Source organism: Phyllostomus discolor, chromosome 5 (genome assembly GCF_004126475.2).
Source record: "Phyllostomus discolor isolate MPI-MPIP mPhyDis1 chromosome 5, mPhyDis1.pri.v3, whole genome shotgun sequence".
NCBI classification, from domain to species: Eukaryota; Metazoa; Chordata; class Mammalia; order Chiroptera; family Phyllostomidae; genus Phyllostomus; species Phyllostomus discolor.
This window is the reverse complement of record NC_040907.2, coordinates 41,735,776-41,807,864: the sequence shown is the minus strand read 5'-3', so window position 1 is coordinate 41,807,864 and position 72,089 is coordinate 41,735,776.

Below are 72,089 nucleotides of genomic sequence, written 5' to 3'. Positions count from 1 at the left end.
AATAACTGCAGCCTCAGAGGAGACTGGGGATGGAGTTGGCAGCAAGTCTACATGTTCATCTAGTCCAGCATTTCTCAAAGGACCTTTTGCAAAGCACAAGTCCCTCAAATGCTCTTTACTAAAAGGATTCATGGTTAAACTGTTTGGAAAACACTGTATGTACTTCACTCAGTAAATAAAGAAGCCTGGTTGACTTTGTTTAACCCAGAATTCTGGTGTTTTATTTCACCAAGGAAATCCTTATTTTTGTAACTAATATTAACATCTGGAAGGAAAACATTTTAGGAAATGCCCATCTGAGCAAGGGTGGTTACGAGGTATTCCTACATAATGAACATTCTCTGGGCAATTCATTCTTTCATTCCATGTAATCATTCATTTAGGTGAGAAAGTTCTATTGAGGGACAACTCTGAATAATGTCATGGGCTAGGAGCGAGGCATGCAGATTTGATCAATGCCTGCCTAAAGCCACAATCTAACAAACAGGACAAAATTAAATAAATTTCCCAATTGATTGCTTAATTACATTGTGATGAGAGCTACAGAAGAGAAGCATAGGATGCGTATACATTTAAGTAGCAGGATAAGAGAGGTAGTTTGAGGTGAGGGGAATGAAGGAAACTATGGATCAACTATCTTGGTTTGCCCAGAACTTTGGGTGTCCTGTGATGGACGATTTTAATTGATAAGATTGGAACAGTCTTGGGAAAATCAGTATGCTAGTTCACCTAGCTGAATGTGACCTCTGAGGCACCATCTGAAGATCTTACAATGGCAGAGAGAACTATGGCTGGCTGGAGACCTGGTTCCCGGAGTTGTTCTACCCTCTGGGCCTAACTTTCTATCCAAGGGATGAAGAGGGTGATGGCTCTTCTGACTTTTTGCAGGTTGTTGGGAATAGCAGGAAGGCCTTGGCCAGGTATAACAGGTTTCCTAAGTGCCAGAGGTACTGTTCCTTCAAGGGACTTATAATTTTTCATTCTCTGAAGGATAGTCCCATTCCTCCAGGAGAGGTTTTTCTGAGGGCATCACCAGCCACATATTCAGGTTTCTAAATCCAATACCAAGAGACATTTTCCTACAGATGCAAGAACAGGAGCTCATACACAGTCTCACCATGGGAGGTGTAGATTGGATGGAGGGGAAACCATCATGTTGCTGCAGGGAAACACTTGCCCCAGGCCTGAGACAGGCCTGAGCCTAACAGCATCTTTCTGCTGTCAGGCCTCTGGGCAGGGCGGAGCCCACGCAAGTGCAGTGACTGCTCTCTGTGCCCCAAAGAACAGGCTTGCACTTGGGTGTGTGCACCTTGGGTGGCTCTCACTACCTGCTGAGGTTTCAGCATCTTCATCTGTAAAGCCAGAATATAATATTTAATTCAAACAGTTTTTGGAAGTCTAAGAATAATGATATTGCCAGAATGTAATGAATTTACCATGCACAAAGAATTGGGCTATATGTTTACATGTCCATTTGATCTCTACAAGAAAGTAGATTGGAATATTATTTAAGAGACTTGTTAAAGGTAGGGTGACCAACTGTCCTGGTTTGCCTGGGACTGTTCCCATTTTAGCACTGAGTCCCAGGTCTTCAGAAATTCTCAGTCTGGGGCAACCAGAGATGGCTGGCCATGCTATTGTAGAAGATCACAATATTAGGAAGGTTTGGAGCTTGTATATATTTGAGGAAGAGGATATTTCTTTAAGTTGTTAATAAAAATTATAACAATTACTGCTATAATAATTACATTTCATTATATAATAATATAGTATTATATCCTCATTATATCAGCTGCCATTTCAATATAAACCAAATGCATCTAGTCTTTAAAAAAAACCCCTTTACATTAATAATGCTCATCAGACAGCTGTGCTGCTCACCAGTATTTGTAGTTTTCTTTCTGTGGGCCCCAAACCTTTCATGGTAGGCCTGAACAAATGACTTGTTTTGACCAGTGAAATATGAGTGGAAGTGATGTGCATTCCTTTAGGACAGAGACATGTAAAACCAGTATGTGATTCTCCATCTTCCTTGCAGTGGATGCTGGTGGTACCTTTCTGAGCTCCCCTTTGCGAACTGGTACATTTGCTCCAGCTGCTGTGAGAGTTGGGGTTCTTACAGCTCACACCTGCCCCTGCTTAGCAGATCAAACAGCACAAAATCTGAGGGCAGATCACCTGGTCCAACCCATGAATGGCTGTGTGACCCTGGGTGAGTTACTTCACTTCTCTGAGCCTTAGTTTCTTTATCTGTAAAAGGGAGAACCCCTACCTCATAGTCTTGATATATTAAATGAGTAATGCATGTAAAGCTCTTATAATACTTTGGCACATAGTAAGCAGTGTGTTTGGCTATTTTAATTTCTCCTGCTTTGCTCTGCCTTTATTGTTGTATGACAACATATACCAATGATCTAAAGCTGCCACAAGAGATCATTTTGAGTAACGGATGAGGAACCAAAGTCCAGCAATACTTAACAGTTTTTTCAGTGTCACATGGGGCTTTACTGCTTGAGGTAGAAAAAGAATCAGTACCGGGGAATGATAAAAACTCTAAGCACTTATTACTTGTCAGGAACTGTATTATATTATTTAGTCATTGCAGTAGTATCTGGAAATTGTCGTAATTCCAATTTTATAGATGTGTAAATAGAGGCCAGGGAGGTAAAATATAGTTCACAACCAGTAAGCAGTAGAATAATTAGAAGAAAATAAAAATATGATAGTTTAGGCTGAAATGTTATTTAGCAACAAAATGATAACTGAGTGTTGCCTATTTTTTCTAAGAGCATATATGGTTTTTTTTATACAACTGTTACATACAGTATATATTATTCTGTACCTTGCCTTTAAAAAATAAACTTTTTATTTTAGAATAACTTGATTTATAGAAAGTTCACAAAGATAGTAGGAAAGTTTCCATATACCTTATCTGGCTTCCCTTAATGTTAACATCTTACATTACTATTACCTAAACTTGAGACTTTTTTCCAGATTTTTCCAGTTTTTCCACTAATGTCCTTTGTCTAATCCAGGATCCAATTTAGGATCTTAAATTTTAAGTGAAGAAAAGCCTTGGAAATGATGGAAAAGCTTGCTTGTGAATGGGATAAGGATTTGACATTAGGATAGTAGAATTATAGGTGATTATTTTCTCTGTTCAAAACTTTAACAGTTGTTACATTAATATTGGGAACATGTTATTACAGAAAGGCTCCTGTACTGTGGGCATTTGGCATTGTCCAAATCAAACCAGGTTGTGGATTGGAAAAGTCATCCAATTATCTGTTGACCCCATGGAGAAAGGGAGAAGAATGTGTGTACTTGGGGGAGGAAGGTGATAGGGAACAGAGCTACCACCACCACTGCCATGAGGAAGGGACAGAAAGAGAGGGGCAAGATGCATTTAAATTCTGCCTGGGACTTCAGGTCAAGATTATGGTGTAGGTAAACATGGCTTACCTCCTTGCACAACCACATCAAAATTACAACAAAAATATAGAACAACCATCACTTAGAACCATCAGAAATTGAGTTGAATGGAAGTCTGACAACTATGGAATTAAAGAAACCACCTGCATCCAGATTGGTAGGAGAGGCAGAGACATGGAACAGGCTGGTTCCACATCCATGTGTGGTGGATAAAAAATCAAGAGAGGTATTCAGGAGTGAGGAGTCCCAGCCCCACACCAGGGCCTCCCAGCCCAGGGTTCCACTGTAAGTAAAGTAAGTCCCCATAACTTATGGCTACAAGAACCAGCAAGGATTGAGTCAGTGGAAGAAACTTCTGTAGTTTCCAGCAGTTCCCTTTAAAGAACCCACACACAGACTTACTCAGACTCACTTCCTCTGAGCTCCACCACTGGAGTAGCAGCTTGAAAGGCACCAGTGGCATACAGGGAGGAACTGAACTGTCTGGCATCAAGGAGGGAACTGGGAGACAACTTTCTCCTAGACAGAAAGGCAGGCAAAGGCCATTGTCCCTTTCTCCACCCAGAGCCACAGAGCCAGCAGTCAGGTGGGCATCATATCTGAGACTCCATCAACCTGGCTAACACTGTTTGCCCCACCCTGAAGATCCCCTGAGACTCCATCCCAACCAATTTACAGGCCCACCCAAACTGTTAACTGTGACTTTTCTATGTGAATGGCTGGTCTTGGCTCATGCTTCACAAATCCTATCAAACAAGTAACAGCTGGCCTCAGTAAGCCCTCAGTGCCCATTATTCTTGTTATATGGCCCAGGCCTGGTACCAGCAGCAGCCAGCTGCTAAATTCATAGCTTCTCTTCTCCTGGGATCTCCAAGCTGAGCACAAGTAGCAGCCATCATAGATTGCTTTGTTGCTAAAGCAGAGTGGCCACAGGCAGAACACAGGTGGGGGCTGACTTTGGCCTGCACCACCTGGAAAGCCCCAGAGCCCATGCACCCAGTGGATAACTACAGATTGTGTCAGAGCATCACTACCCAACCCTGCACAGATGATCCTCTGCACAGGGTAGAGGTTGCTGGTCAGTGGTCGCAGCCAGTCCTTGAAGCTGACTGGCCTGGGTAAATTCCTCCTGTTGACTTGCTGACAGCAATCAGGGCTCAACTACAAGAGGAGGGTGTACTTAGCCCAAACAGAGGTGCACCTCTAGTACTCAACTTGGGTGAAAGGAAAGGTTGTGCCACCGAACCCTACAGGACACCTACTACATTAGGCCACACTACCAAGATAGAGAGTCAGAGAAGTTCTACCTAATACATAGAAACAAACATAGGGAGGCTGCCAAAATAAGCAGATAAAGCAACATGGCTCAAATGAAAGAACAGATCAAAACTTAAGAAAAAGAGCTAAATGAAATGGAGATAAGCAATCCACCAGATGCAGAGTTCAAAACACTGGTTATAAGGATGCTTAATGAACTTAGTGAGGACCTCAAGAGCATAAAAAGATCCAGTCAGAAATGAAGGATACAGTAATTGAAATAAAGAACAGTTTATAGGGAAATGAGAGTAGAGCAGATGAAGCCAAGAATCAAATTAATGATTTGGAATATAAGGAAGCAAAAACAACCAATCAGAGCAAGAAGAAAAAAGAATCCAATAGAACAAGGACAGTGTAAGCAGCCTGTGGGACAACTTCAAGAGGTCCAAGATTTACAGAAGGGAAAGAGAAAGAGCAAGATATTGGAAACCTATTTAAAAAAATAATGAAAGAAAAGTTCCCTCATTTGGTGAAGGAAATAGACATACAAGTCCAGGAAGCACAGAGTCCAAACAGGATGCACACAAAGAGGATCACAACACATCATAATTAAAATGCCAAAGTTTAAAGATAAAGAGAGAATCTTAAAAGCAGCAAGAGAAAAGCAGTGTTACCTATAGGGGAGTTCCCATAAGACTGTCAGCTGATTTCTCAAAGGAAACTTTGCAGGTTAGAAGGGATTGGCAAGAAATAATCGAAGTCATGAAAAGCAGGGACTTATAGCTAAGATTGTTCTACCCAGCAAAGTTATCTTTAGAATCATAGGGAAGATAAAGAGCTTCCCAGACAAGAAAAGCCTAAAGAAGTTCATCATCACCAAACCATTATTATATGAAATGTTAAAGGGACTTGTAGAAAAATAAGATCAAAGCAATAAAATGAAACAATAAAATGGCAATAAATACATATCTATCAACAACTGAATCTGAAAAATAAACCAAGCAAACAAGAAGAACAGAGACAGAATCATGGATATGGAGAGTGTTTTGATGATTGCAAGATGGGACGGAGTGTGGGGGAATGGGTGAAGAGGTGAGGGGATTAAGAAGTACAAATAGGTAGCTACACAATAGCCAAGGGGCTGTAAAGTACAGTATAGGAAATGGAGTAGCCAAAAAATGTATATGCATGACCCATGGACATGGACAGTGGTGTGGGAATGTCTGAAGGAGTGGAGGTTGCTGGGTGGAGGGGGGCAAAGGGGGAAAAATGGGACCACTCTAATAGAATAATCAATAAAATATATTTAAAAGTATAAATAAACTCTGGCTGTAGGTTCATAATCCAGTGTCTGGTAAGTCTAGGAGAGTGATTTCAAAGGTGTTTTTTTTTTTTGTTTTTATTTTTAATTTTAGCTTCTATTATTTAGAACAAAGATTTATTAAGTATCTGTAGTGTCAGGCATTCTTTTAGCCACTTTACCTATGCTGTGTCCTGTGTCCTGTTAAATAAGATGTTCTCATTTCCATTTTAAAGATCAAAAGAGTAAGATCAGAGGGGCTTAGTGACTTGCTCAAGGACACAGAGCTTTTCAGTGACAGAATAAGAATTAGAAGCCAGGTCTAGGTGGCACTGTTGTTCTTTTATGCCTCAAATCATACTCCTTTAATATTCCCTTGAAAAAAACCTTCTTTGGAGTTTCATGTCAAAGGAGACCCCTTATAAATTGTGGAGCACTTTACTGAGGGGCCAGAAGGGGACACCCAGGAAAGGGAGATGGAAACTCCAGGAGGTAGAGTGGAGTTTGTGTGACATGTTTGTGAGTGGGGTTGCTGGGTGTAAACCATTGCCCAAAGTAGACATTTTAACATACCCTTCCTCTCTACCTCAATTGAACAATAATATGGAATCTTATATTAATTTTTAGTTAAAATTAGCATTTTGGAGATTTTGCATGGGGTTGGGGGCATCACTTGCATGAATGAGCAGAGTCTGGTTAGCTTCCAGATCCTTTCCAGGGTTCTCTTGGGACTGACCAATTTGAGTTTCCTGGGCTAAATGCTTGGGAAACCTCTAACTTTGCTTTGAGGGCATACGCACACATACACAATAAATTAAGTAGAATAAAAAAAGCTGGGGGCACCCCAGCGTGTCCTATTTACAAACTGCTTTAGTTCCTTCTGGGTTGTATTTGATTTTCTCCTTCACTGAGAAATGGAGAAGCATCAGAATGACTTATGTGCCAGAGAGAGGACTCCCAACCATCCTTCAGCCTCCCTCACCCTTTGGTCTTTTCCTGTGACAGGGTGCCCTCAATTACTCTCTCTGGGGGGTCCCAGTCAGAAGAAGATGTAGGCAACCATCTGTTACTGACTCTAGTGAGCAATTTAATTTTCTCTTGTTCCCAATGAGGAGGAGATCGTAAATACATGAATTACCGTCCTGGTTAATCAGGAGCTTGCTGTCTGAAGGGGTGGAGATGGTCAAGCCAGACACTCACTGACACAGGCTTACCAGGAGGGCACCCTGCACTTTGTTGGAAAACTAAATGAGAGAAGTGAAGAATGTCAGACAGGGAAACTTTCTTGTAGATCATCCAATTTGATAAATGACAAAATCAGGGCCAGAGAGGGGAAACAGTTTGTGTAGCTGGGCTGGGCAGAGTTGGAATTTGAACTAAGGAGCCCCAATTCCTAAACTCAATCTTTCCAACCTAGCATAAGGTAAATGGAATGGGTTGACTACCTGCCTTGGGATTTAATAGAAGTGGGACCAAAGAACAATAATCATGATGACAGTGACAACCAACACCATACCTATACTTATATGACCAGAATATAGAGGAGAAAGCTTAGCGTGGAATTAATAGAATTGGCTCTGGAGCCAGGCTGCCTGGGTTCAAATTCCAGTTCCTTCATGTAGTACACAGGTGGCAAACACAAGGCCCATGGACTGAATCCAGTCCTCCACCTTGTTTTGTCTGGCCTGGCACCTTGTTTCTACCCGGCAGCAGCGCCGAGCTTTCGCTTAACTGTTAAGGAGTAGTTACATTTATATAGTCCTAAAATTACATTCGGCCCTTTAAAGGCAACCATGAGGCTGATGTGGCCCCCCATGAAAATGAGTTTGACACTGCTGGTCATATGCCATAGTAGTTCCTTGACCCTGGGTAAGTTTCTGAACCTCTGAGACCTGTAGCAGATAATGACCATTTATGGGTGCCCATTCCCTCAGGTCCCCTTATGATTTCTACCCATTCCAGCTCAACTTTCCATGGCCAGCACCTGCATCTCTGGTGGAGGGCATTCTTAGGCCTCCAGAACCCACTTAGTTCATGTGTATTGCAGGTCCAATTTCCTGGGGGCAGCCTGTGACCAATGACTGACAGATGTGGGGTAAAAATGCTGCAGCCTCCTTGCCTCTTGGCCTGAATAATTCCCAAACATGTGTTTGCACCATTTTCCAGAGTTTCCTGTAGGATTAAGCACTACTTACCCACCATAGTGATCTGGCTTAATACTACATACGTCACTGGCTGCTTTCCTTTTCCCTGCTGTTGCCCACGTTCTTTGCATCTCTCTATTAACTACTTGCATTTGAATCCTTGCTTCAGGATCTGCCTCTGGTTTGTTAATCCAAATGGTGTTAATGATAGTTTCTATATCAGAGAGTTGTACTCAAGATTTTTTTTGGTTAAATGAACTAAAAATGCAAAGAACAGTGCCTGGCTCAGTGAGAATTCAGCAAATATTAGCCATGTGACTGATAAATAGTTATCTTATTATTTCATTAATGCCATGCTGTACACATGATTACTCCCATTACACAAATAAGATACTCCAAGTTCAGAGAGGTTAGATAATTTTCCCAAAGGTATGCAGTTTAATAAGGAATATGTCAAGATAAAAACACAAGTCTTTGAAGTTCCCCCCATTTTTGCCTCTGCCAGGAGGTTTTCCTGGATACTCCCAATCTGGGTCAAGACCAAGGGCCCTGACTATTTCTACTTCTGTCATCACAGCACTTGCCCCAGTGTTTGAAAATGCTTCCAGGCATCAAGCTCCTTAATGCCCAGGACCTTCCGTTAGGCATGATTGTAAACTAAGCATCTCACCTGGTGCCCTGCACGTAGCAGGCTTCTTTATAGTGGGTGCTGAATAAATAAGCACAGAAACAGAAGCTGCAAGCAAGGTGGGGTGGCTGGGCCCAGAATAACCACAGGGCATAAGTCTGTCTATGCCTCTCACAGTCTACAGATCCCAACTGGAAGCTTCTTGGAAGCCTTCCCAGGAGGCTTCCTCTCCACCCATTCCTGCTGCAGAGAGGATTGCAGATGCGGTTGACAGGCCTCTTGGGGGTTCTGAAATTTCATCAAAGTGCCTAGGCCTCCCTAAAATCTTGTCAGGAAGACAAGAATCTCACTTGTTACCACAGAGAGATAAATGAGACTCTAATCCTAGTAATTGTTCCTTTGTGAGGTCCTGCAGGAGCAACAGAAACTTTCAGGCAGGAGATGGGAAGTTGATCAGCATGATTGGAGATATCCACTGTGGAAGGAGGAGGCCAAAACAAGGCTAGAAATACAGGGGTCTTACAATGACAGTGATAAATAATCACACTTCTTTTGAGTGTGCTATATTTTGGTCTCAACACATTAAGAATCAAGGTTCTGGGGTCATTATTATTAGAATTTGAATCCTGTTCTGTCACTTACTTGCTTACAATCTTGGGAGAATTATTTAGTTTCTCTGTGCCTCAGTTGTCTTATTTGTAAAAAGGGGGTAACACATACCTTCCTCCCAGAACTGTCATAAATACAATAGCATATGGAGAACTTGGGACAGTAGCCTACCACATAGCAAGCAAGTAGACAATTGCCAGTTGTTACTAGGTATTGACTAAAACTTTAAAGAATAAAATGTAGACAATTTTTGCTTTTAAGAAGCTCAGAATCTAAGGTTGACATCACTAATTTTTTTGGATTACTTGCCCCACCTGTAATAAAATGTTTGAGCAGGTTCCCCCAATAAATGTTCATTTGTTCAAGGGAGCTGAATGATAAATGTAGTGAGAAGACGTTGGAGGAATGCAGAGAAGCAACATGTAGTCCAGCCCTGGGTGGGGTTGGTGACTGGAGGAGGTCAAGGAAGGTTTTGTAGAGGAGGCAATACTTGAAGTAAGTCTCGTTTGACATATCAGCATTATCTGAGTAGAGAAGGTGAGAGAGGGCTTTCCAGGCAGAAGGAACACCCTGGGCCAACACCAACAAATGGGCTATGAAAGGGCTGTTTGAGAAATGTTGGAAAGTTTGGTTCTGTGGCACTGAGTGGGTGAGTGAGGAAGGCTTGCTCTGCTACCTAAAGACCCTCAGAGGTATCACATTGCTCTTGATCCTGTACAGAACCCATTAAAGTCCCATGCACTGGTCCCTACCCCTGTCTTAATCCCATCTCCTGCTACCTTCCCTTACCTCATTCTGCTTTACCCAGACTTGCTGGTTTAGTAGGGTTCTCCCCAAGCAGAAGCTGAACCAAAAATTCAGACTCAGATGGTTTCTTCTCTAAGTGTTCCCAGGAAGGACCTGTAAGGAAGTGGGAGAAGCAGGGTAGCAAAAGGAAGGAGCTAGGTAAGAGTGTGACTTCAGGTGCTGTTCCAGACTGTTCCAGATCCCACAGGAAGCTCCGGAGTGCATTATGTATCAGAGTTGGTCCAGCTTTCATTCTTCCATACCAGTCAGTTATTGGCACTGGGCACCTGGAGAGGACTCCCAGGCATTGCTGGCTCTCCATATGGGTGAGGTATCTCCAATCTCTCAATGCTATGGGTATAAGGTAAGCTACTGGCAGCCAATCATACAGAAACAGAAGGAATGCCAGCGCATGGGGGCAAAGGTGGGGAACCAAAGGTGTCCATCACGCTGGCCTTCATTTGGTATCCTGAATGCTCCCAGTTTTCTCCTTCCCACCCAAGGTCCTTCACGTCTGCTGCTCCACTGTCCAGAACACTGCCTCCCCTGTTTTGTCCGGCTAACTCCTCTCATCCTTTAGTCCACAGCTAAATGCCATTCCTCTGCAAAGCAGTGTGACCCTCCTGGCTGGGGAAGTTCCACCAACTGTTTGTTCTCAATACAACCTGTGTTTTCCTTCCTTGATAACAAATTGTGATTAATTACGCATGTAATTAATCCCTGTGTGTTAGGCAGAACCTTGTCATTTGCAAATGATGGAAAATCACATCAAACTAACTGAAGCAAAAAAAAAAAAAAGGTGGGCAGGGCGGGGGATGGCTTCTGCAGCTGGAAGGGGTGTGGAGTGTGACTCAAGGATGGAAAGACAAACTGGTAGCATCTGCCAGGGCCTCAGAGCTTGAGCCTAAAACCTCCACACAGCCAGGCTCTTCTCCCTCCTCATTTCTAAACTCTGCTGTTTCTGCTTGGCGTCCACTGCTTGTGTGGAGGGAATATGGCAACTGAAGTCTCCAGGTTCACATCCTCATAACTAATTAGAAAAAACACTAATCGACCCGCTTGAGTCACATGCCCTCTGCTAGACCATCACCACAGAGGACACATAGATGGACTACTGTGATTGGCCAGACCTTGGCCATCCAGTTGAGTAGAAAGCAAGGCATTGCCACTGATAGGTTAGGTTCCCTCAGAGCCACATTACTGGAAGGGGTGGTGCTACTCCTCAAAGTGTGGATGAGGGCTGGGGTATGTAATTTCTAACTTGTTTTATGGTATATCTCCCACAAATATTTACAGATACTACCTACCACATGTCAGCCATTGTCGTCAGTAATAAAGGATACAGAAGTAAAGAAATATATTAGTCCCTGCTTACACTAGAGTTTCTGATGCAGTGGAGAAGCCAGAAAATAAGCATTTTAATAACCATAATTGTGCCAGGTAGTGAACTGTGTTCTGGAGAAAAAGAGCAGGGTAAGGAAGACAGAACATGCTGAGAGATACTAATTCTACAGGGAGGTCAGAGACAGTGACTTGGAAAATAGTGCTGGCAGGTGTGAGATGGTGACAAACCTACTCCTTTCTGGGTGTTGTGAACTGAATCTTCATGCCAGGCCTGCTCGCTGGCCTTTCTTCCTTCCCTCCCTCCCTTCTTTCCTTCCTTCCTTCTTCCCTCCCTCCCTTCCTTCCTTCCTTCCTTCCTTCCTTTTGTCTTTCCTCTCTCCCTTCCTTTCTGCCGTTCTTCCCAGTTTTTATTTAATAATATGTGTTCTTTAGGCTATGTATCAGAAGGCCCAGGGGGGCAGGGTATCCTTTAAAAATGAAGGTTCCCAGGTCTCTCCCAAGACCCACAGATTTGGAATCTCTGAGGTGAGGCCTAAGACTGCATCTTTAACAAGCTTTCCAGGTGATTCTTATCACATTCAAGTTTGAAAACTGCTTTGTGAGGCAATATAGATAAGAAAGGCTTTGAACAGGGGAAAGAGTTGATCTCATTTGTGTTTTAGAAAGATAGCTCTGTAGGCTACACCGGGGTTGGGTGGAAGACCTAGAGACTGGGTGGCTGTGGGTGTCTCAGCAGCAGAAAGGGAACATGTAGCTGGGGGTGGTGGAACAGAAGAGAAAATTCAGGTGGTGGATCAGTAGAAATTGGTGCCTAGCAGGGTACGAGGGTGAAGGAGAGGGAGCTGTTCAGAGTCTCTCTGCACTCTAACTTGGGGGCTGGGGTAGTGGGGCCATTCACCCAGGAACAGTGAACTGTGGGCATCACCAACATTGCATTTCTGTCTTTAAATCCTCTATAGCCAAGGGGTGATTTTAGAGTCATATATTACAATGGTGTCATTTGATTATTCAGCAGATGAATAAAAAGTCCTTAATTGTTTATTTTCCTCCTCCTCTTCCTAGTACTTCTGTCTTGAATTTCTGGACCTTTAATAAAAGGGGTTGATATTAACTGCTTGTCTTTCTAAATTCTGTTTCTGGTATGGTTCATGTACCAAGGGGAAACCATTAAGAAGGAGCCAGCATCTTTTTTGTAACATGAGAGTGAAAGACGGTGAATGATATCAAAGAATTAAGAGACTTGATGGATTAAGAATACATTGGCCAGAACTTTTGGTTGTTCCACTGGGAATCCTGGGTGAAGTTGGCAGCTCTGTTGTGAGGGATGATTCTCATTCCATCACATCTGTACAGAATCCTATGTGATAAAGGATAATATTTGCTTATCTCCCTTCACTTCCTCAGCCCCAACTCCAGTGATGATAGGTGTGGGGATTACATGAGATAATGCAAGTAAATTCCTTGGCAGTATAATATATGCATTTTTTTTTTTTCAGTTAAAGAGACCTGGCAGTTATTACTAGCTTCACTTTTTATGCTCAGAGGAGTGAAGTGACTTGCCTGAGATCACACAGCCAAAATGAATATTTGGCTTCAAATCTTGGCCAGATAGACTCTAAAGTTTGTGTGTTTTTAACTGTTGGGCAGATGAGGGGTGAGTAGGGTGTCAAGACTTCAGTTAAACAGGCTGGGGTTGGGGATGACTCCTCTTCCAGGGAGGAAGACCATACTAGTTTGAGAAGCTGAGGCAGCAGTCTGACCCTCTTTCTCGTGGAGGCCCTGCCCAGGCCACAGAATGCAGGTGCTGTGCTTGTCAGGGACCAAATCTAAATTCCCACTGATATTTGTTCAATAGCTCAGACATGCTAAGGTGAGCTGTCCTATAAATTATGGAACAGATTAACTGAGTTAGTCCTGAGGCATAAATAACAAAGACTCTCCACCCAGTGACAGGACACACAGGCATGGTGGCAGAAAAGGAGACCATCTTCCTCTTTCAGGACAAGGTGAACAGGGAGGAAAGTAGAGGATAAGGGGAGGTAGGAAGGAATTCCACACAGGAGGGATGACAGAGTGGAGGAAAATAAGCCCTTGGGAACGACCTCATCCATTCTTACGGCTTTGTCAAGGCAGAAGGTTGGTTCACTGTTAGACACAGTAACTTGAGGTGTCTGTGGGGCATGGAGTGGAGGTGTCCAGAGAGCAGCTGAGCACACAGGTTACTATGGGAAAAAGCTATAGCTACAGTATTTAATAACATATAAGATCAGTGGCTGCTAAAACCATGGGTAAAACCAGGTCAGAGATATCATGTAGAATGAAAAAAATAAGAAAAAATTGGTGAGGATAGAATATCAGAATTTAGCGCATAAGGAAAGGATGATCTGGTCACAGAGACTGAGATAGAAAGCAGAGATCAGTGAGGACTGGGGACCTGGAGGAGGAGGATGCAGTCATTACCAGATGCAGGGAAAGAAAACAGGGAGAAAGCAGAGAAAACAGTCCTCACTGCTCTCTCCTTCTGCCCACCAATCTCCTATTGGATGAGCCCAATCTGAAACCAGACAGGAAGGGGATACAGTGCACAAGGTCACATTCTCAAAGATATGAGAATTCCTATATTCTGAGAATGAGAGTTTTAGGAAGGTAGGAATGCTCATGAAACAGTGTCAAATGATACTGAGGATCCTTCACTGGAAGTTTTTGATGACTTTGGAGCAAGGAGTTTCAGTGGTATGGTTGGAGCCAAAGCTAGATTGCTGGGAGGAGAGAAAGCAGAGACTGTGAAATTAGATTATTTTAAGAGGTTTGATCAAGAAGGGAGTGAGGGCATGCAGAGAATATATTTTGTTTAATTTTCCAAGTGTGTCTAATTTCTTTTGGTGTCAGAACCACCTCCCAATGTTAGCGTGTCCTGGCTAGATTTTGGTTCATTTCTCCACCTACGCTCATTACATTGGTGATTCACCTGTTCTTACGACATTTAATGCATCGATATGGGGATGAATCCAGAACTTATATTTCCCACTCAGGTTTCTTCTAGACATCCCAAATTTAACAAGTCAAAGTGGAACACCTGATTTTCCGTCCTTCTAAATCTGCCCAACCTGCAGCCCCCTCACCTCAGTGCACAGCAGCTCCATCCTTTCTCTTGTTCTCTTCCGGAGTCATCTGTGGTTTTCCTTTTTCTCTTATCTCCCACTTCCAGTAACTCAGAAAATCCAGTTGGCTCTACCTTCCTTATCCAGAATGCTACCCCTTCTCACCATCTCCAGTTCTGTCACCCTTGTCCAAGCCACCATCCTTGCTATCCTTGCCGGGGTTAACTCTGCCTTTCCTTGTCCCCTTACCGTCTATTCTCAACATAGCAGCAAGAAAGATCCTTGAGAAATGAAGGTCAGTTATGTTGCCTCTCTGCTTAAAGCCTGACCGTGGACCCCAGTGGCCTACAGGATTTGTCTCTGCCACCTTTCCTCTGATGTCACCGCCTAGTACCCTTGCCCATACTCATTCCACTCCAGCCTCCCTGATCTCCGAGCTGTTCTTCAAAAACTCTGGAAAGCTCTCACCTTCGGGCTTTTGCCTGGCTCCCCCTTTTGCCTGGAATGTTCTTCCACCAGCTATTCATGTGGTTAACACCCTTACTTCTTTGAAATGTCTTCTCAAATGTCACCTTCTCAGTGAGTACCCTGCCCACCCTGTTTAAAATCACAACCTCCACACTTCCCTTTCCCACACTCCTGACCTGCCTTGCCCTCCCTCAGTTTTATTCATCAGGCTGTTTGCTATAAGGAGCAGTTGGGACCACCCATATGAAATACAAACATGGAATTTTGCACCTTCTCCAGAGAAGCCCTCCAGTCTGGCTGGCACCCTGGGTGCGAGTGAAACAAGTGGGGCTGTGGGAGGCCCCTCTTGGCTGCTCAAGCTCTGCTTTCTCACACAGCCTACAACCTCATTATCCATGCGCAGGAGCACAGGCAACCGCCTGGGGTGCCAGTCAGCTGGCAAACTGGAGCACCTGTGAAGCAGACAGGACGTTGAGGCCAAGCTGGCAGCAGCAGGAGGGGCCTGCCCTGCATTCCTGGTATCATTGACAGGAGGGGTGTGGGGCCACCAAGCAGGTGCCTCTTCTCCCACGGAGTGGGGTGTGTGGCAACTTAGACTCACAGGAAGTTCCCAGCTTCCCCCTACTACCCAGGGAGGTGCCCCTGTTTGGGGGACACGGTGTCAGTTCAACAAACATTAGTGCTGGCACTGGACTGAGGGTGGAGGGAGTGGAAGGGACAAGGTCCCTTTCCTCAGGGAACTCTTGTTTGGAGCAGCAGGAGAAGGAGAGCAGGAAGGTAAATGCATTCAGTTTTGTGTTCTCAGTTAGTGTTATGGTCAGGTAAGCACAGTTACTGGGAAACCCACATGGGAAAACGGTGCCTGTTTCAGACTTGGAGGGAAGGGAAGGCCTCATGGCAGAAGTGAACTGTAAACTGAGTCTTAATTCACCTGTTCATTAATTCATTTATTCAACCAGTGTCAGCCACCGGTTGACAAATTTACAGCTGTGAGTATGTGAAACACTTTATTCTTACACTCTTATTTATTAATTATTGTATCATTTTCTATATAAACAACTGTAAATCTACTTTCGCCCCACCCTGTGTATTATTTCTGCCACAGAACATTTCCTTTGTAAGGGCCACTGCTCTCCTAGTCTTTATTAATTTGTCTTCCCATCCATCACCCGCACTAGCTCTTGGCTTTCTTTTTTGGAACCATGATTCACAGAGAAACCATTTTGGGGATACATTTTTAGGATTCAGTTCATGAACATTACCTCACAAACCTCAAAAGCCATGCTGAGATATGAATGCTGGACTTCTTAAACCTACTCACTAGCAAAGCAAATGGCTCTCAAAAACAAAATTAATGATGCTGCAAAATGACAAATTACTATGTGTCACAGACCTCAGTGATCCCCAGAGAATAGTGCAAACAGAGAATGTTAAAGTCGGAATGCTAATGACGACCACACTCACCTGGGAGGTGTGAGGGGGCTGCTGGGAAAGACTCAGCAACTAGTTTTTCTCTCCAGATGCTGCTCCGCTCCCTCACACAGGGCCACAGGGTTAGCTAAGTACTCGGTTACTAAGGAAACCCAAGTTGTCAGTCCTGAGCCATATGGGAATAATGGTGATTTATTTAGGAAAAGCAAGGTTTGTCACTTTAAGCTTACTGCTACAAAATTGCTTTTTGATTACCTCCCTCCTTATTGCATTGTCTTGTCACAATAAACTACAGAAACAAGTGGCAAGGTTAATAATTATGGGCTTCGTTCTTGTCACTCTCGGGGCCCAGCAAGGTCACTGTTGCAGCCTGTGTGTGGCGGGCAGGCTTCTTTAAACCCCTCCTCTGGAGAGGACGGCTTTACAGAGGGGCCAGTGCAGGCTGGCTGTCTCCAGGCCAATATTACCCCTGACTTTCCATGGCCCTAGGGCACTTCTGGAGCCAACCCAAATGACATCTTCTCTCTGGTTGAATCATCTGGTCCTTTCTTTGCCCATTCAAAGCTTACAGTTTGTACCCTCAGTCAAGACAGCTTAGTTTAGTGAGTAACTACCAGGTGCCATGTGTAGTGTTAGACCTTTTAGTAGCTCACCTCATTTTGCCCTCACAACCACCTGCAGGATGGATGTCATTCCTATACTTGGTTATATTTTGCATTTCCTGTTGGCTGCATTCTCTTCAGCTGGCTTCCCCATGATTTTCTGGCCACTGATATCTCTGGGCTCACAATTATTATAGACAGAGAGAAAAGAGGCTCCCTCGCCCTGGTTAGAAACTCCCAGTGAAAAATTCAGATTTGCTTGCCTTGGTCCAAGGGCCTATCTCTTCATGAATGACTTTAGTTAGGCAAATAGAATCTAAGAGAAACATATCAGCTTCCATTCAAATTAATTGTTTAGAACAGTATCTGAAAACAGGGGGCTGCTGTTTCCATCAGAAAGGGGTTTCAGGATGCAAAATTATAGATGTTTATTACTGAGCCATATACTTTATATCTACGAGATATCCGACTAAAAACACCTCCCAAAGTGTGTTTGCCGCCCACACCCTGCCTCTCTGAATGACATCATCCTCTTCGCAGTGCTCCTCACACCAGAGGTTTACCTCGCATCATGGATGACCCTTTTCCCCTCATGTTTACTGTCAGACGGGCCACTCAGTCCTACTGTTCTATTTCCAAAATGCTTCTTGATTCCCATTCTCTCTTCTTCATCCCCACTGCTGCTCTCAGTTTGAACCCCCATCCCTTCATCACAATTGCCCTGGCTCCTAAGTGGCCTCTTTATTTCCAGTCTTTCTCCTGATACTGTTAGTCAGGGTCCAGCTGGAAGACAGAAACTACTTTAGGTTTTCCTCTAGGTTATTTAAACAGGGGGAATGTGGTTCCGGGGAAAAATCCAGTGGTAAAGGTTGTGTGTTTCCCTTAGAGCACCTTTTCCCCAGTTTTTCTAGAGGACCTCATTGTATAGTGGGAGAGCTAGATAGTGTGCAGACACAAGAGAACACGAAGAATCCCAGTAATAGGAGGTCATTCCACTTTGGACTGCTCAGCCTTCTCTCAACTTCCTTCCAGGAGGTGTCGTGGGTTCTGGGGAAACTTGCATGATGCAGAACTGTGATGGTTTAGCAGCAGTGCTCATTAAGCATCCACGATTTGTTCAATAATGATGCTCAGGGGATGTGTCATTGGGCTGCTATGCATAGATTCTGCATCATGTCAATAAGACCTATTTCCTCCAAAAGGGAGATTTAGAGGCCCCTTCCATGGAGACTGACAGCACAGATGATAGGCAGAATGCAACATAAACAGGAAATGAAGACCCAGACCCAAAGTCACAGAGACAGAGGGTAGTTACCTTCTGCAGCCTGTTGCCAGCAGCCAAGCCTCAAAGAGCTGAACAGGTCATAGATTCTGTATCTCAGGACTGTACTTGGACTGAGTCCATAAGCAAAGCCTAGTCACAAGGCAGGCTGTGGAGGGAACAAGAGGTTAGGCAGTGTTCGGGACTTTACAATGGTTTTCTTGCTTGATCTTCACAACAGCTTGTGAGGACAGTATTGTAGGATCCACTCTTTTAAAGATGAGAAAATGCAGGGTTGCAGGTAGTTATGTAACCTGCCTGGGGTCAGTGGCTATCAAGAGGTAGAGTAAGGTTATGTCCAAGCCATCCTTAAACATTTCCTTATTGAGAAGGATGTAGAGGCCACTGCTGGTGCCCACTGAATTTTCTTATATACACAAGTATACAATTCTCTTTTCAGGCAGGGGACTTATTTTTTTTCCAACTCATTCTTTTAGAGTAGTTTGAAAGTTCCAGAATGTGTTTAGAAAACCCTTCTTAGTAATGAATTCCTGGATTAAGTGGACCCTACTTTTCTATTAAAAACAAAATTGTGCCTAGAGCATCAAAACCTTCCCTGTCCTAGAATGTGGGTTTACAATGTCTTCTGTCTTATCACGCAATGTATTCAAATTAAAATAGCAACAACTTACTGAGCACTTGCTATGTGCCAAGACTCAGTCCAAGTCCTAAATTCTTTGTATACACTTACTCATTTAATCCTGAAATCAGTCTTAAGAGATAGACATTACTGTCATCACCATTACTTTTAGATGGGGAAACTGGAACATAGACTGGTAATTTGTCCTATAGCGCAGACTATAGAGGTTGGGTTTAGATTGAGGTCATTTGTTTACAGAGTTCAGTGTTTAATCATCATTCCATTCTGCACATCAATGCCTGATTTCTGGATTGGGGGACAAGGGAGAGAACAAAAGGGGACAGGAAATTGTCACTCCCTGGGCAGCTACTGGGTGCCTGCACTCTCCAAAGGATGCCACATATGCCATCTCACTTTATTCTTCTAACCATTGTTGTCTGTGCACTCTAACTTCCAGGAGAAGCCAAGGTACCTTCCCCCTGACTCTCACTTCTTGGCTAAGAGGGAAGATCTCTGATATGGCCAAGAACATGGCAGAGTTTCTTTATGATGGAATGGGGAGTTTAGTGGGAGGAGTAAAGGGACTATAAACAAAATAAGTCTTGAGAAAAGGGGAAATGCTTTGTCTTAGATAGCCCTTCCTTGAGGCCTGTATTAGTTAGGAGCCCTTCAAGGAATAGTGTTTGATCAAAGAGAATTTAATAATAGAATTGAATAGAACTATGGGCAGGGTTAGCCAGCAAGGGATGTTGATGCATTCAGTGGCTAGCAACAGTATAAAGTCATTACTTCTCCCAGGCTTAAGGTGAAAGGGGAGATGTTACGGGAGTCCAGAAAGTAGGGTCACTTGGCAGGAGCTAGAGCCCTAGAGAGATGCAGACACTGCCATACCTTCAGGGCTGAACCCTGGAGGGAGTGAGGAAGAACTACCCTCCTCTCTCTTCCCTTATCTTGGATAATCTGCCAGTGACTTCTATTGATCAAACTGAACTGGAAGGTTAAGGATAGGGGGGCCCTAGTGATGCTGTCCTTGTGGGTCAACGTCTTGACAGAAGAAAGGTAGATAGTGAATCTGGGTGACTATGATTCACCAAGGGAGAAGAACCACACAGGGATGGCCCATAGGCAAGCCTATGCCTGCCTCCAGTTGGGAGATTCTCTTTGTTCTTGTCTTCTCTTGGAGCATGAGTAGAATCAAGGAAGGAGGAACTGACATGACATTCTGCTTAGGGGCTCAGCTCTAATTTTTAGGAAGAAGTTCTGTTTCTTTTTGGGGGTGGGTGGGGTGGACTTAGCAAGGTTCTTTCCACTGTGGAAATGATAAGACCTAGAAGTCTAAGACTGGGACGTAGTCAAGGGAAAAACCAAAGGAGCAGTTATTTGTCCAAATATCTGTCTGGCTTTTAAACTGAAGGAGCAAAAGAGGGTTTTCAGGCTTCATATGGACAATCAGAGAGGGCTCTGTGGCTGAAGTCCTGGCCAGTAGAGACTGTATGTTTTCACAGAAGGTGGCCTAGTCACCTGGGAACAGGGCAAAGGTGGCATGATGGGTAAGGTAACTTAGAACTCACCATTCATTCTACCCTCCATCTAGTATGATTTTTTGTAGCATTTTGGAAGGTATTTTTCAAGATTCCTTTCCCATACTCCTTTGTAGTTGGGGTTCTAGATGTCTTTGGAGTTCAGCCAGTCAGACTAGCTTGTGTGAGATGAGATTTAGAAGTGAAAGAGGCCTTGCTTCTACTATTTCTGCTGGAAACCATGGTTGCAAAAGCTTGATTTTTTTCTTCTGCAGAAGGAATAACAAAGGCTCTATTATTCACAAGTTAGCTCTTGAGTATTTATATGCAGGCTGCCTGGCAGTCTGCAGTGATGGTGCAAGTTGCAGTAGGTACCATGCAGTTGTGCAGCTAGCAGCAGCAGCAGTAGCCTCCTCATAGTGGCAGTTTCCCGATCACAGTGACTTCCCAACTATGTCCATGAACTTGGATTAGGAGCTGGTAGCTTCCAGATGGTAATAGAGGCAGCAACTTTCTTTGAGTCTATGCCATGGCTTTGGGAGTTTTTTTTTTTCCCCCTAAAAATTCAACCTGAGCTTGTTCTCAGCACTCAATAGCCCTGCTTGGGCATTTAGTCATTATAATAAATTCAACTTCTGCTTCAACTCTCTAGGGTGGGTATTTTCCTCTGAAGCCAAATGTTGAACAAAAAAGGTGGCCACAGTAATAATAATAATAGCTATCATTAAGTGCTTACTATGTGCTACGTGCTCTAAGCACTTTACATGAATTATTTTATTCATTTAATTCTCATAACAATCCTATGTGCTAGGTGTGATAGCAGTCCTCATATTATAGGTGAGAAATGTGACATCTACAGAGATCCAATGACTTGCCCACATCACCAGATTTTAGGTGGTGAGACTAGGTGTACAATAAATTCTGGTTCTAGTTCCTGAGCTATTGAACCTTTCCATGAGGCAGATAGGCTGAGGCTTCTGGGGTTGCAGATCCTGGCATCATCTTTTTTGAAGATATAATTAACATAACCCAAAGAGAAAACAGAGCACTAGAGACACTGTATTTGGCCCAAGATACTGTGGATAATAAGTGGCCAAATGGGATTCAAACACTTCTTGAGGTCAAAATCTATGCTATTGTCCACTTCACAGGCAGCTCCTGCTGCCCTGTGACAGCCCTGCAAATCTGAATCAATGGCTCCCATATCTCAGGGACTTAAACATGCTGAGCGCTTTCAGCTGCACCTCTGTGAGCTCTCTTTACCTGGATCACCTCCCCCAGTTTGTGAATGTCCCTCTGTGAGTCTGTCACCCAGGACGGATCACAGATCTCTCTGTGTAGTCACAGCACAGACCCCAGCATGAAAACTTTTAATCTCAATCAGACTCTTGAAGTTGAGAGGGGCAAATCTCTCTCCTGCCACCTTTTTCCCCTAAATGCTTTCCTGGTGGGACCGGTTCACTTTGCCTTTAAGGAAGATGTGACATATATATTTTTGCACAAATTAAGAGCTTTTTTTGTTTGTTTGTTTTTGCCAGGACATTTCAACCAGGCTGGTGTGTTTAGTCTCCCTTCTGCACCAGAGCTAGAGTGGACTTTTGAGGAATTATTTATGGGCAGAATGCTAATTACTTTACTACAAATATGTAAATACTTTGAGAATAAATTCATCACAATATATTAGGCATCACATTGTAATTAAGCTCAATTAGGTATTATTAGTGGTATTAATGTCATGTTGCTCTCGCTTGTTCCTAATGAATATATTAACCCAGCCCTGCTGCCACCATCCATGTGGGTGCATTATGATGACGACGATAATAGACACATAATTAAAGTGTTATTGCTTTGCTTGCAAATCATGGAGAGGAATGTCAGTGTCCTTGGAATCTGAATGATTGGCCTGATTGGACACATCAGATTTGGCCTAAGGATTATCTGTTGGAAAAAAGGGTTAATATCTTGGCATCTTAGTCTATATATCTAAAGAGAGATTTCTGGTTTTCTTTCATGGATTAGGGTAAATGCAACAACAATAGGGTGAGTTACAGGGAGCCACCAGGAACTTGTTTGGAATACCCAGGTGGTGAGTTTATTGTTCCAGATCTTAGCAGAGGAGAAGAGTCAAGTCTGGACCTGGAAACAGGAGAGGGGCAAAGGTGAGACCCGATGTCAGTCTGCAAGGAGAGGAGGATGCGATGAACTCTGAAATTTTTTGACAAGGGTTACTTGAATGTTAAAAGTAGAAGATATCTTAGAAGTCATTTACTGGCTTCATTTTACTAGTGAAATAACTCACCTGGGGTATCAGTCAGGGTTTAGAGAGTAAAACCACTTTAGGTATGTCTTTCAGTACAGGGAGTGCTTCTAAACAGGAAAGGAACCAGAAGCCAAATGGGATGGAGGGTATCCTAGAGACTGTTGAAGGCAGGTAGCTGCCACTTTCCATAGTGCTAGAGGGCACTACAGGAAGAGGAGGAGGTAGAGTTATCAGAAGTCAGAAGCCACCTGGTAGGAGCTAGACCTTTAGGAACCTTAGGACCCTGGGAATCTTAGACCATTAGAACCTTGGAGCCCAGCAAGATCTGGAACTGCAGTGGACACACAGCAGCTACAGGAAACAGCCCTGAGCAAGAGAGGAAGAATAGCCTGGGTTTCCCCTTCTCCAACCCTCCTGTCTTCTGTGAGCATTATCTTTAGTGAGCATCTCAATGGCTATGCCTACCAGGAAGCCAGTACTTAAAGGAGCCTAAAATGTAGCTCCTGACACATAGAAAGATGCAGAGAAAAGACCAGGGAGGAGACCTCAGAGGACAAGGGCAGAACTGGCTTTCAACACATTGTTTCACATTGAAATGAGAGTGTGATTTATTCATTGTAAGAGACCCTTATTAAGACAAGAGGGAAATGATGGTGATGAAGGTGACTTGGAAATATTTGTACATTTCTCATAATATTTTTATGAGAAAATTTACTAAGACTTTTCTCATAGAATAGTTGATCTAGTCCTTACAAATCTTGTGAGATAGACAATATTAGTCCTATTTTGTAGATGAGGACACAGAAGCTAAGGGGGGCTGTCTCACAGTTTCACACCTGGTAAGTAGCAGAGGAGAACTGCACCCCAGATATATCTTCAAACCCAAGGAGCTGGTGGAAAGGTTAGAGGAGATGCTGAAACCCAGGGGCCCCTGGATTGCACAAGCATGGGGTTGGAAACAGAGTTAGGGAAGACCAGCACATGCTGCACACTGCTGCTCTGCCAGAGGACGCTGCCTCCATGCTGGTGAGCTTCTCTCTATGGAGGGCCACTAGGCAACTTCTTAGAACTCACCGTAACCCTGTCTCCACAACACATTGCAATTTTCAAGGGATGTTCAAAGAATTACATTTCATTTTTCAAACTGGGACCCCTAGAGGTAGCGAGGGACAAATGGTGGAACAGAGTCACGGACATGACTTAACTTGGAGCTCATCGCTTACCATCCCAAAAGCAACTCATGCTTCAGCTAAACTTATTTCTACTCTCCAAACAAATAACACCAGCCATGACTTTGTGCCTGCCATTTCCTCTGCCTGGAATGATCTCCTTCCTCAAATAACTTTTCCAGATTAGGTTAGTTGGTTTCTCCTCTAGCTCCCCTAATGATTTGTTCTTGCCTCTGTTGTACTGCTGTGCAGTTATTTGCTCACTTATCAATCTCTAGGAGACTCTCATAGACCGTGAGCTCCTGAATGACAAAGACTAGGTCTTAGACATTTCTGTCTCCCTACATTGCATTGAATAAATGAATGCATGCATGCATGCATGTGTAACTGAGACTGAAACCCAGTTCTCCTGGGTCCTTCTTGTTAGTGGTCTCTCTATTGAAGTAGCACTTTTGCAAGCAGAGGAGGAAGCTGTTGACCAAGAAGCTGATATAATGGGCTTGTACAAAGCTCTAAGCCACCTTTTCCTTCCTTTTTAACAAGAGAGATAATGCAAGGAATTAAGTTCTCTTCCTGAGGCTTTAGTTTTTGCTGCATTAGCAATTCCTGATCAATTAGACTAAAGGGCTTTCTGTGAACATGCCAATTTTTTTTTGTTTTTTTATTTTGTAGCAAAGCTACTAGGGAGGGTAAGAGAGCAAGGAAGTGGCAGAGGGTCTCAGGCACTCACAAGAGATTGGCAGAATCACAGTGCCATGCAGGGGATGGATATGGGATAGGAGAGGGGGGTGGGGTGGCAGGGTGGGCTCAGCCAGAACTGAGTCTTCCCCTTCTGAGAGGATACAGAGCCAGCCCTGAGATTAGCAGGTATTGAGGCAATTGTGACAGTTTTATAGTGGGAGGGACTGCAGCACAAACATTGTTCTCTCATTTTTTGGTTGAGGAAATTGAGGCCTAAAGAAGCAGAGGAATTCGTCCAAGGTGATAGTGATTCAGTGTCTGAACAGAGACTCCATTCCTTGTTGTACCTTTTTAGTTTTTTACCTGTACTCAGGCTTCTGGGCTAAGTGGCACCTGTGCCTTGTGTCTGCCCAGGATCCATTTATTCCCTCTCACAGCAGCACCTTGATTTTCCTCTAGTGGACAGAGTCTTCTGTACTAGGTACTACCTTAGTGGGTCTGTCAATCAAAGTGCCCTCCCAACCCCTACCCACCCCCAACCAAGGGGCTAGCAAGTGAGTCAGACTTAGGCAATTAGATTCTCTTTCCCTGGAATTTGGAGTGTTGTGCCATGGAGATTGAAAATAATCTGATGGCTGCATCCAGGAGGCAGGGACCACCTTTGCCTTTTGCCCCCTACATCTGCCCGGGGTCTGTTGCTTCAGCTTTTCCCTAGATCCTATGAGTATTCTCATATCCTTCCTTTTGGTTAAGATAAGACCTGATTTTTACCAGTTGCCCCTAAATGGTTCCCTTTCCTAGCCAGTATGGTTAAGAACTGCCAGAAAGCAGGGAGAGGAAGGAGGATAGCCCTGGTGTGTGCATGGCCCATTACTAATGCTGTCATCCAAGAGATGTAGTGGGTGAGCTAACAGGAAATTTGCATTAAGCATGTACAAAAAAACAGACAAAATTTATTTTGAAAATAAATTTTATTTAACTTAATATATACAAAAGATTATCACTTCAATATGTAACCAGTATAAAAATTGAGATGCTTTACATTCTTTTTTATACTCTTTGAAATCCTGCATATATTTTATACTTTTACATTTTAATTTGGATGCTAAATTCTCATCAGAAACACTTTATCTTTATTAAGATTTCATAAAACAGACATTTGAAAAATATTCCACGTTATGAATACTTGGAAGTTTTCCAATAACTGAATTGAGTATTCATTTTTAAATTTAAATGTAACTCAACTAAAATTAAAAACTTGGTTTCTCAGTTACACTGACCACGTCGCAAGTGCTCACAACCATTTGCAGTTAGTGGCTGCTCTACGGAAGAGCATAGCCCTTTGTATAGTTGCTACACCCTTATCACACCAGGTATCTCATTAAAGCCTCCCAACTGTGAGGGAAGAATGATTACTTTTAAATAATACTCTCATCATCATCATCTTCAGCAGCAGTGGCATTATCATACCCATCTCCGGATGGAGATTCAAAAAGATTAAATAAACTGCCTGGGTAACAGAGCTTAGCAGAGCTAGGTTCAGAGCTTGAACCCTGGTCTGTGTGACTAGCAGTACCAGGCCAATGTCTCTCAGGTTACTCACAGAGGGATGGCCAAGGATCAGAGTACAGCTGATGCTTTGACACCAATATGCCGTGGGACCTGGGACACACTCCATGGCTCCTCTGAGACGCTACTTCCCTATCTGTAAGACAAAAGGGTGGGACTACATCCCTGCCAACTCCACGCTGCTATAGCATCCTACCCCTCTCTGAGGGCACAGAAGCTTATCATGTGCTACACACCATTCTAAACACTTCACTCATATTTCCTCATTTGTTCCTCAAAATAAAACTATGAGGAGGGGTCTAATCATACTCCCATTTAAAAGATTAAAAAGCCTAGTGACTTGTCCAAATTCAGCAAACAGTTGGTGGTAGAGCTAAGATTAGGATCCAGGCTACCTGGCTGCAGGGCAGGTGCTTTGTCAGCAGGCAACATGGACTCTGAATTGGAGACTCAGTGAGGGCAGGGATTCTGTTTGGCCCACTGCTGTGATCCTACTGCCTGGCACACAGCTGTGTGCTCAACTAGTAATTGCTGGGTGATTAAATTAATGAACAGGTGGGAAGGAAGAGACGGCCCAGTGTGCAAGTCTAGTTCTTGAATTTTTTTTGTCTTTTGGGTGTTTCACAAATGCAAGTAGTTATTTGGGATTCTAAACAAACGAATTCCAGAATTCATTCATGTTTTCAGATGAAGTAGAGATATGACTTCTGCATCTGCTTTCTTCATTTCTGTCTCTCCCCCACCATGTACATGCACCCTGAAGGGGGCCAGAGGCAGAAAGCCTAGTGGAGCCTGCACCTACGTGGGAAATGGGTTTTTTCTTTACTGAGAACTAGGTAAAGAAAATCATAAAGGTGACACCAAAGTATCACAACACACACAGTTTTGACACAATTTTTGTATCCAAATATTTTCTGCTGTTGACATTTTAAGTATTTCCAGACACCCCTTTCCATAGAATGGATCTTTGGCTATAAATAGATAAATGTTATACCCTGCTATGGAACAGGGCCAAACTTGAAAGAACTCTTTTCTTTTCTAGACTTGTCATATTTATTGTGTGACCTTAGTTAAATTTCCTCACTTCCTGGGTGCTACCTTTATTCATTTTTAAAATGAAAGGAAAATCTAAGAGGTTTTTCAGTCTGTGACCCTCCATAATTATATAGAATTATAGCTAGTCACAAAAAATAAACAATTTTGCTTGCATATAGTTCTTTGGACATTTCATTCATTCATTCATTCATTCATTTAAGAAACATGGAACACGTACTCTCTGCCAGGCAGCATTCTAAGCATTAAGGATATAGGAATGAAAACAAAACAAAGCAAAACACAGTTCTTGCCCACAAGTGCTCCTAGTCTCAAAGGGAGACTGAGAAGAAAACAGAAAATTATGACACAGTGGGGTGAGCTTTCTGCTAGAAGATGCTGAAGGTACTCAACTCAGTTTTGGGGTCAGGGAAATATCTCAGGGAATGATGACATGTGAGCTCCTCCTGAAGGCTGAATATGAGTTAGGGAAGGTGTGAAAGGAAAGCACTTCAGGCAGAGAGTGACACGCACAAACATGGGAGAAATGAGATTCCAGAATCCGCATGGATAGTTCAGAATGGCTGGAGTGCAGGGGCATGTGGCAGGCATCTGGAGGTGAGGTCAGGATGGGGAGCCCAGGCCAGATCACCAAGGCTCAGCTGTGCTGACCAGAGGTGCTTGGACTCGGCAATAAGCAGGCACTGAAAAGTTGTAAGCAAGGAAGTGACAATGTCAGATTTGCATCCTGGGATTCCTACAGAGCAGACAGTGACCCATAGGGCATCTCAAGAAGCCAAAGGACCAGCTGTAAAAATAGAGTAGGGGAGAGAGGACAATTTCCAAACTAAGAAAGAAGCAATGGATTGGAGCGTACAAGAAAGATTTGAGAGGTAATGTCTGCGGGATGTGGGGATGAGAGCATCAGGTTTAGGCATGGGCCATTGGGTGGAACAGAGTATTTTCCACTCAGGTGAAGAACCTGAGATAGAGGTCCTACGATTCCATAATATTGAGAGACAGGTTCTGAGCAGCTCCAGCTCTATTCTGTTTGGGGGGTGTTTCCATCCCATTTAGCTTCAGAATATGTTCTATATTAAATACCGTCAGTATAATTACAGAATGCGATACACTGTAATTATGCTCTGTAATTACATTTTCTTCCATTAGCTGGATGGCATTCCCACTCACACAGGCTCCAGCACCCTGGACTGTAGGCATGGTCGGGACTGCAGAGGCCCTTGGAGCAGATATAGATCTCTCTCTGCCTTTGTCAAGTGATACACTGGGGGTCATAGGGAGGCAGTGCAGTGTAATGGTTAAGAACATGGGCTTCAGAAGCAGACTGACTGCCTAGGTTTGAATGATATTACCACTTCTTAGCTGTGGGGCTAGGCAAGTTACTTAATGTTTTGTGCCTCTTTTTCTCCATTTGTATAAAGGAGAGAATGGATCCTACCTCACAGAGTTATTTTTTAAGAATAAATGAGATAATGGGTGATAATTACCTAGCATGGTGCCTGTCAAATTTAAGCCGTCAATGAAAGATTATACTGATGATAAACCATGACAAAAGGGGAACCCCATGTATCTTCAGGCTCCTGGACTTTCTTGCCTCCATTGACATGGGGGAGATTTTAATATGCTAAGCTATCAGGAATGATGTTATGACATCATAGAAACATAAAATGTTCCTAAAACTCACCTAATCCTCTCATCCCTGCCTTCATTTTATAAATGAGTCAACTGAAGTCCAGAAATGGTGATTGACTTGTCCCATAGATCATTAGTCTCAGAGAGGTTTTGAACTTGGAGTCCAAGTTTCTTTACTTTTTGACTAGCACTGGTAATGGAAGCTTTAATTTACTTAAATGTGTCTGTATGTTTTACAAAGCATACATTCTTTTTTTAAACATTTGAATAGCATTTAACATTTTATATTTTAAGACTATTTTTTCAGAGCAGTTTTAGGTTTATGACAAAATTGAGAGGAAGTACAGTGATTTCCTATACACCCCTGTTGCCACACATGCATGGCCTTTGCAGATATTGATATTACTCACCAACATGGTCCTTTTCTTTTTAACCAAGGATGAACCTATATCAACACATCAGAATCACTGGAATTTCATAGTTTAGCATAGGGTTCACCCTTGGTGGTGTGCATTTATGGGTTTGGACAAATGTGTACTGACAAACATCTATCATTCTAATACCATGCAGAGCATTTTCACTGCCATAAAAATGACCTACACTGTGTTCTTCTATCTCTCCCCTTTTCATTCCTTCTTGTTGTAATCTCTGATCTTTTTATGTCTCCACAGTTTTGCCTTTTCCAGAATATCATATAGTTGGAATCACACAGTATGTAGCATTTTTAGATTGACTTTTATTGTTTAGTAATGTGCACTTAAGTGTTACCCATGTCTTTTCATGGCTTCATAATTCATTTATTTTTGGCACTGAATAATATTCTATTGTCTGGGTGCACCATAGTTTATTTAGCCATTTGCCTACTAAAGGACATCTTGGTTGCTTCTAAGTTTTGGCAGTTATGAATGTGTAACATTCATTCTTGTAGTCTATACTTAAATGGCTCTAATCAATACTATCCCTATTTTATACATGAAGTGAAAACGTGTAGAAATGGAGTCTACAGTAAGTGGGCTTTCTAAGAATACCTGTTTAGGAAATATTAGATCTAGAGTTTGCATCCCCACATCTAATGCTCTTCTTTCATATTCCTTTTCTTTTTCTGCACAAACATTTGTTGAGCATCTGCTCCATATTGGACACTCTAATACTCACCATGGGGATAGAAGCCTGTCTTCCTACAAGTAGTTTTCCTCTCAGGTGCTAAGTAGGATTTCCGAGCAAGTACCAGTGCTAACGTGGAAAGTAGGATGCAATAAATGTCAGCTGGATGCTGCACACCTGAGTGCTTCATGAGATGATTATGGAAGAGTTGGTAACTGTGCCAAGCTATGACAGGTGACAAAGAGGTCTGAGAGTGATTTCGTCAGAACTCTTTTTGTTTTGAAGTGACAAAAACCTATTACAAAGGAATTTTAAGGAAAAAGAGAGAATTTATTGGTTCACTTAACTAGGAAGTCCGGGAATGAGGCTGGTTCTTGGCAGGTCTCCATCTAGAGGCTTCAATGATACTATCTTGTCTCTGCCTCTTCCTAGTTGGCATTATTCCTCAGAAGGATTCCTTTTGAAGGGCAGGCAGGATGGTCTTGCAGGCCCAAACTTCGGTCTTCCAAGCTGAGCAACACCAAGGGCATGAGGACTGTGGATGGCTTGGCTTGCTTTACGTGTCCATCCCTTGAAACCATCACTATGCCCAGAGAGTATGTTATTCTTTGAGGGACATAGTCTGGAGGTGGTGTCAGATTAGGGTGAACCCACCTGAATCACATGAAATGAGTGCCCCATAAGAAAGAGGGGTTTGTTAGTAAAAGATTGTATGAAGTCCTAAGAAAATTAAAACCCCAAATGCCCACTCTAGGTAACATTCCTGGGAAGAGAAATGGCATAAACAAAGACCTAGACATGGAAAGGTGTATTCTTGTTGATAGACATGTGACTGGTACAGAATTGAGAGATAAAACTGCAAAAGTAAGTTGGGGCCAAACTGCAGAAGTCTTTAAGTGCCATACCAGGGATACAAATGTAGAAAGGATTTTTTTCATAATGGAACTCTCTGAAAAGTGAATGGTTAGCTCACATCCCTGCCATGCCCTCTCTGCACCAGGAGCACTGAACTCTTAACATTCTCTGAACACTCCAGGCTTTCTGTTTATGCAAGACTGTGTCTGCCATTCCATTGCCTTGTCCTGAAATAGTTTTCTCCTTTTTTTGCTTGGACAACCCCTGGTTGGCTATAATGTCTCACTTAGAGGTGACTGCTTCTAGGAAGCCTGCCATGGCCACCCACCATGCCCAATAGATTAGATGCTCCCACAGCTTTCTGTACACATACGTCATTGTACTGTAGATGCCTGTTTATTTTATCTGTGTCACTTGTTCTCATGTATTCAGTGCTCACAATGTGCCAAGTTGGTAGTATTCTTATCTTCACTTTATACACAGAGAAATTGAGGCAACAAGAAGTTAAGGAATTGCCTGAAGTTATACAACAAGTAAGTGATAGAGCTGGAATTTGAACCCAGGCAGTCTGCCTTCAGACCTTTCTCCTAACCACTACTGTTTGAGTATGTGATATTCAGGACTGTATGCATAGACTTAACACCATTCATAGCCAGTAAATATCTGTTGTTGAATTCAGCAGTCCCCAACCTTTTTGGCACCAGGGACCACTTTCGTGGAAGAAAATTTTTCCATGGCCTGAGGGTGAGAGAGTTGGTTTTGGGATGATGCATTACATTCAAGCTGCTGTGCAGCCCATTTCCTAACAGGACTGGACTGGTACTGTCTATAGCCCAGAGGTATTTATTTATTTATACTTATTTATTTATTTTTTATTGATGTTCAAGTATAGTTGTCTCCATTTTCACCCCACCACTCTCCCCCACCCCACCCCCATCCCCACCTCCCACCCTTGATTCTACCCCTTTTTGGTTTTGTCCATGTGTCCTTTATACATGTTCCTTGACAATCCTTTCCCCTTTCCCCCATATATCCTCTCCCATCTCTACTCTGGTTACTGTCAGTTGGTTCTTAATTTCAATGTCTCTGGTTATGTTTTGCTTACTTGTTTGTTTTGTTGATTAGGTTCCACTTATAGGTGAGATCATGTGGTATTTGTCTTTCACTGTCTGGCTTATTTCACTCAGCATAATGCTCTCCAGATTCATCCATACTGTCATGAAGGATAGGAGCTCCTTCTTTCTTTCTGCTGTGTAGTATTCCATAATGTAAATGTACCATAGTTTTTTGATCCACTCATTTACCTATGGGCATTTAGGTTGCTTCTAACACTTGGCTATTATAAATTGTGCTACTATGAACACTGGGGTGCACAGGTCCTTTTGAATTGGTGTTTCAGGATTCTTGGGGTATAATCCCAGCAGCAGAATTGCTGGGTCAAAAGGCAGTTCCAGTTTTAGTTTTCTGAGGAAATTACATACTGTTTTTCACAGTGGCTGCACCAGTCTGCATTCCCACCAACAGTGTACCAGTGTTCCCTTTTCTCCACATTTATGCCAGCACTTGTTGTTTGTTGATTTATTAATGATAGCCATTCTGACTGGTGTGAAATGGTATCTCATTGTGGTTAATTTGCGTCTCTCTCATGGCTAGTGATGCTGAGCTTCTTTTCATATGTCTTTGGCCCAGAAGTTTTATCTAAATCTCTGGTTTAGATAAAAGAAGGCAAGTAAATGAAAGAATGAATGGGACTTCTCGCCAAGATGGAGGTGTAGGTAAACACACTGTGACTCCTTGCACAACCAAAAGAAGGACAACAACAAATTTAAAAACAAAAAACAAGCAGAACTGACAGAAAATAGAACTGTATGGATGTCTGACAACCAAGGAGTTAAAGAAGAAACATTTATACAAACCGGTAGGAGGTGTGAAGACAGGCAGCCAGGTGGAGAGAACTTGTGGCAAGATGGTGGCTAGAGGACTGGGAGGTCCCACATTTGCATGCAGAGAAACTGGGAGGAACAACTGGGGAGTGAGACAGAGCAAGCAACCCAGGGCCCCAGCGTGGGGAAATAAAGCCTCAAATCTCTGACTGAAAACACCTGTGGGGGCTGAGGCGGCAGCAGGAGAAACTCCCAGCCTCACAGGAGAGTTTGTTGGAGAGACCCACAGGGTCCTAGAATGTACACAAGCCCACCCACCCAGGAATCAGCACCAGAAGGGCCCAATTTGATTGTGGGTAGCAGGGGGAAGGACTGAAATCCAGCAGACAGCAGAGTAAGCAGCACTGTTCCTTCTCCTACCCCTGCCCTACATACAGAGTCACCACACAGCTACATGGGTTGCCCCGCCCTGGTGAACACCTCAGGCTCCGCCCCTTACTGCATAACAGACACACCAAGACAAAAAAAAAAAAAAGGCCCAAATGAAAGAACAGGTCAAAGCTCCAGAAAAAATACAACTAAGCAATGAAGAGATAGCCAACCTATCAGATGCACAGTTCAAAACACTGGTAATCAGTATGCTCACAGAATTGGTTGAATATGGTCCCAAGTTAGATGAAAAAATGAAGGCTATGCTAAGTGAAATAAAGGAAAATGTACAGGGAACCAACAGTGATGGAAAGGAAACTGGGACTGAAATCAATGGTGTGGACCAGAAGGAAGAAAGAAACATTCAACTAGAACAGAATGAAGAAACAAGAATTCAAAAAAACAAGAGGCTTAAGAACCTCCAGGACATTTTTAAACGTTCCAACATCCGAATCATAGGGGTGCCAGAAGGAGAAGAGGAAGAGCAAGAAATTGAAAGCTTATTTGAGCAAATCATGAAGGAGAACTTGCCCAATCTGGCAAAGGAAATAGACTTCCAGGAAGTCCAGGAAGCTCAGAGAGTCCCAAACAACTTGGACCCAAGGGGGAACACATGAAGGCACATCATAATTACATTAGTCAAGATTAAAGATAAGGAGAGAATCTGAAAAGCAGCAAGAGGAAAGGAGACAGTAACCTAGAAAGGGCTTTCCATAAGACTGTTGGCTGATTTCTCAAAAGAAACCTTGCAGACAAGAAGGGGCTGGAAAGAAGTATTCCAAGACATGAAAGGCAAGGACCTACATCCAAGATTGCTCTATCCAGCAAAGCTTTTATTTAGAATGAAAGGGCAGATAAAGTGCTTCCCAAATAAGGTCAAGTTAAAGGAGTTCATCATCTCTAAGCCCTTATTATATGAAATGTTAAAGGTACTTGTCTAAGAAAAAGAAGATAAAAATATGAACAGTAAAATGACAATAAACTCACAACTATCAACAACCAAACCTAAAACAAAAACAAAAACAAACTAAGCAAACAACTAGAACAGGAGCAGAATCACAGAAATGGAGATCACATGGAGGGTAATCAGTGGAGGAGTGGGTGGGAAGAGACGGGGGAAAGGTACAGAGAATAAGTAGCATAAATTGTAGGTAGAAGATAGGCAAGAGAAAGTTAAGAATAGTATAGGAAATGTAGAAGCCAAAGAATTTATATATATGACCCATGGACATGCACTAAAGGGGGGGAATGTGGGTGGGAGTGGGTGTGAAGGGTGGAGGGGAACAAAGGGGGGGAAATGTGACAACTGTAATAGCATAATCAATAAAATATAAAAAAGAATGAATGGAATAAGAAATAACTCCCATGACTGGAGTTATTTAAGCAGAGGCTGAGGCACATAGTAGTAGAGCACATTATTGCATAGTTTAAAGTGTAGCATTAGATGGTCTCTGAGTTTTCTTTCAACTCTGTAATTTTTTCCTTTAGGCAAAAAAGAAGGGTTTTGGACAATCAAGTGACCCAGCCACATTCATCCTTGGAGGAAGTAACTTCAGCAGTAGTATGCAAAGTGGATTAAAGATCACAAATGTTTGGCTCATAGGTTTACCACCTCAATCTACTGGTAGCTGTGGGATTGGGAAGGAGGACAGTCCTCCATTATCACAAGACAATTGCTTTTTAATTCTTGGCCTCTCATTTAAGGAGTTCAGCCCTTCCAACCTGGGTCCCCTTCTGAATTTAGGAATAGAAATGAGTCCACACAGTAACTAGGGAGGCATTATATTATGTTGGATTTGGCCTTTGGCTTGGAATCAGAAGAAGAGAGTTTAAATCCTACTTCTATTAGGAACCTCATTTGGAAATAGGCCCACTAATACCAGCTCAGCATATTTCCAGCCTCTTCATGAGGATGAAATGGCATGATGGATAAAGCGCTTTGAACATACAAAGCGCAGTGTGTGTGCGTGTGTGCATTAGGTGGTGGAGGTCATCTGTTCAGATCCCTCTCCTTTCACCCGCTTTCCTGGATCCTCCAAGAAGAGGGTAGGGTGGGGGAAGGCAAGAGAAAGGGCTGCATGAGAAGGAAGGAGCAATTCCCCAGAATCATAAATTCTGTCTCAGAACCTTAACAGACTGTAAAATTGTTGTCTGAAGACTGGAGGAGATTTATCGAAAAATAAAAGCTCTCCCCCCATGGCAGAAAGCGTCCTTAAAGATCTAACGTATGATTTCATAAAGCTGCATGGCGTCTTTTCAATTCCTTCACAGGGCCCGTGGGCCCAGAGCCCAGCATGCTGATGAAGTGGAGAGGCAGCTAAGGCTTAGGAGGAGAAAAGACCAATTACTCTTGCACTGAGATAAAGGAATTCCAGAGACCCAAAGTTGCAGGAGCATATTTGAAATTCTAATCAAATGAGGCTTTTTGTGGGGGAGGGTGGTGGTGTGGGAATAGAGGTGGTGTGTGTGGAAGCACAGGTTCCCAAGTTAGCTGTGGGAGTGGCTCCCAAAGACTCTGCCATCAAACCAGTATTTTGCTGCCTGGAATTTTCCACAATGTGGGTTTTCTTGTGGGCAGCTGGAAGCGAAACTGGGAAAGAAATGAAGTTTCAAATCTCCCAGATCTCTTAACTGAACAGGACCCTCACTGAGCATTGCCTAAACCTTGGCCAGAGCTCAGTGACCCTGGCCTCCCTGTGTGCCTTTTAGAGCTGAGAACTTTTGAATGCAAGGTGTGGAAGGAACCTTGATGGTCACATAAATCCATGACATGAAAATGAGATTTAGGGAGGACTGCCCCAAAGCCATTCTCTTCTTAAAGAGAATCCTGGGACCTTTGTCTAAAAACTTAGAAGTCATCAGTTTAATACCTCTCTCTCCAAGAAATCACTGCCTCACCCCAGATAAATGATAGTCTGCCTTCTGTGTGAATGCAGATGGCAACAGAGAGTGCCCATCTCACGAGATAAACCATTGTGTTGTCAGGCAGCCGTGCTAGTTGGAACGGTCTCCCTTGTGTAAAGTGGAACATGGTCTCTGCACAACAGCCACTGGAGAGAGGGGCCCCTAGATTTTCTTCTGGGCAGAGGTGCTCTGTCACCTCTGGAGATCCCTTCAGCTCTCTGAGGCTTAATTTTCTCATCTGTGCAAAGGGGATTCTGATATAAATACCTCCTAGGAGTGCTGTAAGAACTCAGTGACACCTTTTAGAAAACAGTTAGCTTAAAACAGACCAGATGCTCAATAGATGCCATTTTTATCATCTGTAAACTGGGGATACTTACAGAACAGAGTTTCTGTGGCTATCACACAAGATACTTTATGTAAAGCACCAAGGAGATGCTTCAGAAAGGAGGTAACTGAGAAGTGTGTTTCCTTTCTTAGCACTGCCCGTCTTTCATGGGATTGGCTCTATGCATGGCTTAGCTCCCATATTACCTTTAAGCTTCTCAAAGGCAGGGTTCATGTCTAATTCTTCTGCATTCCTCCGAGGATTCAGCTTTTAGAGGAGCTTCTATGTGTGTTGAATGAATGCAGGAAGTTCATGCGTAAACTGCTTCAGTCCCAGTGCCCCACATTACCTCTGCACAAGGTTGCGGTCACCACAGTATAGGTCAGAGGCTCCAGGGCAGAGAATCCCTACTCTGCGCCCTGTAGCACCTATGGCGACACTTTTCAAAACTCCTTTTCCTCCGTGTCAAGTCCCCACTCCTTTCATTTTTTCAAAGCCAAAATTTTTAAATACCCCAGTTTGTGTATTTTTTTCTTTCTTACCCTGCCCTTACTTCTCATTATAATATAAATTGATACCCTCTTTTGTTTCTCTTCTGCCTCTCATTAACCAGATTTTCCACTTATTCATCCCTTTAATAAATATTTTGACAGGCACTGCTCTAAATACTAGGAATAGAGCAGTGAACAAGACAGACAGAGTCCCTGTTCTCTGGTGGAGCTTACATTGCAGTGGAGGAGAGAGAAAATAAATACAAATAAATGACTATTAGAATTTAATAAAATACTGTAATAAATTAATGTGATATTAACTTGGGTCAGGGAACAACTCTAGATTGAGTGTCTAGGGAAGGCTTATGCGAGAAAATATGAATTGAGGTGAGACTTAAGTGATAAGGATTTAATTAGTCGCATGAAGACATGGAAGACCATTCAGAACAAAGAGAAGAGCAAGAGCAAGTACAAAGGTCCTGAGGTAGGGATGAGCCTCTTTATTAGGTCAGTGGGTCTCAAACATGAACATGTATCAGAATCACCTGTAGGGCTTGTTGAACCACAGATTGCTAGTCCTATCCCTGGAGATTTGATTCAGCAGTTCTGGGCTGGGCCTGGAAAATGTGCATGTCTAACCAGTGTCAGGTGATGCTCCTGCCACTGGATCAAACACCACACTTTGTGAACCACCGAGTTAGAGAAAGAGAATGTCAATGGGGATGGAGCTCAGTGAGTGAGGGTGCGAGTAGTAGGAATGGAGGATGGAGAAGCAGTTCGAAGCTGGATCATGCAGGGCTTTGTAACACACAGTAAGGAGTTTGGGGTTTCTTCAGAGAGCTCTGGGAATCCATAAGTGTTTGGAAAGGTTTTTAGTAGGAAACTGACTTTACTTTTCAAATGTTACTTTGGCTGCTCCATGGAGAATGGATTTTGGTGGACAAGAGTGGAAACAGGGACGTCTGGTAGGAGGATGTCGCAGGATTACAAGGGAGCATCAATGTATCTTGACCTGGGATGGTCACAGGGAAGATTGTTGGAGGGACTGGACCTGGAGTGGGGCAAGGCTTCTCAGCATCAGCACTATTGACCATTGGGGCTGGCTAATTCTTTGTGTGGGGGAAATCCTATGCATTGTAGGATATTTAGCAGCATCCCTGGCTTCTACCCACTAGATGCCAGTGGCATGACCCCCCCAAATACAATGTTCAAAAAGACATTGCTAAATGTCCTCTGGGGGATGGGGCAATGTCACCCCTTGCTGAAAACCACTGGTGTTGGGGATTCATTCATCTTTCTTTCATTTACTTATAAAATGTTTATTGATACTAACAAATACCTATGTTCCTGGATTGTAGTAGGTGTCAGGATATGGCTGTAAACAAAATAGACCAAGACCTTGTCATCACTGAGTTTGCATTTCCAGTAGACATGGGAGAGGTGGAAGGCAACCAAAGCCTCAGGGCTGCAGAGGTGTTTGAGCACTAACCGTTCTCTCAGGTCTATAGTACAGAAATCTTGCAAAGACGGGAGTGTCCCTGAAGGGTGGGGCCAGGGAGGTTGGATATACAAAAAACGGCATCATCTTTTGCAGATAGGGGACTGAAAGGTGAGAGAGAAGAGGAGGGAGAACATGGGAACACTTACATATGAGTAATTTTGTTATAGAGGTATGAATGAATTTCTGGAGCCCAGAACTATACAGTAACACCAGGTGAAAGTGTCCAAGCTCTCCTTCTCTGCTACTAGCAGTAAGAACATTAGCACACCCACCCAGTGTCAGGCACTCACCCACATTCGAAGATGAACCATCAGATAGGTATCATTTAATATTTTTGTCCAGCTGAGAAAAATGGGACCCAGAGAGGCTAAGTAACTTAAGGCCACACAGCTGCTAAGGAGCACGGTCAAACTTTCTACTCCTAAACCAACAGTATTTTCATCAAACTAGGCCACTAAGAATCATTTTCTTCAGCTTCATCAGGATGGGAAATAGAGATTTGTGAGATAATAGTGGTGGAGGGTGCCGGGGGGGGGTTATAATATCTTTCATAATGATCTTGGAGCGGAGAGTCAGAGAGAATCAGAGCAGGTGCTAGAGGAGCTGACCTCAAAGGCCACATCTCCTGAAGAGCCTGGGGCCAGCAGGCCATTGTGGTCGGTGGCATGTATTTCTTGTGCAATTATCCCATCCTCCTCTTACAACTCTCTCAGAAGTTCCTTCCATGATCATTAAAACGAGCTCTGGGCTGTGGCTTTGAAAGCGGCCGGAACCGCCCAGGGCTGGATCGTGTCCTCGTTATGCAGGGATGGCCTTCCAGGGACTTCAACAGGATTTCTGCCTTGTTACAAATTGAGGGAGATGCGACTAGGCTGTGCCAATTACAGGTTGGTGCCTCTCAAAAGCGGTTGTTCTCTTTTGCTTTCAGAGATTCTAAGATTTCTGGCTCCATTTAAACTCAAAGGAAAGCCTGGGTCTCATATGATTTGTCATAAGCCTGCAGGTCACAAGAGCGGGAGCTGAGAGAGGACAAAAGAGTGAGCAGGCATTGGAGAGAGGAGGCAGCATCCCAGTGATTTACGGACTTGGGCATTGTGTGGTCTTGGGTTTGTGGTCCTGCTCAGCCACAACTTGGCAGAGACGCTTGACCTCTCTGTACCCCAGTTTCCTTTTTTGAGATGGATAGAGGGTTACCCTGGGGGATTAAGCGATGTCGTATGCATCAATCACAGCACAGTGCCTGGCACTTATGGTAGCACTAAAAAGTCCCATGTCCTGGGCTAGGGTTGTTCTCCTGAGATCTGGTCTTTTCTTTCCATGAGTCATGCTCAGTCCCCAACTTCCTAGAGTAAAGCAAAGGGGACAGGGTGGTTGTTCGAAGAGAGCCACACAGTCCTGTGAGAGATGAGGCAAGTCTACCTGAGCCTCAGTTTCCTCATCCATGAAATGGGACGAGAATGATAATATTCACTTGTTCATTCATTTTTCTCTGAGTGTTCTCCCTCTGCTAGGCTCTGGGATGCAATGGATGAGAGAGGTGATGACCTTTCCTTCATGGAGTTTACACTCTGAAGGGGCAGCCTTATAGTGAACAATGAAACAAATGAACACAAAATAGATTTTCACATTGTGATCAGTACTCTGAGAGAATTAAAACAGGATGACTTGACAAAGAGTACCTGGGAGGAATCTTCTTTGTATTGGGTGGTCAAAGAAGGACCCTTTGCAGTGTGACACCAGAGTGATGAGAAGAAGACAGAATGGGGTTAGGGATAGTATTCCAGGCAGAGGGAACAGCAAGTGCAAAGGCCCGAGATGATTGAAGGGCTGGGCTTGTTTGAGGAACAGGTGGTGGGGCGTGTTACTGGGAGGGCAGTGAGCACGTGGGAGGGTCAGTAGTGGGAGTTAACTCTGTGGGACTAAACGCGATGATGTGTGTGAGTGGGGCGTAAACTATAAAGCCCTGACCACAGGGAGTTAGGATGATTGTTATGGTGAGAGAGCCTCTTAGGCTCAGCTGGGACCACCAGCCCAACAAGAAGACTAACAGGGGCTGAAAGGTTTGAGGGACTGTGGAAGAAGGAAAAGCAAGCAGGAAGGTATGCGGAGAGAGGGGTGTGGGAGGGAGGGTGGACAGGCTGCTTCTCCTAGACAGCCATTGCTCCTTAAGCATTGTGTTAAGCCTTCCCCTCATTCCATCTCCTCAGCTACTCTGGGTGTCAGAGATGAAGAACTTAACTGTGGAAAGTTTGAGTGACTTGTTTGTATTATAGACAAAGTTTGATTTGAACCTAGATTCATAGGATCCCTGAGAGTTGGCTTGCAACTTCTGCCACATGCTGCTTCTCACTTCAAAGCCATGGCTCTTGCAATCTGCAGGCACACTTCTCGGAAGCGTGGGAAGGAGACCAGCTCAATCCAGGAGGCCCTCAGGTGCTGACAAGGAACCTTGGACATGCTGCCACTCAGCTGCCTTGGGAGAATGTGCAGTGAACACATGATTGGTCCTGATTATCAGAGATATGAGACATGAGAACTCCGGGACTCACTTCAAAGATGACATGTGGCCCAGCCTCTCCATTTCATCTCGTAATAGTCCACTGAGGCCTTGGCCTTTCAACAGGAATGTAGTGCTTATGAAATCTGACCCCTAAAATGTGGTGTCTTGTCAGGCCTTCTCAAATACACGTACATCCTGTACCCAAATAGTATCCTAGATCTCTGGGGCAGGAGGAACTTATGCTTCACGCCACTGATACCTGAATTATAACCTTCAAGTGTGAATCTAAAATTATAATAAAATTTGCTTTGCCCTAGCTGGTGTAGCTCAGTGGATTGAGCTCGGGCTGGGAACCAAAGCATCACAGGTTAGATTCCCAGTAAGGGCACATGCCTGGGTTGCGGGCCACAACCCCCAGCAGCTGCACATTGGTGTTTCTCTCTCTCTCTTTCTCCCTCCCTTCCCTCTCTAAAAATAAATAAATAAAATCTTTAAAAAATTTGCTTTATAGCCTTTGTTATATATATGAGATATATATGTATATACATATATGTACACACACAATGTATATAATTTAAAACTTTATTACTGCTATCTCTGATAATTTTTTTTAAAGATTTTATTTATTTATTTTTAGAGAGGGAAGGGAGGGAGGGAGGGAGGGAGGGGGAGAGAGAGAGAGAGAGAGAAACATCAGTGTGCGGTTGCTGGGGGGTATGGCCTGCAACCCAGGAATGTACCCTGGCTGGGAATCGAACCTGGGACACTTTGGTTCCCAGCCCATGCTCAATCCACTGAGCTACACCAGCCAGGGCTCTGATAATTTTTTATGCAATGGCTACAACAAGTTGCTTTCCTGTATTTCTCTTGGCAAAGTTGATTGCTATCTTCCTAAACTGTGTCAGCACTATGTATGCTCTTCTCTGAGGAACCTTACCAGACTGGATGGTGGTTACGTGTGTATCTGCCTGCCTTGCTCACTAACTCTGCTTCTTTAGGGGCCAGGATCCCATGAGCATAAACACCTTTGGAGCACCTGTCCAGTCCATGGCCTTGTGATTCTTCTTCTTTACTCTGAGGGCTAGTCCCCGCCCATTGTCATGTTTGCATAATAGGTCTCCATTCTAAAGGCCACTGTCGCTTGGACTAGGGATGAGTGCTGATTCAAGCTGGGCCACTTAGATGATCTTCTGGAACTTGGAGGCAGCTTCAGAGATTCTGGCTCTGTCTAGACTGGATTCTTGATAGAGGAGATGTAAACTCAGGAATGTTTGTATGCCATCTCCTGCCTGCCATGTGGACTGGGGAGCATGGAAGCCTGGTCTGTAGAGAGAGAATGAAGGTGCAGAGAAAGGCAGAGACTAGGGGAAAAAAAGCCCTGCCTGGGTGCCGACAGATCTTTATTTCCTTGTTCAGCCTTTCAAAAGTCTGGTTGCACTCTTGTACTCAGTGTTTAAAAAGCATGCTATATTCTTATAGATTTCCCTTTTTTGCTTAACCTAGCTTGAGTTGGTTTCTGTTATTGTATGATCAAAGAGTCTTAAATACTCCAATATCTAGTGCATTTGTATCACCATAGGCTCGAGCACAGTATCTCACTCATAGACAAATCTTGGGTTTGGCACTTTATAGACCTGGGTTTAAACCCTGGCTTTCCAGATTATTTAGGCAAATTATACCTTGCCACTCTGAGCCTTTGTTTTCTTATCTGTAAAATAGGAATAATACATTCTTCCTCACAGGGTTGCTGTAGGATTAGAGAAGATTTAGCATATATTATTTGCTGCTCGGTAACTGGAGGTTTCTATTACTAATGCATGCTGTGGAATCAAAGAAGAGATAGATGATTCTCACTCACCTTCTTGCCCCAGAGTTAACCTGCATGGGATACAAATGGTTGGAATTTGGGCTCTGAAGTCTGATTACAGGAGCTTGGGTCTCAGGCTCACCTTTTACTACCATGTTAGTTAACAATTCCAGTGCCTTAGTCATAGACCAATATTGGATGGTCATTTTTTTTACATGAAGGAGTTCAACACATGTTCTTTTTTTCCAAGTTTTTAATATTGTTTTCCCTTACCATTTATCCACTTTATACCTCCTCCCCTGCCATCACCACACTATTGTCCATGATCACGAGTCCTTTTTCCTTTGTGCTCAATCCATCCATCCTCTAACCCCTCCCCCAAAGCTGTCATCCTTTCTTTATTTTAACTTGGCCTTTGAGTTAGGGCAGTGTGGTGTTATCATTATCTCCATTTTACCAATGCAGAAGTTGAGGCTCTGAGATACTAAGTGACCAGGGAATGATGTGCAGCAGTGGCAGGGGTAGAACTGGAAACCCAGTTCTTCACTCACTCCTTCCCAGAAGGTCAGGAAGTCTGCTCTGGAGCCAGCCTGCCTGTATTTTCTATCCCAGTGCCCACTTGGCAACTTGGGCAAGTTACTCAACCTCTCTGTGCCTTGGTTTCCTGATCTGCAAAATGGAGAGAGTAATTATCTCTGCAAAATGGCACCTACCTCATAAGGTGGTTGAGAAGATTAAACAAGATAATGCATGTGATGCCTAAGACACAGTCACTGCTCCATAAGTGTGGTTTACTTTTTTATTGCTGGCTGCATGGCAGGTATAGACACAGGAGCAGAGAGCCCTGGGGTAAGTTTAGGCTCTACAGCTGTGTGACTTGGACATGCCATGGAGCCTCCCTTCCTTCTGTACAATGGAGATGACAATGTCTATTTGGAAAGATTAGCAATCACTTGTACATATAAAATGCTTGGCACATGTAGACACTCAGGAAATGGAGCAAGTAAGGATCAGGGAGGAGGAAAGCTTTTCCAGGAAGAGGGAGCAGCAGCAACAGCAATAGGAAGGAGGTTGAGCATAGCCTGGTGTGCACAGATGTGTCTTTAGAAGGAATGAGGAATGGCAGGAATGAAGAAGAGAGATGCAGAAAAGTCCAGATCGTGGAGGACCGTTTTTGCCACAAGAGGTGCTTGAGCCCCATCCTTACATCTGTTTGGACTCCCTAAGTGCTTTTAAGTGGGGAAAGTAGAAACAGAGTTGCTTTGTTGAGAGATCATCCTCGTAGCTGTGGAGGATGGATTGGAATCCATGTGTCTAGAGGCAGGGGCTCAGTCAGGAGAGCCTCTGGTAGACTGAAAGAGGGCTGTGGGGACTGGATAGAGAGAAGAAATTGCTCTAGCCTACTAACCACCAGCTGACATTTATTGAGGGTTTACTGTACACCAGGAATTCACTGTTCCAAGTGCTTTGTATATATTAACTCATTTCAGTATCTAACCACCTATTGGGATAGGTACTACTATTACCTCAACATTACAGATGCAGGGATCGAGGCACAGAGACACTAAGAAAAGTCAAGGAGATAAAATTCATAGGGTATGGTGAATGATTTGATGTGGGGTGAAGGACTATGTGATCCCCAGGCTTCCGGCTGGGATGACTGGCTGGGAACCCCAGCACCCAGGAGAAGGAACAGGTTGGGGAAGGAGATGGGAAGATAATGAGCTGTGTCCGTGTTGAAGACACCTGTGGCTTGTGTGAGAGGTGGGGGACGTCAGGTGGAGGGTGCTTTGGAGCATCCATGTGTGGAGCTCAGAGGGCTTCAGTGGATGTGGAAGTTGGGGCTTCAGCATTTTCTCAGGAGTCATGAAGTCCAGGGAGAGAGAGATCGTACACTGGGAAATGTGAGGGATGGTGAAGGAGGTAAGACCTGCGTCCTGGTGCATGCTGACCATCACAGACTTTTTATATTTCCCCAAGTCCAAAGCTGTTTCACTCCTAGTGCCTGGACCCAGAGTGCAATGAGAGGTATTGGCTGCCTTCAGGCCACATGCCTATTAAAAGCTTTAATTTCCACCTGTGGGGGTGGGGAGATAGGGGGTGGTGAAGATTAATGTAGTTCACAGGTGAAGTGGCAGAACAACCAATCCCCATACATTTCAGGGGCAGGAATCTTGTACTGTGTGCTGTGTCTGGGGCTCAACCCGGGTCCCACAGGGAATCCTTTCAGACCCTGGACCTTGAGTGATACCTGCTTCCTCTCATCTGCTTCTTCCTTTTCTTTTCTTTACCTGTTTCTCTCTTGTCCTCTGTTTCTTTATCTCCCTGCTGCTTTACCCCTGCCTTTCTCTGTCTTTGTCCTATTGTTCTGTCCCTCCACTCCTCTCTCTCTCTCTCTCTCTCTCTCTGCCTGTCTCTCCCTGTCTCCGACGCTGTTTTGTCTCTATTTGCTACTCTCTATCTCTCACTCAGTCTGTGAGTCTCTCTGCAACTTGTCCCATTTATCTCTGCATGCCTGTTTCTCTCTCTCTCTTCATCTTGCTCTTTGTATCTCTGACTGTATCTGTGTCTCTCAATCTCTTGTCTTTGTGTCTGCACCTGCCCTGCTCCTCATGACTTCTGTATTTTTTTTTCTCTTCTTTCCCTCCTCCCTCCCCCTCTCCTGCCTCAAGGAAGAGGGCAGAGATCACTGGATAGAGCTGGATGTCATTAAAAGCAAAAAAAGGAGAAAGGGCTCCTTTTCTTCTGCCTGCCCCTGGGGAATGCCTAACAATGAGAGACACTTTGGTGGGTAATCGATAGGAACAAGATGCAACAAGACATCTTTGTTGGGCAGAGGCAGCTGGCAGTTTCCTCTGACCCGAGCCCCTGGGAATGGCTGGCCCTTGGACCAGGCTCAAACAGAGTGTATCACAGTGGAGCCACTCGAAGTGTGAGCCAGGCACATCCTGACCCAGAGGCACCTCATTTCAATCACCTCCTCTCCCTCCCTCCTCTGCCCCTCCCCTCCATACCACTTCAACAAATACCATGAATAGAAAAAGATAATGTAATGGTTGGCTAATAATCGGTCTTTAGCTGCACGAAGAATCTTAATCCTTCTAAGCCCAAATTTCCTTATGTGTAAAATAGAGAGACTATACATACAATCCATTCTAGGCAAGGCAACACATTTTATTCTTGCATAACAAATCTGATAAGTGCCCTCCTCCTCAGAACTCCCATAGCATGGATCATATTTGTCTTTCTTATTGCTGAATCCTAGCACCAAGCTCACAGGAGGTGCTTCATAAGCATCTGTGGTGTCATACACAATAGGTGCTCTGTAGTGTTTGCCCAATGGATGGACCTGCCTGCTGCTAGATCTAGGGTGCCTGACTGGCTTTTCCTCCCCTCTGACTTCCTAAAATGTGAACTCCAGTCAGAGCTCCAGATCTTTGTCCTTCCTGACCAGCTTTGTCTTTTTTTCTTTGTTTTCCTCCTCCCTTCATGTGACCCTCAGATGGATGTCATGAGAATGAAGAGAAATGGCAGTGAGTAACAAAGGCAGGACAGACACACTGGCCTCTTGGACAAAACAAGCAGAAGAGTGCACATGCAGTAGCGGTTTGGACTTTAACTGGAAAGTTAAAGAAGGAAGAGACCTTATAGAGCATCAAGTCTACTTCCTCTCCCATTTTAGAGATGGTCATACTGTGCCCAGAGGAAGACTGTGACTACTCCAAAGTAACATGTCCCCGTGGCACAGCTGGGCAGAAGAGATAAGTGTTCTGCAATATCTCAAAATTCCTCAAACATAATTCTTAGTCTTTATACCTATATACTCTTACGCCTTGATAAGAACAAGCCCCATCGAATCCCATTCTCCATTTTGGTCTAAAACTGGAATCATTAAATCTACCCCATTTTCCTGAATACAGTCTAAAGTTGGGACCCAGATTAGTCCTTGGCTAACAGAGGCAAACAGGGACTATCACTTTTGCAAAACCAACCACAAAAACCACTTTCTGCCTGACTCATGCCTTCTAATTGCTTCAGAGTCAGCTAGACTGTCAGAGGCCTTCCCTAAATCCTCCCTTTCTAAGGTGTGCTTTTTGTTCCTCTCTCTATATCCTATACATACGAGTATATTTACTTTGAACTTCTCATAGCGTCCTTTTATCAGCATATGATATATAATTTATATGTAATAACATTCACCAAGTTTATGTATATAATTCAATTAGTTTTGACAAATATGTACAGTAGTGTAACCAACGCCACCCTGGCTAGTGTCACTCAGTTGGTTGGAGTGTCATCCCATAAACAGAAAAGTCATAGGTTTGATTCCTGGTCAGAGCACATGCCTAGGTTATGGGTTCAGTCCCTGATGGGAGTGCATACAAGAGGTAACTAACTGGCTTTTCTCTCTTACATCGATGTTTCTCTCTCTTTCTCTCTCCCCCCTTTCTCCTCTCTCTAAAAATCAATAAAGCATGTCCTCGGGCAAGGATCAAAAAAAGTCCCCCATATTCCCTTGAGTCAATTCCCTACCATACATAGCCAGCCTTAGGCAACCATGGATCTGATTTCAGCTGCTACAGTTGGGCTTTTCTAGAAGTTTATATAATTAGAATCACTTTGTTTCAGGTTCCTTTTACTTAGCATAGTGTTTTGGAGATTCATCGATGGTGTCACATGTATCAGCAGTTCCTTCCTTTTTAAAAAATATATTTATTGATATGAGATGATAGAAATAGAGATAGAGATAGATAGATAGATAGATAGGTAGATAGATAGATAGATAGATACAGACATTGATGTGTGAGAGAAATGTTGATTGCCTACCTCCCATATGCCTACCACTGACTGGGGATCAAACTTGCAACCTATCTGTATGCCCTGACCAGGAATCACACCCCCAACCTTTTGATGTATGGGACAATACTCCAACCAACAGAGCCACCTAGCCAGATCAGCAGTTTCTTCCTTTTTATGGCATTAAAATGGTTATTCAGTTGTTAAAACCATTTAATTAAATACCATTCTTTCCTCATTGTGTGGATGTGGTACAATTTTTTTTTTTGCATTGTTTCCATTTTTTGGCTAGTATAAATAAAGTTGCTATGACCTTCCAGGTACAGATCTTGTTTTGTTTTGTTTCTTTTTTAAATACATGCTCTCATTTTTCTTAAGAAAACACTCAGGACTAGGATTACTAGATCACATGGTAAGTACATGTTTAGCTATATAAGAAACTGCCAAATAGTTCTCCAAAGTACTAGAACATTCTTCATTAGCACTAGTAATACACAAAAGTGGCAATTGTTCTACATCTCTGTCAGCACTTGGTATTATCAGTCTTTTTATATTTAACCATATGAGGGTACAGTGGTATTTCACTGAGTTTTAATTTGCATTTCACTAATGTCTAGTGATGATGAGGATCTTATCTTTGGTGAAATGTCTTATTTAAGACTTTTGCCCATTTTTATCATGTTGGTTGCATTTTTATTAAAAGTACTCTACTAATATTTTTATTTTTTTAAAGACTATTTTAAAAAATATTTTATTTACTTATTTTTAGAGAAAGTTGAAGGGAAGGGGAAGGAAAGGGAAAGAAACATCAATGTGTGGTTGTCTTTAACATGTCCTGACCTGGGGGCCTAGCCTACAACCCAGTCATGTGCCCTGTCTGGGAATCGAGCTAGCAACACTTTGATTTGCAGGCTGGCACTCAGTATACTGAGACACACCAGCCAGTGCTTCTTTTCATATTTTTAATACAAGTCTTTTATGATAAATGTTTTGCAAATATTTTCTCCCACTCTGTGGTTTGTCTTTTCAAGTCCTGTCTAATACCACCTATTTCATCATGGCTAGACCTGAGGTTTATTATCCCTTTGAGCCTCAGTTTTCTTAACTGTAAAATGCTGCTAAACGTACTTTCTTCTTAGAGTTTTTGAGGATTCAAAGAAATAGTGCATGTAAAACTCTTAGCATAATGCTAACTACTTAATAAGAGCTTGAAAATCATCAGCTAAATTGTTAATGACTTTTATTCATTTCATCTCTTCTCACTTGAAGACTAGTCATCCTTGAACATCACTTCATAATATTGGCAACTGGTAGTTGGAAATAATGGTCTGCGTCTCAGGAAGGCATTTTGGCCTAGAGGTATAGATTTGGGGAAGTGACCTCCCCAAGGTGGTGATGTAGATTATTTCTGACTTCGCTCCCCTCACAAGCCTTGGAAGTAATTAGCAGGTGGATATCATTTGAAGTCCTGGGGCTTGGTGGGCTCACTGAGTAAGAGTATATATAGCAAGATAGCCAAAGCTGGAACCCCAACCAATCCTGATAGCTAAGGGGTAGGCAATGGAAGGGAGATTCATGGAGGATAATGAGATTTTTGCATCCTGGGTGGAGGAGAAAGCCAGGAGAAAATGGAGTCAGAAGTGAAGAAAGGAGCGAAATCCAAGACAGAAGGAGTCACTGACAATGCCAGCTACTGGAGAGGAGGTGAGCCCTGAAGAAGGGAAGTTTGGATTAGTTAAGAGCAGAGTGTTATTACTGCTTTCAGTGGAGAGGAAGGGTAGGAAATTCAAAGCTGAGAACCAAACAGGTGGTTAGGTTTGGGAAGCATCAAAAATATGCTCCATTTCCCCCTAAATTTTGGTTAAAATAGGGAGATGAAAGAGGACGTTTTCTTTAGAAGGTAGTGGTTTTGGAGGGGAGTTTTCTGTTTATGGTATAGAAGAGACTCAGCATGTTCTTGGACAGGTGGAAAAGAACCAATGGAGAGTGAATACTTGAAAGGGCAGGAAAGAAAGACAATAATGGAGAGTATGATTCCCATGAGTTGGAGGAAGGGATAGCATAGAGTTCATGGGATTACCCTGGAGCTGGGGAGTGGCTTTGTACTCTGGGAACCTGCTAAGCTAGAGCCTTGTTGCCCTTTCTAGTTCTAGTGTGGGCCAAATGAGAAATTTGCACATGGTGTGGAAGGTGCATGTGAAGCAGTAGTGTTTCCTCTCTGAACATCACTGTGGTGAAACATGGTGAAGGATATACACACATGTGCAGGCATACTCCATCCAGCTTATCTTCGCTCTTTGTGGTGAGAGTTAGATGCAGACATGTCAGAAAATTCCAGCTTGTCTATATTGTTCTCAGCTCCATCTTAGCTCTTTTTAAAAAATATTTAAATGTGGTTTATTAGGAGCTAAGGGATGACAAAAGAGGAACATGCATGCACCAAACAGCACAAGATTGTGTGGCTTAGAACATATATCTATTTCTCTTTAGCTTAGGGTTTTGTCTCCCTTCTTAGCTCTTAGTCTCACTCTATCAGGAAGACACTACTTTTCAACTTGACCACATTAGGAGCACACTGAAGGACCTCCAGATTCAGGGGAATGATCATGATCTTGGATGTTGAGGTCACATCTTAGCTCTTCTTTCCACCTGCCTGCCCGGCTCACCAACATCAACTCCAGATCCACAACCTGATGCAGCAACAACATTCTTCAAAGACTTTTCTGTATTTCAGGGGGGCTTTTTGGTGGCTTTTATTTGATCTTTCAACTGTCCCTTTCTGGGCCATCACTTCCTAGTTTCTCCCACAGTTACAGAATGTGTTATTCCCACAATAGTTTTTTTTATTCCATAATACCCATAGAGTTTCAGCTTTCTTGATTGAAACCTGACTGATATAGGGTAGATGGGTCACTCTTATTCAGATTAGGAGAAGGAACTAAGAGTGGGTACAGAGAAGTAAGTGGGTGGATTTCAAAGGAATTACTTCACATGGCCTTGAGGACATATCAAGACATAGGAACCAGGTCCACTGCAGAAAGGAGTTAGGGTTACAGTGAAGTTTGAGGCTTGAAAAGATCAGAAAAGCTCCAGAAAATATGGTATAGTAAGTAGAATAAAGAGTTGAGAGAATGCTTTGTTGGACAAGTCAAGGGGTTGGGAGGCAGCCAGAAGGAGGGTAAAAGGAGGCCTGACTTCAAGTCCTGGATCTATCTCTCATGAGCTCTGTGGCCCTGGAAGTCACATATTTTCATCTCTGTGGCTGTCACTAGCCTTATTGTTCCCCTTCTTCCTCTGCTCTGTTCCAGAGTTCAAGAAACTACATTTGCCACCCTCTGAGGCCAATTTCCAAGTAGGCCTCAGCATGGTACTAGTAGAAGGCTAGATGGGGAGAAGGGAAGCCAGGCACTTGCCACCTGCAGTTCCACTGAGCCTTCTCCATCACTCTGACCATCAACAGCTTCTTCTTCAAGGGTTTTAGCTTCTGGCTGGCTGGTTCTTGTTTCAGCCAAAAGGACTGGAAATGATAGCAATTTCCTGTTTTGATACTCCTCTAGGTTACCACTTCAGCTCTTTTATCATCTGTGTAATGAGGTCCCTGTACTAAGGTCTCTCTCTTTGAAATGCTGGAGTGGGTATTGTTTTCTCATCTACTATACTTATCTGTACAATGGCACTGATATTGCCTACCACCCAGAGTTATTGTGAGACAATGAATGCATTATTATGGCCTATGACAGGGGTGTCAAATTCATTTTCACTGGGGGCCACATCAGCCTCACAGTTGCCTTCAAAGGGCCAAGTGTAATTTTAGGACTGTATAAATGTAACTACTCCTTAACAGTTAAGTGAGAGCTCAGTGCTGCCACTGGGTAGAAACAAGGTGCTGGGCTGGATAAAACAAGGTGGAGGGCCAGAATTCCCCATGGGCCTTATGTTTGCCACTGATGGCCTATGGGAAAGGAAAGATAATAAGAACTGCTCTACTGAGTTAGGCACACCTCTCTGGTATAGATACTATTAAGTGAGGACCTCTGCAGGCTGGACAATGTTCATTTGTTATGCATTCTTACTCTCTGTGTGACCCTGGGTAACTCTCTTCATCTATTTGCCTCAGTTTTCTTATCTATAACATGGGCACAATAGCATGCCTACCTCACAGGGTTATTGGAAGAATGGTGTGAGTTATGACATGTAAAAGGCTTAGAACATGATCTGGAGAATATGAACTACTCATTAAATGTCAGCTATAATTATTACAAAATTTAGCTGTTAATATTGCTTTGTAAATTATTTCACAAAAAGGCTCAAGGAAACAGAGGATCATTGAGGTTACATGACTTGCTCGGAGTGTCAGAGACAGTAGGATGTAAGACTTGATCTCAGGTCCTCTTGACTGTGCAATGTGCTCTTTCCTCAGCCCCCTTGCCAATGTTGGTCACACCCAATGGTGTAGACACAGGGCCACAGTGGCAGCAACTGCTGCATTGAACTCCTGGCATCTCAGCTCCCCCTCCCCTCCTTTTTATAGCTTCTATATTTAAACCCATGTGAAGCAATGCAGAGCCCTAAGTAGAGGATGGACTTGATCCTGATAATAAGTCCCCTGAGAGGCCTTGGCTGAAAGAGAGGCAGCTAGAGGTTCACAGAGGAGGGACACTGCTGGGGCGGGCGGGGGTGGGGGGGGATGGTGGTGTCTCCGCCTGAGCAGATTCTCTCCACGTCTGCCTCAAGAGGAGCTATGTACATTCTACAGGCTTTTTATTACCAACAGGCAGAGATCAGCTCTGCTCTCCCCTCTCCCACCCCCATTCAGCCCAAAATATATTGAGCTGTGTTTGAGGCAAAGTTATTTCCAGCCTTGCTGGGGCCCTCAGGGAAACAGCCAGCGTGGAGCAGAGCCAGGGAGCACCGGAGGACTGTGAACCCCTCTTCTAACACCAGCCCCCCATGCTCCCAAGCCTGCTGCCCAGCAGGCAGCTGCCATCTCACTGGCTTAGTGGTCAGATCTACTTCAAGGCTGGCATTGACCTAAGCAACCTGGTCGGTGGTTTTTGCAGGCCAGCGATTCTGTATCTATGGAATTCAATTTGTAGCTGTAACCAACTCTTCCCTCCCACCCACTCCTCGCTCCCTGCCAGCGCTGGGCTTACTGCTCTACCAGACGGAGCAGACAATACAAATAACAGTAATAATGAACCTGTGTGGGTTGAGCATGTTCACATCTGTTATCTCATTTGAGCTTCCTGAAAACCTCTGTGAGGTTAAGTGTACTAGACCAGAAGAAATTGAGCCTCAGAGTGATGATGTAATCCACCTCAGGTTATGTGAGTGGAAACAGGTGAAGCTAGGATTCACACCTAGGGGTGTCTGACTCCAAAGGCAGAACTCTTAATCCTGTGCCTCAGAAGTGGTTGACAGTAATTTAGATGCTAAATATTAAGCTTCTTGTCTTAATAGGCAGTTCTTACTGCCCTATAGCACTGCATCAAAACAGGGTTTGACCAAACAGCCAGAAAGCACATGTTTTCATTAGGGACTCATGACCTTCCAGCTCCAACTGGAACCTTAAAATGCTGTTACAGTCTCCTCTGTTCCCACCAACAGCACCATAAACATTTGCTGAGCTTAACATGCACTGTGCTCTTTCCGTGTAGAACTCACTACAAAGTGGATATTGGTATTGTGATTTTACAGTTAAGATTCTGTTTCAGATTATACAGCTAGTTAATGCCCTTGCAGAATCCACACTTGGGCTTTTCCAGGTCTAAAAATTACTTCAAAAGTATGTGTCATGTTGTATCACATTCTTTAATGGCTCTGAAGGAAAAAAATTTATATTAAAGAGTCTGAGAATGCATTTTAACTCTTATTGCTATGATGAACACCTATTGTCAACTAGGATTGTACTTGGCCACATGTAATAAAAATCTGATCACAGTTTAACCAGAGTTTTATTTTCCTCAGGATGATCTAGAGCCAATACAACTGCTTGAGGAAATACTCAAGATCCCAGGCTCCTTCTGGCTTTCTGCTCCAACTTTCTAAATATACAGCTTTTGAATTTATGTTTGCAGGATGAATGTATTGTCTCTAAGTATCAAGTTTACACCTTAGGCAGGAAGAAGGGTAAAAGATAAAAACCACATGACAGAGTTTGTCTTTTTTTATCAGAGAAACAAAAGCTTTCTGGAACTCAACTCAATAGTTTTTTGCTTATATCTAGTTGGTTGAAAATGGTCATATAGCTACCTGTGGCTGTAAGGACTCTGATGTGTGAATAGTTCTAACTAGGTACATGGCTTCCTGAAATAGAATAGAAGTTCTGTTAACATAATAAAGAAAGGAGAGTGGATATTGGCAAGAGCTAGCAGTATTTGCCACCAATTTGTACCAGGCTGTACAGTAATGACCTCAGTAATCCCTTACATTGATCCAGGCTTTTAATTTTCAAAACACACTTTCATGTGCATGATCCCTTCTAATCTCCCTCCTTGAAAACATTTTACAGTAGGTGAGGTATGGATTACCAGGAGTCATGAAGGTCTGACATTATATTTTCCCTTTTACAAAAAGGAAACTGAGGCTCAAAGGGGTTAAGTGACTTGCTCAAAGTCATAGAACTAGTGAGTGATAAAACCTGGAATGAATTCAGTATCTTGGGATCCACTGTGACTTTAGATAAGCCATTTACTCTCTCTACTAATCATGCGCTCATTGAATAGCAATAATAATTCTACCAACTTTATAAGGTTGTTATGGGGACTCAGTGACCCCCAGTGTCTGCATATGTTAAGCATTTAGTAAAAAATGACATTGAACATTTTATCAACTCTAATACATTTTCCTAATGATTTCCAAAGTAAGTTAGTGTCTTTTCTACAACTGACCATTCCTCATTTACCTCAGGTATAGAATTTAAACTATTTATACATTTTCCCCATGCACAAGGGATACATAATCCCCATTAATCCAAAAGGCCTCTGAGGGCATGTTTTGGGGAAACCTATTTTTTTAGGGCTCATCTTTTACTAATGGACTTCCACCCCATGTCTTAGGATAAAAGAATGCTTGAGTTACACTTCTACCTAAATCATCTTTACCCCTTATGAGGCCTTCCTTCCTTCCTTCCTTCCTTTCTTCCTTCCTTCCTTTTTGTATTTGCTCAATGATTGAAAGATACTCTTCTTGATTGGATAGAATCAATATGTTACAAACTGCAGTGTAGGGTGTAAGACAGGTGCTATTTCCAATGTAGTTGGCTGAGTTGGTATCTGTTCCATAGACTTTTTCCTCGGCCATATCTCAGAGGCTATACTTGACAGGAGCAGGAGGTGGACTAAGAGAAAGCCTGATTCTGACATTTGATTGAAGCAGCACTCCACACAGCTCTGCAAGCAATAAAGTTGATACCTTAATATTCCAAAAGACTTGTCTTTTATCTATTGGTTCAGGACTGAGCATCAGAGGACCTGGATAGCTTTCTTCTTTGCTTCTCAGGCACATGGGACAACACTTGGTAAAAGAAAAAAAAAGCATGATCAAATAGATAATGGAAGTGAAAGCACCTTGTAAATTGTAAAGTGCTGTCATATAGAAATTGTTAGTATTACCACATGTTTAACAAGACCTTGCTGTTACTTAGGGGAATGGTCTTGGCTTTGGATGGAACATAATCTCTTCAGGAGGTCTTGGCAGTGAGTGAGGCTGAAGCATTCATTGGCAGAAGGAAAAGGAAGAAAATATCTCAACATGTTCAGCCGTTCCTTACTAAGTACCTTTGGGGAATGAATAAAACCTGGTCAGCAGGTGTTTAGTGGGGAGACATACATATGCAAGACTACCTGTAAGGTAAGACACTAAGCAAGTGCTATAGTCCAGTTGTTATGAAAGCACAGAAAGGGGGAAGATTAATTTTTGACATGGAATTGCTGGGGTTATGGAAGGCTTGGAGAAGGCAATGATATTTGAGCTGAGGTTAAAAAAATGAATAGGTACTTTAACAGGTAGTAGTTAATAACAATAACAACAATATTGTTGAGTATCATGTGTCAAGCACTGTATTAAAAATGTGTGTATGAAACTCAGCCAATGCATCTCACAACACTGAATGGTAGGTATCATCTTCAACACTTACTTTAGATGAATAAAATAGTATTGGCAGAGAACATCCAAAGAGAAAGGACTTCATCAAAAGCATGCAAACCAGGAAAGAGTATAATTCTTGTACAGTGATTCATACAGGGCCTGCAATATATTAAATACCCACTTATGCTCACTAGTTTGGGCTCACTAGGAGTCCAGTGTAGGGGTTGGGAAGGGTACAGGAAGATGTAGTACTATCAGCAGGATTTAAAAGTCTGGGTCTTAAATCAATCAGATATGGTATTGTCTTTATTTTGGTTCCTCCCAAAGTAAATCCTGATACAAAGATTCAAGTGCAAATACTTTATTTGAGAGGTGATACAGGACACAAAGGTAGGGGAGAGGGAATGTGAAACAGGGAAGGAAGGAAAGCCACTAAAGGGTATTTTATTGAATAGAATCCTTTTGTGAGAATATGGAGCTTAATCCCATTGCAAAATTCTAGGAGCCAATATGGAACACTCACCTCAGTTATTCCACCTAAGGTACATAGGAGCAAGGGTATTTATGTACCAGCTTCTCTTATTCCTTGCTTGACACTAATTTTGAGGACTGCTAATTCCCTGGTATTTCTGCATGCCCATGTGTGGACAGGGAAGTTTCCAGTGGCCAAAAAGGCCATCAGGCAGAGTTGCAATTGCTGACAGCTGGACAGTGAGCTGGTTTCAGTGGAAATAGTAAAGCTAAGGCTTTAGGAACAGGACCCCAACACTATATGCTACACTCTACCCTTGGACTGCCCAGGCCCACTTCCGCCCAAGTTTACTGCACCTTCTCACTGATTCTTCAAGAGTGCTACCAGTCATAATCCTAAAAGCAAACAAATGACAAACCACAAACAAGCAAAAATCCTACAACAGAAGGGTTGACAGGATATAGAGTCGCTCCACTGCAGTCATCATTAAGATCATACTGATATTCATCATCTCCCTCCTCTCTGCTCATTCTAAACTTCACTTACGTTTGATTAGTACCTTTGCTAGTTTATACTGCTTGCCCAGTGAGGTAACCCAGCTTTTCATCTCTGAGGTGTTAGAGCTCTTGGTTACCATGCTTTTCTCAGGCTGGTATTGCTACATTTGCTAATTCATTGTTATCACTGGGCATAGAAATACAAAGAGATGTTTCAGTAAATCCTCTGAGTTTCAGACATACTCCTCCATACCTCTACTATGTAGCACCAGTGCTGTCTCCTTATGATTACCATAGTCAGTCACCCCGGGAAGCATAGAGAATCCTATTCAAAATCTATTTATCTACTGACATGCAGAGTTCAAAATATCAAGAGAGCAAACACTTTGTACAAATTCCCCAAGTTCATCACTGGGAGTGAGGTGGCATTGCTCATAGCTTTTTGCCAGGGGCTATCTGCTGCATCTATTACTGAGATGCTCATTGCCAGACAGACACCGAATGATCTGGCTCCAAACACCCAACTTATCTTTCATTCTCTTGGATTACTCTCAATGCCATTGTCATAAATTATATGTCTAGGACTAGGATGAGGCAAGTAAAGAGATTAGTGCACCCATGTAAGGAGGTGCTTGGCCTCAGGTTGGTAAAAGTGCGGGGCAATCACCTGAGAATGAGTACCTCCTTACATTTTGTGCCCTAGGTATCTGTCTTTCCTCCTCCTAGGACTAGGTCCTAGCAAGTTGGATTCTCAAGAAGTCGATGCTGAGATCGACTTTGGGTTTCAAGCTCAACACCTGTGAAAAGAAGAAAGAAGTCCCTGGCTGGGTAGTTCAGTTGGTTGGAGTGTCACCCCATACACCAAAAGGTTTCTGGTTTGATCCCCTATTGAGGATACATATGGGAGGCAACTGATGTTTCTCTTTCTAAAACCAATGAACATATCCTCAGATGAGGATTTTTTTTAAAGGAAGCAGGACTGAACAGAGGGAGAAGTCAAACTGCAGTGCAGGCCTGCACAAGCCTCAGCCAGCCAGGCAGGGAATTCAGAAGCAAGAACAGCATTTGGCAGAAATGGCCAGGTCTTTACAGACCTACCTCCTTCTGTCACATATACATGCAACCTGCGGAAGGATGTGACTTTGCTGAAGGGGCTCCTTGCAGCTAAAGTGGACCTGACAGCTCTAGCTCTCTCAGACCACACTCCTCATAAGCGGGCAGTACTGCCTTCTTGACAGAGGATTGGGGTGACATATCTTCAGGTCTACTGTGAATCTCTTGTGGGCTTTTTGCTGTTTTTCTTATAACTTTCAGTTCTGTTTGTAGAGATGTCTTGGTTTCCATTAGAGAAATGCTTCCACCAGGGGCCAAATCAAACATCTCATTGATTTGGAAGTTGAGATTGCCACTTGGCTATTTCAGTTTTTGCTCATGTCCATGAACAAAGAAAAGAGGAGGAGCAATGCCTTAATGGAGTGATAGAACTCCAAGGGGAAACTGGAAGGCTACCATATGATAGAAAGAGGTATATCTAGAAATTTGGGATTCTCTGGAACACCTCTTGGTAATGGCATATCCAATAGGAAAAGTTAATGGAAAATGATGGCAACCAAATGATTCAGAACCATGCCCTCAAGAATGAAGATTTAGGTCACACTATCAAATAAAAAAAACTGAATCAGTTGAGGTCCTGGCTGAATACAAAGGAAACAACAAAGCATTTAAGGAACAGCTAACTCCTATCCTTCATAGACTATTCCAAAAAATCCAAGAAGGTGGAAGACTCCCAAACTCTTTTTATGAAGCCAGCATCGTCCTAATCTCAAAACCCTAATTTCAAAACACAACAAAGAAAGAAAGCTTCAGGCCAATATCACTGATGAATATAGATGCTAAAATCTTCAACAAAATATTGGCAAACCACATACAGCAATACGTTAAAAAGATCATACACCATGACCAAGTGGGATTCATTCCAGGGATGGAAGGATGGTATGATATTCGCAAGTTAATAAACATAATACATCACATAAACAAAATGAAAGACAAAAATCACACGATCATATCAACAGATGTGGAAAAAGCATTTGATAAGGTACAGCATTCATTTATGATAAAAACACTCAGCAAAGAGGGAATAGAGCAAGCATTCCTCAACATAATAAAGGCCATATATGAGAGACCTACAGCCAACATACACAATGGTTAAAAACTAAAAACTTTCCCACTAAGATCAGGAACAAGACAAGGTTGTCTACTTTCACCACTTCTATTCAATATACTATTGGAAGTTTTAGCCACAGTGATCAGACAAGAAAAGGAAATAAAAGGCATCCAAATTGGAAAGGAGGAAACAAAACTGTCATTGTTTGCAGATGACATGATAGTGTACATAGAAAATCCTGTAGACTCCACCAAAAAACTGCTCCACCTAATAAATGAATTTGACGAAACAGCGGGATACAAAGTGAATATCCAGAAATCAAAGGCATTTTTATATACCAACAATGAAACAGCAGAAGCAGAAATCAAGAAAAAAAAATCCCACTTGATATAGCAGCAAGAAAAATAAAATATCTAGCAATAAACCTAACAAAGGAGGTATAAGACCTATATTCAGAAAACTAACAACACTGAAGAAAGAAATCAAGGAAGACACAAACAAATGGAAGCATATACTGTGTTCATGGATCGCCAAAATGTCCATACTACCCAAAGAAATTTATAGATTCAATGCAATACCTATTAAAGTACCAATGGCATATTTCACAGATATAGAACAAACACTTCAAAAGTTTATATGGAACCATAAACGACCCTGAATAGCTGCAGCAATTTTGAGAAAGAGGAGCAAAGTAGGAGGGATCACAATACCTGATATCAAACTATTACAAGGCCACTGTAATCAAAACAGCCTGGTACTGGCATAAGAACAGACACATGGACCAATGGAACAGAATAGAGGGCCCAGAAATAAACCCAAGGCTCTATAGTCAATTAATATTTGACAAAGGGGGCAGTAGCATAAAATGGAGCAAAAATAGCCTCTTCAAAAAGTGGTGTTGGGAGAGCTGGACAGCTACATTCAAAAAACTGAAGTGAGCACCAACTTACACCATACACAAAAATAAATTCAAGGTGGACAAAAGACATAAATATGAGTAGTGACACCATAAAAGTCCTTCTGGAGAACATAGGCAGGAAAATCTGAGATATTCAATGGAGCAATATTTTCACTCACATGTCCCCTATAGCAAGGGACATAAAGGAAAGAATAAACAAATGGGATCTCATCAAAATAAAAAGCTTCTGCACAGCTAAAGAAAACAGCCTTAAAATGAAAAGAGAACCAACTGTATGGGAAAACATATTTGCCAATGATACCTCAGACAAGGGTTTTATCTCCAAAATATATAAAGAACTCACATGACTCCACTCCAGGAAGACAAAAAACCCAATTACAAAATGAGCAAAAGACGTGAACAGACACTTCTCCAAGGAGGACATACAGAGGGCCCAGAGACATATGAAAAGATGCTCAGCATCACTAGCCATCAGAGAGATGCAAATTAAAAACACAATGAGATACCACTCCACACTGTTGAGAGTGGCCATCATAAACAAATCAACAAACAAGTGCTGGTGAGGAGGTGGAGAAATGGGAACCCTAGTGCACTGTTGATGGGATTGCAGACTGGTGTAGCCACTATGGAAAACAGTATGGAATTTCCTCAGAAAACTAAAAATGGAACAGCCTTTTGACCCAGCAAAATTCCACTGCTAGGATTATATCCTAAGAACCCTGAAACACCAATCCAAAAGAAACTATGCATGTCAATGTTAATACCAGCACAATTTACAATAGCCAAGTGCTGGAAGCAACCTAAGTGTTCATCAATAAATAAATGGATCAAAAAACTATGGTACATTTACACAATTGAATTCTATGCAGCAGAAGAAAGAAGGAGCTCCTACGCTTTGCCACAGCATGAATAGAACTGGAGAGCACTATGCTAAGTGAAATAAGCCAGATGGTAAAAGACAAATACCATATGATCTCACCTTTAACTAGAACCTAATCAACAAAACAAACAAGCAAACAAAATATAACCAAAGACATCGAAATTGAGAACAGTCTGACAGTGACCAGAGTGGAGAGAGGAGGGGATAACTGGGGGAAAGGGTGAAGGGTTTACAGGAACAATTGTAAAGAACACATGGACAATAACAAGGCGGGGTGGAAACAGGGGAAGGAGGTGGGGAAACCTAAGGTGGTGGGGAAGGGTTGGGGGGGGGGGAAAGGCAGAAAACTGTACTTGAACAACAATAAAAAAATACAAAGGAAACAAGGAATAATAGAGAAGAAAGAAGTTATAACTATTGTTAAATAAACAAGGATTGTAGTAGCTATTAGGATTTTCTTCCCTGTTTGTTATGAATACATATACACACACTCATACACACACCTATGCACATAAAGATACACACACTGTTTATCTCTCTCTTTCCTTCTTTTCCCTTATTTCATTTAAAGATTGATTTTGGCAATTAACATTGCAATGTAGTGTTTAAATTACGAAATACTTATGAGTAGCTGTTAGACTGTGAGGAAAAAATACATATAAAAGGTGGACTGTGCTGGATATTAAACTGTTATTGTCTCTCATCTCCAGACCTGCTATTTTTGCTGTTTTGTAATCCTGGGAGTTGGCCTATGAAAATGCATTTCTGTACTGTTAGCTGGCTTCCTGCTAATTTCTACTAGGCTAGAAGGCTAAAAGAGGGAGTAGGACTTCCTGCTCCAAGTTTGTTTGCTATTCCTGTCACTGTTAGCCCAGCAATAGCTCATTACCCTGGGAGTAGTAGTTGGTTTCAGCTCCCAACCTCTTTTTATACTCCCAGAACTAACCTCTTTACCTTTCCTCAGATGTACCAGGTCCAGAGAGGCAGTGCTCCCTTGCTCAGATATTTGAATTTCTGTCCCTCAGAGAGCAGTGCAATAAAGGTGTGTTTGGGGTTGGGAGGCAATGGCTTAATAACCTGTGCATTCCCCTTTTTAAAAACATTCCCCAGTGTTTGTCCTCCAGAAATAACTCCTTCCTGTTGGGTCATAAGGTGACTTGACTCTAGAAAGAGGGTGAACTTTTGCCTCTAGGCAAATAGCTACCTACTTCTGCTCTTCCTGGAGGCAGAAAATATTCTGTTCCAGCACAGCTCTATGGAAAGCCCCAGGGTCTCTCCAGGCCTAGGAGGGAGACAAGGGCTACGCTTGAAGTGTCCCAGTGCAGCAACAGAAGAGAACAAAAGGGCAGGAGATGGCTGGATGCCACTACCCTCAGACCAGTCTGATAAGAAAATGAGGTGGTGGTTCATGCTGACCTTTCTTTCCAGCTATCTGGCAGGCTTCCCCTGGAAAATGAAACTTTCCACAGTGTCTGTCTTAATTATGCATGGACACAGTTGATTTGCATATCCAAATAGTCAGGACCACAGAGTGCATGCATAATTGAGGACTGGTGGTTGGTTGCAGAAGGATGAAAAATAAAAGGGCAAGGCTTGCAAAGTCCTCTAGCCTGTGTAAGCACACTAACCTGTGCTGATCAACCTCCCCCTAACAAAACTGTAAGGTTTGCAGAACTGGTAAAATTCAATTGTCTTTACTTTTTTACCATTATTCTCACCCTATCATCAGGCCACACCAGCAGCCTTCTTGCAACTTCCGTACTTCTTGATGCCTCTAGATTTTCTTAGCCTATCAGAGGATAATCTGGTGGGTAAAATCTGCCAGTAGGACCTTGAAAAACTCCTGTTTTTGTTTCAACCTTAATTTCCCTGCTTGAAAATAAGGAGTTTGGACTAGAAGATCTCTAAAGTCATTTCCAGCCTTCTGAAGTCTAATTCTGCATGTTATGAACTAAATGGTATTCCCTAGCAATCTATATGTTGAAGTCTTAACCCCTTATGTTATGGTATTTTGGGATGGGGCTTTGGGGAGGTCATTAGTGTTAGATGAGATGATGAAGGTGGGGCCCTGGTCTGATGGGATTAGTGCCCTTATAAGAAGAGACACTAGAGAGCTTTTTTCTCACTCTGCCATGTGAGAATGCAGGAAGAAGGTAGCCATCTACAAGCCAGGAAGAGAGCCCTCACATGGAACTAAACCCATTAGGCCTTGATCTTGGACTTTCCACTTCCAGAACTGTGAGGAAATAAACTTCTGTTGTTTAAACCACCCAGTCTATGGTATTTAATTATGACAGCTTAACTGACTAAGACACTGTGATTTTGCCTTTCCCTCTTAGAGAGCTGGGCAAGCTCTAGCTCTCCCTTGCAATGCAATGGTGAATGAGGATGTTGGATTAGATTAGATTAGATTTAAGGTTCTTTCTACATTGAAGTTCTCTGATTCTAATTTATGCCTAGATGTCACTGATGAAATGCATTGCTTCTTCTAGGGATATTTTCTCTTTTTTTCCTTTTTTCTTTTTTTATAGATTTTATTTATTTATTTTTAGAGAGGGAAGGGAGGGAGAAAGAGAGAGAGAAACATCAATGTGCAGTTGCTGGGGGCCATGCCTGCAACCCAGGCATGCGCCCTGACTGGGAATTGAGGGATATTTTCAATAAAAGAATTGAAGTAATAGTCTTCTCTTCCTCCATCCCTTCCTCCCTTCCCCCCTCCCTCCCTCCCTTCCTTCCTTCCTTCCTTCCTTCCTTCCTTCCTTCCTTCCTTCCTTCCCTCTCTCTCTCTCTCTCTCTCAGCTGCAAATGATAGAAAGCAAACTTTAGCATAAATAAAAAAAGGAATTCATTGGTTCAGGGAATCTAAGGAATGATCTAACCACTGGCATCTAGGAAGAACAGGGATGCAGTGGGTCTCAGAAACTCTAGAACATGGACTCAAAAGCCAGAAAGACCCACCTCTCACATCTGCTCCTCTCTATGAGTTAACTTCATCTGCTCTTAGTATAAGTCAGTGCTCCCTACCACCCACACACAGGATGAGAGACATAATGGGAAACTTTCTGAATTTTATATCTTATAGAATCTGCCACTAAGAGGGACCAAGCTTGACATTCTATGTTTATATTTCAAAAAAATACCAGAGAAGAGACTTCTTACTCCAGCTTTGTTCTGGTGCTACCGCTGGACCAGATGAATTTAAAAAACAAGTTTTACTTAGTACCCATGGAACCTGAGGTAGGGCAGTTCCTGGGGTCAGAGAGCATATATGTGTTGGCTCAACATTTCAAAGGAATATGATTATCATACAGCAATGAATTTTTAATTGGATTTTAGGCCATAATATCAGGGCCACAAGAGTAGAACTATTGGCTTCAAAGGTTGAGAACACCTGAGGGGCAGGTAGAAATAATAATCCTCTTTTAATTTTATTAATAAAACAAGTAAAACTTAGAAAGTTACGGCATTTTCGGACCATAAGACTCACCTAGGTTTTAGAGGAGGAAAATAGGAAAAAAATTTTGAAGCAAAAACTGTGGTAAAACATTTAATAATGTTAATAACATAATATTTCACCAATATAAATGTAAAGCTACATTTGGACTATAAGATGCACCCCCATTTTCCTCCCAAATTTGGGGGTGAAGTACATCTTATAGTTCAAAAAATACAGTAAATAACAAGTAAATGGTAGAGCTCAGACTGAAGCTCAGAGGGTCTGATTTAGACATCATATTCTTTTTTTAAAGATTAAAAAATTATTTTTAGAGAGAGGGAAAGAAGGGAGAAAGAGGAAGAGAAACATCAATGTGTGATTGCCTCTCACATACACCTACTGGCAACCTGGCCTGCAACCCAGGCACATGCCCTGACTGGGAATCAAACCGGTGATCCTTTGGTTTGCAGGCTGGCTTTCAATCCACTGAGCCACAGCCAGGGCTGGGCATCATATTCTTAACCTCTAGGTCATCATACCCCAGAGCCAAAGAGTATGTGCCACTATTTTTAAAATAATTTTTTAAAAGATTTTATTTATTTATTTTTAGAGAGAGGGAAAGGGAAGGAGAGAGGGAGAGAAACATCAATGTGGAGTTGTCTCCTGCTTGCCCCTACTGGGGACCTGTCCTGCAACCCAGGCATGTGCCCATCGAATTGGCAACCCTTTGGTTCACAGGCCAGCAGTCAATCCACTGAGCCACACCAGCCAGGGCTTTTTAATACTTTTTAAAATATTTTATTTATTTTTAGAAAGAGAGAAAGGGAAGGAGAGAGGGCTAGAGACATGAATGTGTGGTTGCCTCTTGTGTGCCCCCTACTGGGGACCTGGCCCACAACCCAGGCATGTGCCCTGATTGGGAATTGAACTGGCAATCCCTTGCTTTGCAGTCCAGCACTTGATCTATTGAGCCACACCAGCCAGGTATTTTTTTAAATAAGCACTTGCTAAGCACCATGATAGGTACTGGGATGAACAAGAAATACAGGGTCATTGCCTGAAAAAAAATAGTCCGACAGGGATACAAAGAAGCAGACAGGTCACTGAACTATTGTGGGGCTTTATGGACACAATGCAAGTCTTCCTTAGTGGTCTGGTCTACAAGAAAGCAGGAAGCACCTAGGCTGTGGAGGTGAGCCATAGAGTTATTTTTCTCCAACATCTCCCTCCATGGTGCCATCCTAAGAACCTCCTGTTATGGAAGAAGCAAGCAGGAGGGCCAAGGTGGTGGTCTGTCCCAGGGGGCCATGGCCTTCCTTCTTGCAGATCAGCATCTACAGCAATCGTGGCAGATGCCAGGGCTCCAACAGTGTCTGCATCACTTCACTTTTTAGGGTGGGAGAGAGCTACAGGAGCATTCATGATGTTTTCTAAATCATTTTTTTTATATCTGAAGTATTTCACAATTTAAAAAATCATGTTGCCAAGAATTTCGTGACATGGCAAAATAGTCACAAATAGTTTTAATTGAAATAAGTCTGGTTACAAAGCAATTTATTTAGAATGATTCCAATTTAAAAAAACAAAAAATATCAAAATTATTTACCTAAGTAATATTTTAAGTATTTTTTATTTTGCTATATATTCAAAATATTGAAATATCTTTTCAAATATTTCATTAGGAATAGGTATTATTTTTATAATTAGAAAACACATTATTAAAGTTTTTAATGTGATTACTCCCAAGCCTGAAGTCATCTCAGTATAGTATTTGACTTTCTGCCAATGCACTTAATTGCTCCTGTTGGCAACCTGAGCAGCCCATCTTCTTGCAGTGTGTTTCTTCTGAGTGATTCCCCTGCATCCTTTTACAAAATCTTATATTTTGTCTTCTTTGCTTGAAGGAGTCCAGCCCCATGCTGTGGAAGGGGGGCTGTGTTTTTCTAGAAACTGTAGTGGAAAACAGGGCAAAGGCAGATATAAAGATAGAAAGGCTACAAGATGAGACATAGCCTCAGTGCTTCATGCTGATCATGGATCCATATAAACGTAATGCACCCCTAAGTGTGCAGAGATGGTGCTTTATGGCTTACAGAATGCCTTCATATCCACAAACATGTTTTATAGTTACAGCAGTTTGCTGTTCCCAAAATAAGCTGCTATTTCAAGTTCCTCTGCCTTTGCATTTACTATTTTCTCTCCTCCACCTGAAAAAATTCTGCATTGTTCATTTAAAGTGCCTCCTCCTTGAAGCCTTCCCTTGAATCCAGGAAGAATTAATTACCTCTTCCTGTGTACTCCCAGAGCGCATTGCACATACCTGACATTTTCATAGGTAGTTTATAGTAGGTCTTGTAATATAGCTCTCTTTTCCCTACTAGAACATGACCTCCCCAAAGGCAGGAGTAAAGTCTTTCTCATCTCTGGTTACTCAGCATTTAGCACTATGCCTGGCACAGAGTAGGTGGTCACCTAAGCTGGCATGACTTAGAGGCAAGCAATGTACTTAGTATCACCCCCATTTGTGAGAGGGGTAAATGAAGTTCTCCTTGCTTAAAATCCCTCAACTAGGAGGTGATGAAGTTGAGATTTGAACCTAGGTTAGTCTGACTCCCAACTTGTGCCTTTCACGGTAATTAACAGTCACTTCCCTTATCATCACTATTGTCATCACTATGATCATCATCATCATCATCATCATCATCATCAACATCATCATCTTCACAGTGACAGCATTGGGCCAGGGATATAAGATACACTAGTTGAATAAATAAATATATTACTGCCAAAATTATTATTATCACTCTCCTCTCTTCCTACTTAGTATAACTTCTCTCTCATACCTCCTGCCACAAGACAGTGTTGACTACCAAAGCATGCCAGGAAACCTTAAGTTCCTTTGTACTCCTGTAGTAGCTGGCACCGTTCTGACATATCAGCACCTAACAATAAACTCATTGACTTAACTTGTTGGCCTTCCCATTCTAGAATGAGGAAATGTCCCGCATCTGAGAACTTAGCACACTTTGGGGAGGTTGGAGCACAGCTTGGTCATACCCTGGAGATAGAGTTGTCACTCTTTACATCTCCACCCAAAGGTTTAAAGTTGGTGTGGAACTTGAGAGTCAAAGCCCTTGGTTTAACCTCCTTTTTCATTGACTTACAAAGTAATTTTATACAAATCCCATTATACCAATGAGTCTTTTGGTTTCTTCATGAATGAAAATAGGAGAGGTAATATTCCTGACTCCTCTCACAGGTGTGGTATGAAGGCTTACATAGGATAATGTGTGTGAAATCACTTTTCACTCTGGGAAGTCCTCCACATGGACAGGACATTTATATTATTAAAAAAAGAGGGAATAGAGTCATGGCCTATTGAAACAACCGATTCTTTCCTCACTACACCCAATATTTTGTGAAATCAGATCTCTTGCTCACTTTCCTCTCTTCAGAGCCAGCCTAGACCCCCTACCTACATCATTTGACTACATGTGTGTGCACGAGAGAGAGAGGGAGAGAGGGAAGGGGGTGAGACAAGGAAACATAGCCATATTATTCTGGAACTCTGGAAAGCATGTCCAAAGGGGATCTTAGGATTTGACTTGTATATATGCAGCTCTTATTCGATGGTGCTATTTTAAACACTTCTCAGTTGGATGGCTGGCAGCTCTGATTGCTTTTCAAAGCCTTGGCTTTTATTCACCATCGTTTTTTTTCTTCATGCATAAATCCAGGCTATGTCCCCACCTTCTGTTTCCTTTTTGTCTTTGAGCTGAGAAGTAAGCAAGATGCAATTTAGTAGCTGGGCTAGAGGGGTACCGGATTGCTTCAGAGGCTTCATTGCTTTAATTGACTTGTTTGCTTTCAGATGAGTCATGTTCAGTCTGAGTTATTCTCCTTTAACTAGATGTCAGTAGTGGTGACTTTTTCTTGTTGTCATTCTTTCTTTTCCCTTTTTCCCTCTTGTCAAGAATAATCAGCATTAGTTCTGATGGAGTCTAGGCCTGGCTTTGAAGGAGAGTCTTTCTCCTCTTTCCTGAAATTAGAAGGGGGTACTCCACATTTGACTGGCTTTGGATGATGGCTGAACTTCTCAGTTCCCAGCTGTTCTCATCCCCAAAATCAAGTTTAGCCAAAGCTTCCTAGTCCTACATTTCCCTGCTCCCCTGCTCCATCTGCACAGAGGTGGTTAAGGCTCCTAAGTGGATCATTTCAAACAGGTGTTTACATTTTGAAATTTCTAATCTATAATCTGAATATTTCTGGAAACAGGTAAACAGAGCCTTTGAATTCAACAGAAAGGTCTTAGCAGCAGGGAGTGGGAAATTTACTGGCAGAATAAAAGACTGAATTATTTGGCAACTTTTAGTTAATAGAGGAACCTAAGAAACTGTTCCACATGGCTCCTGACACCTAACTGGTCTCATAAATGTTTGCGAGTAGAAGGAAAGGAAGGAGAGGCTGGAAAGAACTGAGGGAGGGGAGGGGGACCTCTTTAATGGCAACTTCTTCACCTGCTCTTGATTTTGGATTTCACAGGTCTCTGTCCTGGGCCACCCTCTCTATCTACCCATTCTCTCTAAACCCTTGATACCCAAAATGTCTCCAGAGCAAGTAGCACCTGCATTACCTAGGAACTTGTTGGATATGCCCTATCTCAGACCCATTAAATTAGAATCTACATTTTAACAAGATTCAAATGTCCATTAACATACTTAGTCTAATAGCTTCAAACATATTTGCTAATCACTCCTAAACATGCTTTTTTTAACCCTGATACTTTCAGGACATGCCCACTGTGTACTGGACTTTCTTACTTGAAAGAACAAGAAGCCATCTCAAACTTTATATGACTAAAAGGTAACTCTTGGCCCTCCATACTGCTTCTCTATTTTGCCTCTTCTCCAGAAATGGCACTACTACCCCAAAATGTACATGTTATTTTTGATTTCTCTCTTTTTCTCACCCCTAGCATTTAATTTATCAGCTAGGCCTGTGTGTTATTTTTTCAAGCACACACTCAATTTCTCTCACTTCTCTTTATCCCCACCACTATAGACCTAGCCCAAGCAGCCTATTGTTTCTGGTTTGAATAACAATTGACTTCTGCTTTTACCTGCTATAAGCCATTTGCCAAAAAGCTTCCAAAGAAATCTTTTAAAAACATGTATCTTGTCACTTTTTTATTTTAAACCTTCAATGGCTTTCCATTTAATCTAGAATATAATAAATAATAATAATACCTATTATTATTAAAACATTTCCACGAGATCTATTGCATGCCTGTCTCCCCATCCCAAACTTTCATCACTCATCCCCTTTTCTACTCTACCCCATCCACACAGACCCTCACCTTAGGGCTTTTGCATGAGCTGTTCTCATTGCCTTGAGTGTTCTTTGTTGACTTCAACATACTGATTCTTTCCTCATAACTCAAATCACTGCCTAAATGTCACCTCCCTAGAAAAGCCTTTCCTGATCACATAATCTCAGTTTGCTTTAGTTACTGCCTATGAGAATATGCATAGTACTTGTCCCTGATTTTTGCATTATTGGTTGTCATCTACGAATGTATGTATTTTTTGTCTGTCCCCTCTAGAATGTATGCTCCTTTTGAGTGGATTTTGCCTGTCTTATACCAGCTATAGTGTTGTGATGCACAAACAGGCAAGGTTCCTGCTGCCTTTAGACAACATATAGGCCAATACTACATATCATTTTATATGTAGATTATTGAACAGAACTTTTTCAGTTGCCCAGGATTGGCAGCTAGAACCCAAAGCTGAGGTCAAAAGGAAATCCAGTGCCAAATGAATGAGGGCAGAGACTACTTTGACGACTCTGGGAACCTCAACTACCACTCTGGCTCTCTCATCTCTATCTATTTATGCCAAGCTTGCATCATTGGAAGACTGAAGAGGAAAGGAGGATGACCAGAGTCAGACATTATTGGCTTGGGAGGCATACTGTGGCTTTTTCTTTCCCTCCCCAATGGATGTTCCTTCCAGCTGAGTGAGGGAATTTCTGAGGGAGTGACTTACAGAACTGGGGTGCTTTCAAGAAGGGGAAGGTGATATCTTGTTTTCGGGTATGCTGTTTATTATTACAGTGGAATGGCTGATCTGATCCACACCCTTCTAAGCACGGTGCCCTAAAGGTTATGCATTTGCCTATTATGGAGGCATCACTTGGTTTCTTACAGCCAGGAGGTATTAATGAAAACCTAGAGTTATTCAAGAAAAGAGGGAAAAACCCTAGATAAGAGATACTTAGGCTATAGTATCTCTAACTGTACCCAAGCCTCCCAGAGGAAAAAGGGAATGAGGGGGAAGAAGAGGTGTCCAGGAAGCATTAAAACCTTCTTTTCTCCCACAAATTCCTCATACCTAGCTAGCCCTGCTTAGGGCAGGAGTTAGAGGAAAACGTGAACATCAAACTGGGATGGATATAACTGATTTAATCTGGTCTGGACATTTTAATCCATGAAAGTGACCAGAAAGCTCAGAGGCCTGTCAAATATGCTATTAAAGGATAGATTCATCAGCACTCAAGAGAAAGCAGTGATGGGGAAAAAAGAAAACTCTTCCATGGTTGCATCCCATCAACCTCAATCTGGTCGATACACCAACTACGGATTTCCACTGATAGACCACAAAGTATACAATCTACCTAGAGATAATCAAAGATTGAGCAGTATAGCCTTCTCATTTTCCATTGTATGGAAACTGAAATAGAACTATTTCATTTATAGATGGAGACTGGCTGACAAATTTAGTTAAGGGCTCTTGGTAGGGTTGCATTAAGGAGTGCTGAGTTGTGCATTTGCTTCTCTCAGTTTTATATCATAGTCCCTTTGAAGTCTATATGACATCTCCCCAACAACCTGTGAATACTTTAGAGCAGAAACTACTTCCCAGCTGTTTTATAATTTTTTATAACACCCAGGACAGTACCTGGCACATAGGAGACACTTCATATTTGTTGTCTTAGTCAGGCAATGAATTATAGATTCAGTTTGATTGTTTAAGCTAGACCAGGGGAGTTTAAGAAAGAAAACAGTTAATTTAGGGTGGGAAGATCAGGACTCAGAGTCCAATGATGTTATTTGCCAGCTGTATAAATTTCAGCAAGACACACATTTTTCTGAACCTTGGTCTTCTCACCCATTAAATATCAAGTACTGTATTTGTATCACAGATTGTTGTGTGAATCAGATGAGGTAGCACAGATGAACTCAGTGAGCACACGGCAGTTATCCCAAAATGTGTTTTTGAAGCTGTGGACTCAAGCACAATCTTCTTGGACTCTACCCTCCACAATTGTTTGATAAATGTTCCCTCCTCCCCTTTTATGCCTCCTCTTCTATGTCCTCCTAGATTATAAATGCAGGCTGAACCCACCCTCTCAGACACAGAAGAGACACGTGTGAGTAGGCCGAAAGACCTTTAAGAAAAGACCAATATTTGCATATCTATTATGACTACTCACTGTTCGACTTGTTTCATTACAATTTCTATTTGGATAATATGTAAGGTCAATACTGTCACTGTTCTGGAAAATTCATTTTTTATTAAAGCAAAATGCATTGTATTTATAGAGATAACACCTTAAATGCTACAAGAAAAGGTACACCAATTGCATTGGCTCCCTTGATGGGCCAAGTTTACATGCTCCATGTTTTATCATATGTTACAAGGAGAGGGATCTGTGCCTGCATTCATGTGTCACAAGTGTTATTCTTTGACTGAACTTGAAATATGCCATATATCTTGACCATCCTTCCTTACAGACCAGATAGCACTGAGATAGCCATATTGAGAGAAGAACACTAAACCAAACAAAGAAGGCTTTCTTCTTTGCTCCCCAAATCACTTTGTCCCAGCTGCATCACTATCAGTCTCTCCTTGGACAGTTTGCTCATCCCTCCCTTTGGCCAAGAACTACTAGATAACAGGTACAGTGTCTGGCACATGCTATAAACTCCATAAATATTTGCTGAATGAGTGTAAATGAATGTCTAGCACAAAGCAAGAACTTGGTCATTTTTGAATTTTTTTCTTAAGTAAAATAAATAAAATAATGAATGAAAAGTACAAGTAGACTTTACATCAGGGAGTCTTGAATTCAAATCTTGTTTTTTTCAC